The sequence below is a fragment of the Rhinoraja longicauda genome, chromosome 2 (genome assembly GCF_053455715.1).
Source record: "Rhinoraja longicauda isolate Sanriku21f chromosome 2, sRhiLon1.1, whole genome shotgun sequence".
Lineage (NCBI taxonomy): Eukaryota > Metazoa > Chordata > Chondrichthyes > Rajiformes > Arhynchobatidae > Rhinoraja > Rhinoraja longicauda.
In genome coordinates this window covers 109,714,253-109,774,653 of record NC_135954.1, presented here as the reverse complement: position 1 = coordinate 109,774,653, position 60,401 = coordinate 109,714,253, and the positions used below count along the sequence as shown (strand labels likewise).

The 60,401-nt window shown below is 51.2% G+C and overlaps 1 protein-coding gene across 5 annotated transcripts; it reads right to left on the bottom strand.

The window, feature by feature from the left end:
* Window positions 1–6,158: 6,158 nt before the first annotated feature.
* Window positions 6,159–52,193, bottom strand: tonsl (tonsoku-like, DNA repair protein). Of its 5 annotated transcripts, none has more exons than XM_078429653.1 (26): window positions 52,032–52,193; window positions 51,297–51,392; window positions 48,929–49,071; window positions 45,747–45,930; window positions 43,386–43,515; window positions 42,065–42,236; window positions 40,673–40,787; window positions 40,054–40,199; window positions 38,140–38,292; window positions 36,649–36,774; window positions 28,732–28,912; window positions 27,775–27,833; window positions 26,703–26,792; window positions 24,110–24,182; window positions 23,274–23,437; window positions 22,419–22,551; window positions 19,999–20,825; window positions 19,304–19,410; window positions 16,606–16,762; window positions 14,482–14,560; window positions 13,506–13,813; window positions 10,899–11,070; window positions 9,082–9,257; window positions 8,899–8,972; window positions 7,187–7,320; window positions 6,159–6,650 (listed from the first exon to the last, which is right to left on the bottom strand). In XM_078429653.1, the coding sequence occupies exons 1-26, from the start codon at window positions 52,054–52,056 to the stop codon at window positions 6,451–6,453; spliced, it is 4,224 nt and encodes a 1,407-aa protein (XP_078285779.1). In that variant the 5' UTR covers window positions 52,057–52,193; the 3' UTR covers window positions 6,159–6,450. The 5 variants fall into 5 exon arrangements, with proteins under 5 accessions (XP_078285779.1, XP_078285798.1, XP_078285762.1 ...); XM_078429672.1 differs by having other exon boundaries at window positions 16,606–16,759; XM_078429636.1 differs by lacking the exon at window positions 52,032–52,193 and having other exon boundaries at window positions 51,297–51,447.
* Window positions 52,194–60,401: the final 8,208 nt, after the last annotated feature.

The window sequence follows — 60,401 nt, the reverse complement described above, 5'->3', positions numbered from 1 at the left end:
AGGGGGAGGGAGAAAGAGAGGGGGAGAGAAAGATGGGGGGAGAGAGAAAGAGAGGGGGAGAGAAAGAGAGGGGGAGAGAGAAAGAGAGGGGGAGAGAAAGAGAGGGGGAGAGAGGGGGAGAGAGAAAGAGAGGGGGAGAGGAAGATGGGGGGAGAGAGGGGGAGAGAAAGAGGGGGGGAGAGAAAGAGAGGGGGAGAGAAAGAGAGGGGGAGAGAGAAAGAGAGGGGGAGAGAGAAAGAGAGGGGGAGAGAGAAAGAGAGGGGGAGAGAGAAAGAGAGGGGGAGAGGAAGATGGGGGGAGAGAGGGGGAGAGAAAGAGGGGGGGAGAGAAAGAGAGGGGGAGAGAAAGAGAGGGGGAGAGAAAGAGAGGGGGAGAGAGAAAGAGAGGGGGAGAGAGAAAGAGAGGGGGAGAGAGGGGGAGAGAAAGAGGGGGGAGAGAAAGAGAGGGGGAGAGAAAAAGAGGGGGAGAGAGAAAGAGAGGGGGAGAGAGAAAGAGAGGGGGAGAGAGAAAGAGAGGGGGAGAGAGAAAGAGAGAGAAAGAGAGGGGGAGAGGAAGATGGGGGGAGAGAAAGAGGGGGAGAGAGAAAGAGAGGAGGAGAGAAAGAGAGGGGGAGAGAGACAGAGAGGGGGAGAGAAAGAGAGGAGGAGTGAAAGAGGGGGAGAGAGAAAGAGGGGGAGAGAAAGAAGAGGAGAGAAAGAGAGGGGGAGAGAAAGAGGGGGAGAGAGAAAGAGGGGGAGAGAAAGAGGGGGAGAGAAAGAGGGGGGAGAAAGAGGGGGGAGAAAGAGAGGGGGAGGGAAAGAGAGGGGGAGGGAAAGAGAGGGGGAGGGAAAGAGAGGGGGAGGGAAAGGGAGAAAAGAGGGGGGTTGTCAGAGAGCCTGGAGAGAGAAAGAAAGCCTGGTGGGAAGAGTAGGTCGAGTGTCAGAGGTAGGTTCAGGAGAGGAAGAGAGAGGGTGAGGAAAAGGAGGGCAGAGGAGAGGTGGGAGAGAGAAAGGCATAGAGAGAGGAAGAATGGGGGTTTGACAGAAAGGGAGGCAGAGAGTGGGGTTGAGGGAGATGAGGGGAAGGAGATGTTGGAAGTGTGGGGGACTGAGGGAGTGGGGTTTGAGTGTAGGCTCGCGACCCTTCTGTGGAGTGGTACGGGACTGAAACATGCCCTTTGGCCCACCGTGTCAATACCAAAGCTGCCTGGCTGCTTTCCCGAGGCAGCGTGGTGTTGATGGAGTTGATGGTGGGGAGTCTGTTCTGTGTGACGGACTGGGCTACATCCAGAACTCTCTACAATTCTTGTGGTTATGGGCAGATGAACCATGGAAAGCATCCGATCGGGATGCATCACAGCTTGATTCGGGAATAGCTCTGCCCAAGACCACAAGAGGTTGCAGAGAGTGCATGTCAGGTATCTGGGGGGAATATGAGAAAGGGAGGGGTGGGTGGGGGATATATGATATGTAATTGGGGAATTCAGGTAAATTCTCCAATTTCTTGCAACATTTTCAAGTTGTGAGATACCCAAGTGGAATATGAGGTATTTATTCACAAAATGCTGGAGTAACTCAGCAGGTCAGGCAGCATCTCGGGAGAGAAGGAATGGGTGACGTTTCGGGTCGAGACCCTTCTTCAGACTGATGTCAGGGGGGTGGGACAAAGGAAGGATATAGGTGGAGACAGGAAGATAGAGGGAGATCTGGGAAGGGGGAGGGGAAGAGAGGGACAGAGGAACTATCTAAAGTTGGAGAAGTCGATGTTCATACCACTGGGCTGCAAACTGCCCAGGCGAAATATGAGGTGCTGTTCCTCCAATTTCCGGTGGGCCTCACTATGGCACTGGAGGAGGCCCATGACAGAAAGGTCAGACTGGGAATGGGAGGGGGAGTTGAAGTGCTCGGCCACCGGGAGATCAGTTTGGTCAATGCGGACCGAGCGCAGGTGTTGAGCGAAGCGATCGCCGAGCCTGCGCTTGGTTTCGCCGATGTAAATAAAGTTGACATCTAGAGCAGCGGATGCAATAGATGAGGTTGGAGGAGGTGCAGGTGAACCTCTGTCTCACCTGGAAAGACTGTTTGGGTCCTTGGATGGAGTTGAGGGGGGAGGTAAAGGGTAAATGTCTGGAATATGAGGTGCTGTTCCTCCAGTTTGTGTTTGGCTTCACTCTGACAATGGAGGAGGCCCAGGACAGAAAGATCAGTGTGGGAATGGGAAGGGGGTGAGAGGGTTAAAATGGTCAGCAACCAGGAGATCCAGTAGGCCTTGGCGGAACAAACGCGCGTTCGTTAAAATGGTCACCGAGTCTACACTTCGTCTCGCTAATGTAGAGAAGTCCAATAAACTTCTAACTTGACCTAACTGGACAGGCCCTCAAACTCACGAACTATCGCTGACCCTTCTCACCCCTTTCTTGATTTCTCCGTCTCCATCACAGAAGACACACTTCCGCCTGATGTTGTGGAGTCTAAAGAAACCTCACCTGTCCATGTCCTCTAGAGATGCTGCCTGACCCACTGAGCCAATCCAACACTTTGTGAAACGTCACCTCTGGGCGGCGGTGAAGCCTCGCGACAATGGGGCCTCGGCGGTGGCTATGTGGCCGTTGACCTGTGGCCGTTGAGAGCATTATGGGGGACTGCCGTGAGGGAGGTGTAAGGGGGGACTAAGGACAGTGGGGACCAGGCGTGGGATAACTGGTGGGGGGAGACCAAAGGAGGAGCCGGTGTGCTTTGTAACTTTGTCAGCACCGTAGGTGGCCGCTATTTGTATACATTGGGTATGTAAGCAAAGAATCTCACTGTGCCTTGTCACGTGTGACAATAAAGTATCCCATTCCATGTTCCCCAGAGATGCTGCCTGACCCGCTGAGTTATTCCAACAATCTGTGAAACGTCACCTATCCATGTTCTCCAGAGATGCTGCCTAATCTGCTGAATTATTCCAACAATCTGTGAAACGTCACCTATCCATGTTCTCCAGAGATGCTGCCTGACCCGCTGAGTTATTCCAACACTCTGTGAAACGTCACCTATCCATGTTCACCAGAGATGCTGCCTGACCCGCTGAGTTATTCCAACACTCTGAAACGTCACCTATCCATGTTCCCCAGAGATGCTGCCTGACCCGCTGAGTTATTCCAACAATCTGTGAAACGTCACCTATCCATGTTCTCCAGTGATGCTGCCTGACCCGCTGAGTTATTCCAGCAATCTGTGAAACGTCACCTATCCATGTTCTCCAGAGATGCTGCCTGACCCGCTGAGTTATTCCAACAATCTGTGAAACGTCACCTATCCATGTTCTCCAGAGATGTTGCCTGATCCGCTGAGTTATTCCAGCACTCTGTCTTCTACTCACCCCTTCTCATTCTTCATTAAGTTATTGGTATATTATTGCCATGTGTGTTGAGATAGTGAAAAGCTTTGTACGCTATCCAGTCAAGGTATGCTATACACGAGTACAATCAAGCCACACACACAAGTGCAACAGGTAGTCCAAAGAGAAAAATACCAGAGTGCACAATATAATGTTACAGCTACAGAGAGAGTACTGATAAAAAAAACCATCCAAGAATGACAAATGATGTAGGATGGGAGATCAGGACTACTCCTCAGCTTATGGCAGGACCGTTCAGTAGCCAGCTAACGGTGGGGTAGAAGCTGTCCCTGAATCTGGTGGAACAAGCTTTCATAATTCCATATCTCTCTCTGCCCGATGGGAGAGGGAATGACCTTGAGTGGGAGAATGAGTGGTCCTTGATTATGTTGGCTGCGTTTCCAAGGCAGCGTGAAGTGTAGATGGAGTCGATGGTGGGGAGTCTGGTCTGTGGTGATGGACTGGGCTACATCCACAACTCTGCAATGTCTTGCGGTCTTGGGCAGTTGTTCCCAAACCAATCTGTGATGCATCCATATACAGAGATGTGGCCTTCCATCACAGTGAGGAGGTGACTGGAGGAGACTCACTGTGATGGATGTTTCTTTTGTTTGGTGTTGGTTTATGATTGTATGCGTTATTGCATATTTTTATTGCTTATTTTTATTGGTCTTATTGTTGGACTGCGGGTAATCTTTCATTTCACTGCACATTTATGTGTATGTGACAAATAAATTGACTATCCCAATAGAATGCTTTCCACGGTGTGTTTGTAGAAGTTGGTGAGATTCCTTGGAGACATGCTGTACTTAGTCCCCCGAGGAAATCGAGATGTTGGTGTGCTCTCATGCCCACAGCTTCAGTGTGGTTGGGCATCTTTTTTGGTGATGGTTAAGTTTGGAGGACGTGATGTTGATCGGTTTCTCTCTCCACAGATGCTGGCTGGCCATCTTAGTTCTTCCAGCATTTCTGTTCTCGTTTCAGATTCCAGCAGCTGTAGTTTTGCTTCCCAGCACCAAATCCACCACCCTCTTTGACTTTCCTTGTTGCCTCCATCAAAGATTTCAAGCACTCGTTAATAAATCCACACTGAAGACACCCCCTGATTAATCCGTGGCTCTCTGAATGAAGACTCGGACTATCATTCAGAAGGTATTCCAAGTGTTTTCCCACCAAAACCAGCCCTTATTACATTGTTTTATGTTGCCCTCCCCCTTTACCAACTGAACATGTTGAAGGGTCTCGACCAGAAACGTCACCCATTCCTTTTCTCCAGAGATGCTGCCTGTCCCGTTGAGTTACTCCAGCTTTTTGTGTTCAGTTTAAACCAGCATCTGCAGTTCCTTCCTACACGTGTTGAATATGGAACTTGGGAGGTCACGTTGCAGTAATATAACACGTTGGTGAGGCCGCATTTAGAGTATTGTGTTCTGGGCACCATGTTATAGGAAAGATGTTGTTAAGTTGGAAAGGGTGCAGAGACGATCTACGAGATGCTGCCAGGACTCAAGGACCTGAACTATTGGGAGTGGTTGAGCAGTCTAGGCCTCTATTCCTTGGAGCGCGGGATGATGAGAGGTGATCTTATAGAGGTGCACAAATCATGAGAATAAATCGAGTAGATACATGGAGTCTCTCGCTCCTTTCTTACTGTTTATCCAATTCTGCACACTCTCCCTCCTTACCACATTGGCGTGACCCCTCTGCTCTGGCTGTAGATTCATTGGACATTAGACAGTGAAGGAAGTTATCAAGAATTACAGTGGGACCATGATCAGCTGGGCAAGTGGGCCAAGGAATGACAAATGGCGTTTAATTCAGGCAAGTGTGAGGTGCCGCATTTTGGGAAGTCAAACCAGTGCCATGAACCCTACTTAACACTGAACTATGGGATTTATGGACTGTTATTGGTTGCACTACTTTTTACACAGGTATTTAAAAAATGAATTTATTGATTTTTAAAATGTTTACAGGCCTGTTATGCTGCTGCAAGTAAGAAATTCTCTGTTCCATTGTCGGTACAAATGACAATGAAACACTCTTGGCTCTTGAAAGGCAAGGCCCTGGGAGCGGTGAAGAGAAAGGGGATCCAGGAATACAAATACATAGTACAATGAGAGTGGCATCACTGGTACACAAGGTGATGAAGAAAGGATTTTAGACACCCTGGCCTTTGTTAGTCAAGGAATTAAATATAGAAGTTGAGATGTTATTACAACGGTATGGATGTTGGTGAGGCTGCATTTGGAGTAATGTGTTCTGTTTTGGTCACCCTGCAAAAGGAAGGATATCATTAAGATGAAAAGGGTGCAGACAAAGTTTACGAGAAGGCTGCTAGGACTCGAGGCCCCGAACTATGGTGAGAGGTTGGGCAGACTAGGACTTTATTCCTTGGGATGCAGGTACCTCTTCTGTATAAAATCATGAGGAGAATATATAGGGTAAATGCAGTCTTTTTTCCAGGGTACGGGAATCAAGAACTCACGGCCATTAGTTAAGGAGAGGGGAAAGATTTAATAGGAATCTTATAACAGAGGGTGGTGGGTATATGGAACAAGCTACCAGAAGAGGTAGTTGAGACAGGCACAATAATAACAACATTTAAAAGACACCAGGACAGATATACGGATAGGAAAGGTTTAGAGGGATAAGGGCCAAACACAGACAAATGGGCCAAGAGTAGACGGGGCATCTTGGTTGACACGTTGAATTGGGCCGAAGGACCTGCTTTCATGCTGTATGAGGTGGATGGATCCCACACAGGTAAACTAAAGTTGACAGTAGACAGATCGGTTCTTACGTCCGGTTTAATATACAAAGTACAAGCAGTTACAGGAGCAGCACTGGTTAAAAGCAACGGTGGTCACAGGTAAACAGGAAGGAGGGGTGGGAGTGGGAGAGAATGGGGGAGATGCAGGAGGGAAGGGTTAGAGTGGTGGAAGAGGGGAGTGGGAGGTGGGGAGTGAGGGACTGAGTGGGAGGAAAGGAGTTGAAGAGGGAGGTAGAGGGTGAAGAGAGAGCAGGGGGTGGGAGACTGGTTGGAGGATTTGATAGGGAGACTGGGAGGGTAGGGAGTGGGAGAGGGAGGGGTTAGCTCTGACCACTGGGCACTGCCCGTAGCAGGCACTTGTGCAGACGACACAGGGCCCTGCCCCGGCCCTCCAGGGCACTGCGCCAGCTCCCCGCCAGCCTCTCCATCTCCCCCTTGTGTAGCCCCGCACTGCACAGCTGCAGCTCCCCCAACCGGGCGGCCGTACCCTCCGCCATGGACCACTCCTGGACAGAAGCACCTGCAAACGAGGGAGAGAGGGGGGTGGTCAGAGAGCAGCACTGACCCCAAGCCCATCCTTCAACCCCTGACCCTTAACCCCGACCTACCCCTACCTACACCTTGACTCCTTCAAAGTCGACCCTCACCCCGACTCTCAACCCCGATCTTCAACTCAGCCCCCCCCTGAACCCCAGGCAGGGAACGGAGGGAGCAGGGTAGGAAGGGGGGAGGGAGGGAGAGGTGCACAGGGAATGGCGGGAGAAAGGCAGAGGGTCAGAGGGAGATGGAAGGTGGCAGATGGAAAGGAAGGAGAGTAGCAGGTGGAAATGAGGGAAGGAGGGAGGTGGGTAGAGGAGAGGGGCAGGGGGAGAGGGAAGAAGAGTGGCAGTGAGGGAGGCAGGTGGGCGAGAGGGGCAGAGGGAGAGGCAGGTGTAGGAGAGGGAGGATGAGAGGGAAGGATGGGGATGGTCTGATGTTAGACAGCTGGGATCCTGACTCTCTGCACCCCCCCCCACCGCGCCCCCTGGTTCCCACCCTCACCGCGCCCCAGTGTACCTGCCAGGCTGAGGAATTTCAGCCCAGAGCTGCGCTCCCGCACTGCTCCCAGCAGCAGGTCCAGGCCTGCGGTGGTGAGTCCAGGGTTGGCGGAGAGATCCAGCGCTGCCAGGGAGCGGCAGAGGAGCAAGCACCTGTACATCACAGACACAGTGTCACCCTCTGCCCGACTCAGAGCCCGCGCTCCCGTCACCATCCCTCCCCCACGCAGTGTGGGCCAGTCATACAGCACGGAAACAGGCCCTTCCGCCCAACACGTCCAGGCCGACCAACATGCCTCATCTAAGCCAACCTCACCCACCACCTTTGGCCCATATTCCTCTAAACCTTTCACTCCGTGTACCTGTCCAAGTGTCTATTAAATGTAGTGATAGTACCTGCCTCAACTACCTCCTCTGGCAGCTCATTCCATACACCCACCACCCTTCATTTGAAAAGTTGTCCCTCAAGTTCCTATTAAATCTTTCCTCTCTCACCTTAAACCTGTGCCTTCTGGTTCTTGATTCCCCTACCCTGGAAAAATAACTCTGCATTCACCCTGTCTATTCCTCTCATGATCTTGTACACCTTGATAACATCACCCCTCAGCCTTCTGCGCTGCAAGGATTAAAGTCCCAGCCTGCCCAACCTCTCCCTGTAGCTCAGGCCCTTGAGTCGCTGCAACATAAATCGTCTCTACATTCATTCCAGCATAATGGCATCTTTCCTATAACAGTTGACCAAAACCGAACACAATGCTCTAAATGCAGCTTCACCTCCATCTTGTACACCTGTTGAAGGCTAACGTGATAAAGGCTTTCTGCACTACCCTGACTATCTGCAGCACCATTTTCAAGGAGCAAAGTACTTGTACTCCTGGATCACTCTGTACTGTAGTAAATGTGCAGAATGTAGGTGAGCTGTTGGCGTTGGAGAGAAATGCGAGAGCCACGGTAAGGTTGAGTCTTGGGGTGATGAGGGTGTGAAGGAGAGGAGCTGAGGCACACCGAAGCTGGATGATGCTAAAGTTGCCCCTCAAATCTTCTTTAAATCTTGCTCCTCTCACTACACCACGCACTCTAGTTTTATACTCCCATACCCTTGGAAACACACGAACCATCCCTTACCCATGCCCCTCATGATCTTGTGCACCTCAATAAGGTCACCCCTCAGCCTTCCCAGTCTGTTAAAAAAGTCCCAGTCTTTCCAATCTCTCCCTATAACATAAGCCTTGGACTTTGTCAATGGAACTGGTGTGCCACAATGCTGAGAACTATATTCTGTACTCTGTATCTTCCCCTTTGCTCTACCTATAGTACTTAGACAATAGGTACAGGAGGAGGCCATTCGGCCCTTCGAGCCAGCACCGCCATTTAATGTGATCATGGCTGATCATTCTCAATCAGTACCCCGTTCCTGCCTTCTCCCCATACTCCCTGACTCCGCTATCCTTAAGAGCTCTATCTAGCTTCACTATCCTTAAGAGCTCTATCTAGCTCCGCTATCCTTAAGAGCTCTATCTAGCTCTTGTTTATGACTTAATTGTGTTTATGTATGGTATTATCTGATCTGCTTGCATAGCTTGCAGAAACAAAGCTTTTCACTATTCCTCGGCACACGTGAGACTTAAACCCAAACATCCAGAACCCTCTCCAGTGTAATGACATCCCTCCTAGAGCTGGGCGACAAGTAAAGCACATTGTCCCGTGCACGGTACTGAAGAGGGAGGTTACCTGGAGAGATCACGGAGAGAGTCGTCCGTCAGGCGGTTGGCAGAGAGCTTCAGGTGGGACAGGCAGCATCCATCCTGGCGAAGGGGAGAGGGAGAGAGACAAATTCCATTAACGGGTTACCAACTGCTGAATATCATTCCTGGTTTCGGGAGGCTGGATCCCGATGAAGGTTCTTCCACTCACCTGTGACAGGTACCTGATGAGGTGCTCGACGCGGAGGGTGTCACTGCCTGCCCCCCCCACTGCCGACAGGTCCAGGTGAGTGAGGGAGGGGTGAGGGAGGCTCTGCAGGATCAGCTCCACCCCCAGCCCTCCCAGCGCATTGTGTGACAGGCACAGCGTCTTCAGATGGAGGGAACCTGCGGGGAACAGGAGCAGGAGGTCACTGGGGACAACACTCTCGCAGCCACGGACCACTCTCACACCCACGCACCACTGATACACCCACGCACCACTCACACACCCACGCAACACTCTCACACCCACGCAGCACTCTCACACCCACGGACCACTCTCACACCCACGGACCATTCACACACCCACGCACCACTCACACACCCACGCAGCACTCTCACACCCACGCAGCACTCTCACACCCACGGACCATTCACACACCCACGGACCACTCTCACACCCACGCACCACTCACACACCCACGCACCACTCACACACCCACGCACCACTCACACACCCACGCACCACTCACACACCCACCACTCTTGCACACCCACCATTCTCACACACATCCACCACACCCACCCACCCACCACTTTCACACCCACCCACCCACCACTTTCACACATCCTGCATACACATGTGCCTGTCTAAAAGCCTCTTAAACACCACTATCCTATCTGCTTCCACCACCACCCCTGCCTGGCATAGTGTTCCAGGCACCCACCACTCTTTGTGTAAAAAACATTGCCACACATCTTCTTTAAACTTTCCCTCTCAAATCTTTGCCCTCTGGTATTTGACATTCCCTTCCTGGGGCGAAGGCTCTAACTCACACGGCTCCCAGATCACCAAGGCATCAATTTTAAAACAATTCACAAGGTCCGAACTTGAAACATCGACCACTGAGTCCACGCTGACCATCGATCACCCGTTCACACTACTTCTACGTTATCCCACTTTCTCATCCACTCCCTGCACACTAGGGACAATTTAGACGGCCAATTAACCTACAGAAGCACACATCTTTGGGAAGTGGGAGGAAACCGGAGCACTCGAAGGGAATCCCCGCAGTCACCGAGAGACACTACTAGATATAATCCGAGTCTCTGACACTATGAGGCAACAGGTCTAGCAGCTGTGCCTCCCTCTAATCTGGTCCACACATGCAGCAAATGATCCTGACCTTGGGTGCTGCCTGTATGGAGTTTGTAAGTTCGCCCAATGACTGTGCGTTTCCTCTGGTTTCCTCTCACATCCCAAAACCACGTGGGTCTGTAGATTAATTGCCTTTTAGCTCTGTCACTGCCCAATTCATCTCTACCCCTATATTCTGCACTCCATATCAAAGACCTGTCCCACCCCGGTCATTCCTCCTTCTCTCTGCTCCTGTCCAGCAGAAGATACTGAAGCATGAAAGTGCGCACTACCAGACTCAGGACCAGCTTCCCCTCTGTTATCAGGCACTTCAACAGTCCTTTCATAAGCTAGGGTACCGTCTGATTCGCCTCTATTGCAGACATTGGACTTTGTCTGTGGAACTGATGCGCTACAATGCTGAGAACTATATTCTGCACACTATATCTTTCTCTTCTCTCTACCTACTGCCCAGTACTTGAGTTGGGCTTGATTCTGTTTATGTTTTGTATATCTGATCTGTTGGGATAGCGTGCAAAACAAAACATCACTGTACCTTGGTGCACATCACATTAATGAAACGAAACGTAAACCCTCTACTTTGCATGGTTGTGATAAATATCAATCACACACATACAACTCCCTCCCTCAGTGGAGGGCTACCACTGATGCAATAAGCCAGCCCTCACCTTTCATGGCGTCTGCAAGCTGGTGGCGATGCTGCTGCAGGGAGCTAGCGGTCAGCCCACAGGCCTGGAGTCTGAGTGTGGTCAGCACGGGACAGCACTCCAGCAGCACGGCCAGGCTCTGTGAGCTGCCCTCCCCCAGCGGGTTGAGGCTCAGGTTCAACTCCCGCAGATTCTGCAACAGCGACAGGCAGCTCAGTGTCAATACTGAGGGAGGGGCGGTGCTGAGGGAGGGGCGGTACTGAGGAAAGGGTGGTACTGAGGGGGGCGGTGCTGAGGGGCGGTGTTGAGGGAGGGGCGGTGCTGAGGGAGGCGTGGTGAGGGAGGGGCGGTGAGGGAGGGGCGGTACTGAGGGAGGGGCGGTACTGAGGGAGGGGTACTGAGGGAGGGGCGGTACTGAGGGAGGGGCGGTACTGAGGGAGGGGTGGTACTGAGGGGGGGGCGGTGCTGAGGGTCGGTGTTGAGGGAGGGGCGGTACTGAGGGGGGGGGCGGTGCTGAGAGGGGGGGCGGTGCTGAGGGAGGGGCGGTACTGAGGGAGGGGCGGTACTGAGGGAGGGGCGGTACTGAGGGAGGGGCGGTGCTGAGGGAGGGGCGGTGCTGAGGGAGGGGCGGTGCTGAGGGGTGCGGTACTGAGGTGTGCGGTACTGAGGTGTGCGGTACTGAGGGGGTGCGGTGCTGAGGGGGTGCGGTGCTGAGGGGGTGCGGTGCTGAGGAGGGGTGGTGCTGAGGGAGGGGCGTTGCTGAGGGAGCGCCACACTTTTTAAAATTAAAAATAATTTATTCAATTATTCTAAAAAAAATCTTTCAAACATAAACAGTAGTAACATACCCACCACCATAATACACAATCAACAAATTGTCTACATACTAAATTTTCAAATAACGATAATACAATCTTTATTAAGGATGCATTCCATCCCCCACGGTGCCCAGCGGTCCCGGAAATCCCCCAGGGTGCCCGTGGACAGCGCTCAGTCCATCTCTAACACCACCTGGGCGCGGATATAACCTTGGAAAAGGGGCAGGCAGCCGGCTCGGGCAGGGCTCCCTTCCGCCTGGCGCCGTGACTCGCGGATGGCAGCTTGGCCTGGGCCAGGAGCAACCCAACCAGAACATCCTCGGTCCTGCTCTCTCCCCTACGCACAGGGTGTCCAAAGATGAGGATGGTGGGTGGGAAGTGCAGCCAGAAAGCAAGGAGCAGCCCCTTTAGATATTGGAACAGGGGCTGCAGCCTCACACACTCCATGTACACGTGGAACACAGACTCTTCCAGCCCGCAAAAGTGGCAGGCGGCTGGCGAGTCTGTGAACCGGGGAAAAAACAGGCTGCACGGGACTCCTCAGTGTAGTAACCTCCACCCCAGGCCCCTGATGTAGAATCCCTAGTAGAGGGACCTCCACTGGGCCGGCTGTCATAATCTTCTGGACATCGGAGCGCCCAAGGTGCCATGCCTGCAGGAAAGTAAGGGCATATTCGGAATAATTGCCCCAAATCCTGATGGAGGCCTCTGCCTCCGATGCCACTCCCACTCCCCCTGTAGTTGAGTCGGGGGACCCTGGGGTTGCGCAGAGTTCCTCAGGCCAAAAATAAAGAAGATATCTCTCCAGCGTAGAGAGAAAGGGGGGAAAAAAACAAGAATCTTCCGGGGGGGGGGGGGGGGGGGGGGGGGAGGGGAGTACTGTGGTGGAGGAAGACTCCCACCCTCTGGCCCAGGTCTCATGGCCTGGAGAGGATTCTTGGGTGTGCAGTAAAATTCAGGCCACTTGGGCGCAAGGGAGATTCCTGTTGGGAAGGGAGTCCCTTGCAATGCCCCCGAGAAACCCAGGAGCAACCCACCCAGGTCGAGGCACAGAGCATGCCTGTGGAGTTAGGGACAGTAGGCGGGGAGGGGGCAGGGGAAACCAGCCCTTCTCTCCCTCAGGGTCTGGCTCCAGCGGGACTCCCAGGGTCTTCCCTGGGCCCAACCTGTGGAGATAGACGGCCCTTCTGTGCTCTTGACTCCCCGGGTACATCTAGGGAAGGCCCCTCTGCCACTGACCCCAGGGTTGGGACTGAGGTGGAGGAGAGACCAGCGGGTGGGGAAGAGGCAACCGCTGCCCAGGGTGAGGCGGGTGAATCAAGCACCAAAGATGGGGATTCCATTGTTAGTGAGCGGGTGGAAGGGAACTCCTCGGATAGTGAGTTTATGGATGTTCTCGCTCCCCCCCGTCGCCACTCCACTCATTGCTGTGGAGGAATTCATCGCAAGTTCATCGTAACAACCGAAGGTGCCAAACATCGTCCCAAACTGGCCTCTCTCCGGTGGTCAAACGTGCCCGGGCGCATGGGGTCCCTGCACCATATGCTCAAAAAGAGAGGGAAGGGCATGGTAGTGAAGGGGAACAACCAGCTTCAGCTCAATACCTTTCTGGATGACCTAGAAAACGACGTTGTGGTCCAGAGCAGCGTCCTTCCTGCTGAGGGTAGTGGAACTAGTAGCATATCCCTTGTATCCGGGGGGTGGGGCGGGGGAGAAATAGGACCCAGGGGAATACACTAAACCTCTCTGACAGGGGAGTTAAGAGTGTTTAATTTTTAAGCATACAGATACAGATGGGTCTGGCACTCACCAGGAAGGGGGGTTGGGCGGAGCGGCGCGCTCCCTCGCTGAGCTCCCTCAGGCCGGGGCCACTGATGAGGTTGTCGGAGAGGTCGAGCAGGGCGAGGTTAGGCAGGGTGAGCAGGGTAGCGAGTAGCGCCCCCACGGAGGGCAGTGCCAGCCGTGTGGCTGCCAGCCGCAGCTCCCGTATGGCCGTGTGTAGGCGGAGGGAGCGTAGGAGGGGGGCCAGGCGCTCTGTGCCCAGCGGCACCCCACTCAGCCGGAAGCAGGAGCCGCCCCCCTGCACCTCGCACGCCCTCAGCACCAGGCTGTCCTCAGCTGGAGAGAGAGAGAGAGAGACAGCAAGATCAACAACCACTGCATTCACATGGCACCTTCGGCACCATCCAGCACGCCTCACCCCTTTCCCCTCGTTCACACTAAAGAAGATCTATATGTCCACAAGGAATTTCACCAACTTCCACAGAACCACTGTGGAAAGCATCACAGCTTGGTTTGGGAACAAATTGCAGAGTTGTGGATGTAGCCCAATCCGTCACACACACCAGACTCCCCACCAACATAAGCAGCCAACATAATCAAAGACTTGTCCCACCCCAGTCATTCCTTCTTCTCTCTGCTCCCGTCTGGCATAAGATACAGAAATGCGAATCAGGAACAGTTTTTTCCCCTCAGTTATCAGGCTTCTGAACGGTCCTCCTATCAGCTAGGGTACTGTCTAATTCATCTCTATCCCATTGTAGACATTGGACTTTGTCTCTGGAACTGATGCGCTACAATGCTGAGAATTATATACTGCACTCTGTATCTTCCCTTTTATCCTACCTATTGTATTTGAGTGTGACGATTGTATTTATGTTTAGTATATCTGATCTGTGTGTATAGCATGTAAAATCAAGTTTTTCACTGTACCTCACTCAGTACACGTGACAATAATAAATCTAAAGGCCTATATATCCCGGTGAATAAGTGCAGACACTCCTTACCCAGTCCCAGGCTGTGACAGGCTTTCTTGTATCTGTCAGAGAGGGGAGGCAGGTCCCAGGACAACACAACGGCCAGCACCTGCAAAGCAACCACATCGTACAACAGTGAGACACGGTACAACGCCAGCGACACAGGCGGCAGAGAGCCACTGGTGTACATGGGCGCTGTGCCAGCCACGTATGAATCTATGACTATCAAGGAATTGAGGGCGAGGGGGAACTGGCACACAAGAGTGGAAGCTAGTGGAGATATATTGAATGGTGGGGCAGGCTGGAGGGGCTGAGTGGTCTGCCCCTGCTATCTGATGGTGGGCGAGTTTGTCCACTTCCTTCACTGCCACTGCCCATGGAACTGAGACCATCAGACCTCTCCACACTCAGACCCAGTTACAGTTCTTAGAACACAGAACAGTACAGGAACAGGCCCTTCAGCCCACAATGTCTGCTGAACACAATGACGAGTTAAACTAATCTCCTCTGCCTGCACCTGATCAATATTCCTCCATTCCCTGCACATCCATGTGGCCATCCAAATGTTTCTTGTCTGCATCCTTCACCACCCTGGCAGCACATTCCACAACCTTCCGTAGGTTTGCAGTTACAAGCGGCAAAGAATGTTGAGATTTATGAAGATATTGCCAGGACAGGAGGGCCTGAGCTATACGGAGAGGTTGGGTAGGAGCTCTGGAGGATGAGGGGTGATCTTATAGAGGCATATAAAATCACGAGGGGAATGCGGTTGAATACGTCTTTTACCCAGGGTAGGGGAATCAAGAATCACAGAGCAAAAGTTTAAGGTGAGAGGAGAAAGATTCAATAGGAACCTGAAAGGCAACCTTTTCACACAGAGAATGGAATTAGCTGCTGGGAGGTAGATGAAGCAGGTACAATTACACTTAAAAGACCTTTGGACAGATATGTGGATCGGAAAGGTTTAGATGGTATGGACCAAACGGGCAATTTGGACTAGCTTCGATGGGGCATCTTTGCACAATGTAGAGGGAGCTTCACTCTGTGTCTGACCCCGTGGCTGGGTGACGGGGCAGTGCGATGTAGAGGGAGCTTCACTCTGTGTCTGACCTGGGGAGCATGTGATGGGACAGTGCGGAGGGAGCTTCACTCTGTATCTGACCCCGTGGCTGGGTGACGGGGCAGTGCGGTGGAGAGGGAGATTAACTCCGTGTCTGATCCCGGGAGCATGTGATGGGACGGTGTAGAGGGAGCTTCACTCTGTGTCTGACCCAGTGACAGGGCAGTGCGGTGCAGATGGAGCTTCACTCTGTGTCTGACCCAGTGACAGGGTGACAGGGCAGTGCGTAGAGGGAGCTTCACTCTGTGTCTGACCCCGGAAGCATGTGATTGGACGGTGTAGAGGGAGCTTCACTCTGTGTCTGACCCAGTGACAGGGTGACAGGGCAGTGCGTAGAGGGAGCTTCACTCTGTGTCTGACCCAGTGACAGGATGACAGGGCAGTGCGGTGCAGATGGAGCTTCACTCTGTGTCTGACCCAGTGACAGGGTGACAGGGCAGTGCGGTGCAGAGGGAGCTTCACTCTGTGTCTGACCCCGGGAGCATGTGATGGGACGGTGTAGAGGGAGCTTCACTCTGTGTCTGACCCCGGGAGCATGTGATGGGACGGTGTAGAGGGAGCTTCACTCTGTATCTGACCCCGTGGCTGGGTGACGGGTGGTGTGGTGCAGATGGAGCTTCACTCTGTGTCTGACCCAGTGACAGGGTGACAGGGCAGTGCGGTGCAGAGGGAGCTTCACTCTGTGTCTGACCCCGGGAGCATGTGATGGGACGGTGTAGAGGGAGCTTCACTCTGTGTCTGACCCCGGGAGCATGTGATGGGACGGTGTAGAGGGAGCTTCACTCTGTATCTGACCCCGTGGCTGGGTGACGGGTGGTGTGGTGCAGATGGAGCTTCACTCTGTGTCTGACCCAGTGACTGGGTGACGGGGCAGTGCGATGCAGAGGGAGCTTCACTCTGTGTCTGACCCTGGGAGCATGTGATGGGACGGTGTAGAGGAAGTTTCACTCTGAGCCTGACCCCGGGACTGGGTGACGGGTGGTGTGGTGCAGAGGGATCTGTGCTGCCCGCTGAGCGGCGACCCTGGATCTTACCGCCTCGTCGCTCTGCAGGACGTGTGTGATGGGATCCAGTGGGTCCAGCAGTGCTCCTTCCTTCTTCAGGTTGAGCTTGGGCCTCAGACCACAGTTCTGGTAATAGCGCTGGCTGGCCTGTTCAGCCAGCCAGGACACTGTGTGCACCTCACCGCTGCTGTGGAGGAGAAAAAGCAGGTTAAACTCAGCCAACATCAGCACCTCCTGGCTGCCTGCTCCAATCGTCAGCAGGCCCGCCCCTCTCACTGCCGGGGGCAGGTCTTCCCTTCTCCCCACCACATCTTGTCATTGGAATTGAATGTCTTTTACCCAGGGTACCGGAATCAAAATCAAGAGGACATATGTTGAAGGTGAGAGAGGAAAGATTTAATGCAAGGGGCAATTTATTTGCCAAGGGGCAATTTATTTTCATATCCAGAGGGCAGTTGGTACATGGAATGAGCTGCCAGAGGAGGTAGTTGAGGCAGGAACAAAAACAACATTTCATAAATTCTAGGAGCAGAATTTGGCCAATTTTGGCCTGCTGAGTCTACTCCGCCATTCAATCATGGCTGATCTATCTTTCAATAGACAATAGGTGCAGGAGGCCATTCGGCCCTTCGAGCCAGCACCGCCATTCAATGTGATCATGGCTGATCATTCTCAATCAGTACCCCGTTCCTGCCTTCTCCCCATACCCCCTGACTCCGCTATCCTTAAGAGCTCTATCCAGCTCTCTCGAATGCATTCAGAGAATTGGCCTCCACTGCCTTCTGAGGCAGAGAATTCCACAGATTCACAACTCTCTGACTGAAAAGGGTTTTCCTCATCTCAGTTCAAAATGGCCTACCCCTTATTCTTAAACTGTGGCCCCTTGTTCTGGCCCCTTTCCCTCTCAACACCATTCTCCTGCCTTCTCCCCATAACATTTGACACCCTTACGAATCAAAAATTTAAGACACTTGGACAGGTACATGAATAGGAAAGTTTGGGAGGGATATGAGGCAGGTGAGCCTAGTTTAGATGGGGCATGTTGGTCAACATGGATAAGTTGGGCCGAAAGGCCTGTTTCCATGCTGTATGCAAGACTCAAACTGATGTGCTGCAATGGTGAAAACTATATTCTACACTCTGTATCTTCTCTACTCTCCCGATTGTGCTTGATTTTGACTCGATTGTATTTATGTAGAGTATTATCTGATCTGTTTGGATAGCATGCAAAACGAAGCTTTGCACTGTACCTCGGTACACGTAACAATAATAAACCTGAACCTTCCCCAGCTCAGCAAGGACGCAGGAGCAGCACATCAGTGCCGACACCATCGCATTGAGCAGTGCTGCAGGATTCGGCAGGTCGCTCACACCCACAAAAAGGGTTTGCAACTCAATTCAAGTACAAAAGTTGAGACATCATGATGTAGCTGTACAAGTCGTTGGTGAGACCACGCTGGGAGTACTGTGCGCGGTTATGGTCGCCCAGCTACAGGAAGGATGTTAGTAACTTGGAAAGAACATAGAGGAGACTCACCAGGAAGTTACCTGCGCTTGAATAATAGGGTGAGGTTGGATAGGCTGCGACTTTTTTCTTTTGAGTATGGAGGTCAAGTGGTAACCTTATTGAGGTGCACATGAGCATTTAGGTTTACGCTTAATATTGTCATGTGTACTGAGGTACAGTGAAAAACGTGGCTTTCATGCTATTCAATCATATCAAATAATTTCCATAAATATACAGGTGCTCCTCAGCTTACGATGGGGTTCCGTTCCGAGAAACCCATCGGAAACCAAAAATATTGTAAGTCGAAATGCATCTAGTACACACGATCACGTGGCCGGAAGCGAGCTGCGGCTTGCTAAGGGTCACTGCTGTTTGCACCATCGCAAAGTCGAACTATTGCAAATCGAAGCATCGTAAGCCGGGGAGCACCTGTAATCAAGTCAAACTCAAGTACAATATATAGGGCAAAAGGAAATGCTCACAGCACTAATAAAGTGAAAGCTCACAATATTTTTACCAGGGTAGAAGATTATAAAACTAGAGGGCATAGGATTAAGATGAGGGGGGGAGAAATTTAAGAGGGACCTAGGGCAACTTTTTCACTCAGAGGGTAGTCCGCATCTAGGAAGAGCTGTCAGAGGAAGTTATAGAATTTACGAGGCATCTGGACAGATGTATGGGTAGGAAGGTTTTGGAAGGATATGAGCCAAACGCAGGCAAATGGGACTAGCCCAGAATGGCAACTTGGCCCTCAATAAGGTCACCCCTCAGTCTCCCAAGATCTCATGAAAAAAGTCCCAATCTATCAATTTCTCCCTAATAGCCTGCAAGCCCATCGGGGAATTGCCCGCAAGCCCATCCTGGTGAATCTCTTCTGCACCTATTCCAACTTAATGACATCCTGCCAATAGCTAGGTGACCAGAACTGCACATACGATCCATATCCCTCCATTCCCTGCATATCCATGTGCCTATGACTCTAAGCCTTTTAAACACCACTATCGTATCTGCCTCCACCACTGCCCCTGGCAGCGTGTTCCGGGCACCCACCACCCTCTGTGTAAAAACTTGCCCTAGACATCTCCTTTAAACTTTGCCCCTCTCACCTTAAAGCCGTGTCCTCTAGTCTGTGACATTTCCACCCTGGAGAAAGGTTCTGACCGTCTCTCATGTCTGTCGGTCCCCATCCCACTGTGCACAAGGAATAATTAAAGGACGTACCTGTGTGGAACTGGGATCAGAAAAGTTTCCTCTTGCACGGTGACCTTCACTCTAATTGACGGAGGCACTGCTGTGTTGACAGCCTGTGTAATCGGCACGGCTGGACTCTGGGGAGAGATGGAGAGCACAGCGCTGGTGACTGGAGACAGGGTAACTGTGAAATTACTAGAGCAGATCAGAGGGCGATTACCTGGAGACCAGGTAACTATAATTACTCAAGCTGATTGGTGAGTTAGCAACTGGATACTGGGTAACTACAGAATTACCACAGCAGATTAGAAGGCTAGTGATTGTCTGCTGGGTAACTATTGAAAAAAATATAGTAGATTGATGAGTCAGTGACTGGAGGCCAGATAACTAGTGAATTACTAGAGTACTGATGACTAAGTAGCAGACCTGACTAAGAAGGCAGTAATGGAGGAGAAGTTGCATTGTCTGGAGTCAGAAGGTGGGGCTTGCCGGAGGAAGGAGGGGTAGGGGGGTAGTGCGGAGGGAGGTAGTTAGAGGGAGGGAGGAGGTAGTAGGGAGGGAGGGAGGGAGGTAGTAGGGAGGGAGGTAGTAGGGAGGGAGGTAATAGGGAGGGAGAGGGGTAGTGCAGAGGGCGGGAGGTAGTATTGAGGAAGGGAGGGAGGGGGTAGTGCGGAGGGTGGAAGAGAGTAGGGAGGGAAGGGTTAGGTAGAGTGCGCATGTTTTACCGGTGAGATGAAGATCGTTGGTGCGGTACACCAGAGCTCTGGGGTGGGATCATCGGAGTTGGCCGAGGCAGCCCCTGCCTGTCTGGGGCGTCTCCCCGTCCTCCCCACCACCGTCCTCTCCACGATCTGGGTCATCCGCGTCTGCCGCGGCCTCTTCCTGGGCTGGGGAAGCCTGGGGGAGTTGGCGAAGTTGGGGGCAGGTCTGGCGGCTGGGTCTGTTTCCGGGACAGCTCCACCCCTCTCCCTCGGCCTCTTCCTGTGCCGTCCATCCCTGAGGTCATCCTCCAGCCAGTCCTCCTCCAGGCGCTCAGCGTCTGTGATCAAGGCGGACCGGGTTGGGGCCGGGGCCGAGGCTGGCTCAGCCAGGGCCTGGCACATGAGCCAAGACTGGGCGCTGCCCAGGTTCCGTATGGCACTCAGGTAGGTGGAGGTGGCAGCATTGGGATCGTGCGATTCCCGTTCCCGCTCCGGGCGGAGAGACTCCCGGCCGCCTGCCGTCCCGTCACGGACACCGAGCGTCACCGGGTCCCCCTCGACGTCTCCTGCTGACCGCTGCCGCTTCCTGAATGGCTGGAAACGCTCCAGCGGGAGGTCATCCTCATCCTGCCAATCCAGGCGGCTCCTGGTTGTCACCTCAGGGGTGGGGGGCTCGTCTGCCCACCTCTGGGAGCAGAACCCCACGCCGTCCCCGCCCGAGATCCGGCTGCCTCTCCCTCGCCGATCCTCCACTCCCAGGGCCTCCGAACCGGCCTCAGTGGCGTGCGAGAGCTGGGAACTCTCCGAGTCAAACAGCTCCCTCTCCTCCAGCTCTGGCACGGGCACAGGGCCTGTCAATGGGCACAGAACACAGTCAGCACCTTCCACACACTCAGGAATGAAGTTCCCTCCTCATCCTCCCATCATACACTCTCAGGGTCAGACATAGAGTGAAGCTCCCTCCGCACCCTCCCATCACATACTCCCAGCGCCAGACAGAGTGAATCTCCATCCGCACCCTCCCATCACACACTCCCAGGGTCAGACACAGAGTGAAGCTCCCTCCGCACCGTCCCGTCACACACTCCCAGGGTCAGACAGGAGGGGAGCTGTTCTGACGTCTGGGAGGATTTGAAACAAAATTTCAGAAGGAGTTGTTGTGGAGGGGGGGGGGGGGGAGGGGAACGAAGGCAGTGAGACTTTGGAGCTCGGATCATCACCAGATTTCTTCAATTTGTGAGGAATTTCAGGAGCAGGGGAGATGAGATTTGGATTGATGTTGTTGTTGTTTACATCAAATACCTCCCTCCGCTTTAAAAAAGGGTTTGTAAAAAGGGGTCAGTGTTTTTTTGCATAGCCAGTGAAGCTGAAGTGGTTCAAACGGACCTGGGAACAAAGCCTTCGGAACTGCAACTTTGACGGGGAAGATCGACACGAATATTCTATGTTTATCTGGAGACCACTCCTTTTATTTCTTTTCTGGACCGTCCTTAATTAAACTGTTCATTAAATGTTGGAATGCTCTGTTTACAGCAGCAACAGCAGTAAGATTATAATTTATTAAATACCCAGAACTTTTGTTGAGCCACTCCTCATTCATGGCAACCACTCAGAGCTACGCAGCGACTGAACCTCAACTATTGTTTGTTGATGAGGCGTAAAAATTGAGTTAAAACAAATTTACAAAATAATCAGACTTTTGAGGCCATCGTAGCTATGGAAGGTCAGTGGAAACTCTGTTTTCATAGTAAAATCTGAACAGGCGGTGGCTGTAGGGGGACTGCTTCTCATGTTTTGGCTGCATTTCAGCCCGACACTTCTGAATGTTTGCAAACAGCTAATTGGCAGTTTTGATCTTTCTAGTACTTGTAATAGTGATCGTTTTGAATGCGTTATTTACAGTTATAGCATTAAGATTTTGATTTGTAAAGTATTGAAAACCTTTGTCGAGTCACTCTGGATATTTGGTCACCCAGGATGGAGTGTCCAGTACGGATGGTCATTGGGGGAGGATTCTCCATGTCAGTTTGCGCCTGGGCCCGGCTGTGGTGGTCATTCACAGGTCCAGGCAGCGGGCCGTTGGGGGTCCTGCCCGAGTCAACTGCCTATCCCTGTTCCAGGTCTAATTCCGTGCCTGCTAATCCCCGGAGAGGGAACGCGAGGTGCCCTGAACGCTAGTCACCGCGGGAGGTCCAGTGTGTCGTGCTTACGGATGATACTAATGTAATTTGGTAATTGATTGATGTTTGTAAACTGCGATTTTGCAGTATTGATCCTTCCAGTACTTGTACTGTGATCATGAAGTGGAATAAAAGGAAAAAGGGGGTCAGACACCCATGGTCCCTCTGCCTCAACAATAACCAGAAGTGACCAGTGCCCACCCCCATGCGTTGGAAAAGGGCCAACAGCCTGCGATCTGGGTTGTAGCCAGACCATGAACTTACGCACGGTGTTGCCTCGGTCCTGGGCTTCCTTCAGCATCCTCTCCAGGTGCCTGCACTGCTGCCGGGTTTCTTGGTCGAGGTCCCTGCGGTAGAGGTGCTGCCACCCCAGCAGCGCATCGAGGGAAGTCTGCCCCTGAGAACGGCAGACAACAGCTCACTGTGAGACCGTCACTCACACCCAGGGGAGCAGGAGGCAGTGGGGGATTGCTGGGCAGGGACGGGGACCACTGGGCGGGGTTGGGGGTGGAGAGCCGGTACAACCAGGCGGGGGTGGGGAACCGGCACACCTGTCGGTCCCCACTCCCGAGCTCCCTCATCGGACCCAATGAAGCGGAGATCATGGAACACAGAACACTACAGCACAAGAACAGGCCCTTCAGCCCATGATGCCACATTAAATTAATCTCCTCTGCCTGCACATGATCCATATCCTCCCATTCCCTGCATATCCATGTGCCTATCTAAAAGCCTCTGAAACATCACCATTGTATCAGCCTCCACCTCCACCCCTGGCAGCGTGCCCCAGACACCCACTAGCTCGGTGTAAAAAACATGCACTGCACATCCCATTTAAACATTACATCTCTCATGTTAAAGCTATGGCCACTAGTCCTTGGTATTTTCACCCTTGGAAAAGGTTTCTGACTGTCGACGCTATTTATGCCTCTCATAATTTGATAGCCTTCTAACACTGATCCTGGCGTTCCCTCTCCTCCCCTCACTGACCCTGGTGTTCCCTCTCCTCCCCTCCCTGACTAGCGTTCACCCCCCACCTCCCCCATCACCAACCCCAGCGTTCCCTCCAACCCCTCCCCTGACATTCCCTCCCCCCCCACCCACCACCAAATCACTGACCCTGGTGTTCCGCATGGACACTGACGCTCCTTTCTGGACCAGCAGCTCGGCGACGGTGAAGTTCCCGCTGGCGATGGCGTCGTGCAGGGGGGTTATGCCCTCGCAGTGCGGCCCCCCGGCATCGTTGATATTGGCCTGGTGGTCCAGCAGGAAGCTCACGATCTCTGGACCACACAACGCACACACGGGCATCAGTGGCACAGTGCCAGCCCTCTCACGCCACCGTATATCCCTGTCCCTCACACACGCACGCCCACCCTACACCCCTTGCCCAGCACACGCCCACTGGACACACACTGCTCCTCACACGCCCACCGTACACCCCTAGCCCCTCTCCCCACCCCATCGCTCACACCCACTGTACACCCCTTGCCCCTCACACATCCATCGAACACCCCCTGCCCCTCTCCCACCCCCGCGCTCCCACCCACCATACACCCACTACCCCTCTCCCCATCCCCTCACTCACACCCACTGTACACCCCCTGCCTCACACACCCACCGAACACCCACCGGCCCCTCACCCACTGAACACCCCCTTCCCCCCACCCACTGTACACCCCCTGCCCCTCTCCCCACCCCCGCGCTCCAACCCACTGTACACCCCCTACCTCTCCCCAATCCCTCGCTCACGCCCACTGTACGCCCCCCACCCATCCTCCTCATTCAAGCCCACCGTATACTCCCTGCCCCTTTCAGACCGACCGTACACTCTCCACTCGTTCCCCCCTCACTCTCTTCTGCACCCTTTCCAACTTGAGGTCTCCAGTTGCTGTTTAGTTTTAGAATCCTGTCCACCTGTCACTGTCGACCTTGTGCCACGAGCAGGGACTCACCTAGGTGCCCATGGTTGCAGGCTTCGTGAAGTGGTGTCCAGCCACAGTAATCTCGCGGGTTCAATGGGTGTCCCTGGAATGTAGGTGATAATCAGAAACAAGAGACAGATCCCTTCAGTGCGGTGGGTGTGAGCGTTTCCTCTCGCAGGGACTGTGGTTGTGGGAGGTGCATTGCACTGTGTCCCATGCCAACCGCTCATCACGCGATACAACACGGAAACAGGCCCTTCGGCCCACCTTGCCAATGCTGAATAAAGTTAGTTGGCCACATTATCTGCATTTGCCCATAAATGTTGAAACTCTCTGAAGTATCATCAGGGATCCAAACTCACCCCACCCAGCAACAGATTAACCTCTGCCCCATCTCACCAGCAGTGGCTTCCACCCAACACATCCCTAATGGGTAGGAAAGGTTTGGAGGGATACGGGCCAAACGCTGGCAGCTGTGAGGGTGAGAAGGAAGAGGAACCACATTGAATAAGAAGGGTCTCGACCCAAAACGTCACCCATTCCTTCTCTCCAGAGATGCTGCCTGACCTGCTGAGTTACTCCAGCATTTTGTGAAATAAACACCTTCGATTTGTACCAGCAGTTATCTGCAGTTATTTTCTCACAGACCAGTGGAACTTGATGACTCTCCATGTAAGCACAAACAGTGCGCTGTTCACTCCCAGGAACACGTTAGCAAGTGTGATGCAAACAAGGTCAGGTGTCTACACATAAACAGTGGCACAGAGCACAGAGCGGACCCGTGCAGTGCACAGGTACGCCAGCTCTCGAGAGACACACCATGAGGCAGTCGGTTTCCAACAACTAGTTCCAAACAAATTTACTTTCCCATCCATCCTGGGGTTAATTGAACTACACCTTCAAATGACCTTGGATTCAGTGCTCCATGGGTGGGATAGTATTCACTTGCACAGGCCCTGGAAGGCATTTCCTTACTGCAGTATCAGTACCCCACTGGGCCCTTGATGGAGTCTTATACGTTTGTAAGTTGTAGGAACAGAATTAGTCCATTCGGCCCATTGTCTACTCCACCATTCAATCATGGCTGACTTATTTTTCCCTCTCAACCCCATTCTCAACCCCGCTGAGTTACTCCAGCATTTTGTGTCTATCTTTGTAACTTTGTTGGCGCCCTATAGAGTCATAGTCAGAGTGATACAGTGCGGAAACAGGCCCTTCAGGCCAACTTGCCCACATGTCCCAGCTACACTAGTCACACCAGCCTGCGCTTGGTCCATATCCTATCCTATACGTGGCGACTCTTTGCAAACAAAGAATTTCACTGTACTAAGTACACGTGACTTTATTAACAGTACTTTATTAAGTATCAATCAATCAATCCTGGTCGCCATAGATGAGTTGGCCTGAAGGGCCCGTTTCCGTGCTGTAGGTTTATTATTGTCACGTATACCGAGGTACAGTGAGCTTTGTTTTGCATTGTTATCCATTCAGATCATTTAATACTGTACATTAATACAATCAAGTCAAACTCGTACGATAGGTAGAGCAAAGGGGATACAGAGTGCAGAATATAGTTCATAAGTTATAGGAGCAGAATTAGGCCATTCAGCCCATCAAATCTATGCCATTCATGCCTTCTCCCCATAACCCCGACACCCCCGAGTACTAAGCATTGTAGCGCATCAGTTCCATAGATGAAAGCCCAATGTCCGCAAAAGGGTAGAAGTGAATCGGACAGTGCCCTAGCTAACGGAAGGACCGTTCAGAAGCCTGATAACAGAGGGGAAGAAGCTGTTCCTGTGTCTGGCAGTGCGTGTTTTCAAGCTCCTGTACCTTCTGCCAGATCGGAGCAGGGTGAAGAAGGAATGATTGGAGTGGAACAAGTCTTTGATTGTGTTAGAAAACACAGTGCTGGAGTGGCTGAGCGGGTTAGGCAGCATCTCAGAAGAATGTGATACAGTGATACCTTATGTTGGCTGCCTTCTTGCGGCAGTGTGAAATGTGTAAATGTAGTCGATGGACTGGGCTACATCTGCAACTCTCTGTAATTTCTTGCAGTCTTGGGCAGAGCTGTTCCCAAACCAAGCTGCGATGCATCCCAATAAGATGCTTTCCACGATGACTCTGTTCCTGATTTCCTCATGAGTGGAGTAGACAGAGTCTGTTGTCCAGAGTAGGGGAATCAAGAACCAGAGGACATACGTTTAAGGTGAGAGCAGGATAGATTCAATAGGAATCTGAGGGGTAACTTTTTCATGCAAAGGGTGGGAGTTGTATGGAACAAGCTGCCAGAGGAGGTAGTTGAGGCAGGTATTATTGCAACGTTTAAGAGACATTTAGACAAGTACATGGATAAGACAGGTTTAGAAGGATATGGGCCAAACACAGACTGGTGGGACTAGTGTAGCTGGGACATGTTGGCCGGTATGGGCAAAGTGTGCCGAAGGCCTGTTTCCACACTGTAAGACTCTAAGTTGGTGTGATTCCTTGGAGACATGCTGAACTTGTTTGGTCTTCTGAGGAGGCGAGTATGATTTCCTGTGCATTGAATAACATGGCATCCAGGAACAAGAGTCCACCGCCCCCACCCCCCACCTGAGGTGGGTCAGCTCCAGTCTCTTACCTTCTCCACCAGAGTCTGGACGTGTTTCAGGTTGCCATCGATGCAGGCTCGGTGTAATACCGTCTCCCCCTTCTCGTTCCTGCGGTTCCACTGCGGACAACAACACGTGTCAGCCCTCAGCAGGGAACACACCCGCCACTCAGACTCCCAGCAAGTGTTATAATGCACAGTTCACAGCTGCTGTTATATGTCATATATTTGACCAATTTAGGATGGCACAGAGGCACAGCAGTGTTATTGCCTTACAGCGCCAGAGACCTGGGTTCGATCTTGACTACGGGTGGTGTCTGTACGGAGTTTGTACCTTCTCCCTGTGACCGCATGGGTTTTATCCAGGTGCTCCGGTTTCCTCCCACACTTTCATGAAAGTTTAGTTTGGAGAAACGGCGTGGAAACTGGCCCTTCGGCCCACTAAGTCGATGCCGACCAGTGACCACCCATTCACACTGGTTCTATATTATTCCACTTGCTGATCTCTAGGGGTCATTTACAGAGGCCAATTAATCAACAAACGCACACATCTTTGGGATGTGGGAGGAAACCCACACGGTCACAGGGAAAACGGGCAAACTCCACACAAACAGCTCCTGAGGTCAGGACTGAACCCATGTCTATGGAGCTGTAAAGCAGCAGTTCTACCAGCTACTCCACTGAGCTGTCCTGATGTGCAGACGTAGGAGTTTCAGGAAGGAATTCACAGCAAAGGACTTTGGCTTTGCATTATTAAGGTTAACTCATAAACAGTTATTCATTATTGTGTTATATAATATACAATTAGACATAAAATATATGTTTATATAAAAATATATATCTGAGTGTTATTGCATAAGCAGGCCTGTTAGGCTGTAGCATGCAAGAATTTCATTATTCCATTCTTGCCACAAATGACAATTAAACTGACTCCATTCAAACCAGAGATTGGGAGTTTAGGCATTCGAGGACAGTGCAGGAAAGTGGTCATGAGGCAGCACAGGCTCGAGGGGCAGAGTGGCCCATTGCTGCGACTGTCCGTTGCGATTCACCAGTGAACCAGTGCAAGTGGGAAAGTAGAGGAGGGTTTAGAATTACTCACTTGATTTATCTTCCTCCGTCCCGGGACAGACTTATCATAACCTTCCATGTCATCGTCATCTGAAAGTAAACCACAGCTGATATCTCCAGTGTTCCTTTCCCTCCACCCGACCAACATCACTTCCCCATCTGGCTCCACCCATCACCTAACGGTCTCTATCCCCACCCCTGCACCTACTTCTCTACACTGGCAATACTCTGCTTTCCTCTCATGTTCATAAGTTGTAGGAGCAGAATTAGGCCATTCGGCCCATCAAGTCTACTCCACCATTCAATCATGGCTGATCTTTCTTTCCCTCTCTCTCAACCCCATTCTCCTGCCTTCTCCCCATAAATCCTGACACCGTATTAATCAAGAATCTATCAATCTCCACCTTAAAGATCTCCATTGACTTGGCCTCCACAGCCGTAGGAATTTCTTTAGCCAGAGGGTGGTGAACATATAGAATTCATTACCATAGGCTGTAGAGGCCAATTCATTGTGTATTTTTAAGGTGGAGATTGACAGATTCTTGATTAGTAAGGGTCTGGTTATGGGGGAGAAGGCAGGAGAAAGGGTTGAGAGGGAAAGATAGATCAGCCATGATTGAATGGCGGAGTGGCTAGAAGGGCCGAATGGCCTAACTCTGCTCTTATGACATGACTTATGGTGGAGGCAAATAAAATATGATAATGGCATTTAAGAGTCTTTTAGCTAGTAGATGGATATGCACGAAATGGGGGTATATGGATCATGTGCAGCAGAGATTAGTTTAACTTGGCATCAAATTCGGCAGGGACATTGTAGGCCGAAGGGCTAGTTCCTGTGCTGTTCTACAGACATGCCTGAGGCATGGGAACACATGTCCTGTCCAACACAACCTGCTCCTGATCACACATCTGTGCGTAGGAGGTACAGGCCAGCCCTGGGATGGAGGGGACCTGCACTCAGCACCGCGCCGCGCCGGTCTGCTCGTACCGCTCTCCGATAGCTCCAGCTCACTGTTCTCCAGGGGCTCGCTGTTCTCAACCTCCTCCATCTCGCTCTCCTCTCCACTCTCGCTGCCCTGCTGCAGCTCCTGCAGCTGGGCCAGGGTGGCGGCAGCCTCCGGGTAACCCTCTTTTTGCTGCACCGAGTGAAGAAGCTGCAGTGCCTGAGCCTGTGGGCAGAAGGAGATAACGTCACACCCTGAGCACGACAAGGTGTGCCATCTGCAACGTCAATCCATGCAGGACCTTCACAGTAGATGGCAGGGCTCTGGGGAAAGCAGTAGAGCAGAGGAATCCACGAGTGTAGGTACAGTGGATGGCACTGCTCTGGGGAGCGTGGTAGAGCAGAGGGATCTCGGAGTGCAGGTACACAGTGAATGGCAGGGCTCTGGGGAGTGTGGTGGAGCAGAGGGATCTGGGAGAGCAGGTACACACTTTCCGGAAAATGACATCACATGGGCAGGTACAGGCTTTTAGCACATTGGCCTTCGGTCAGGGAACTGAATTTTTAAGTTGGGATGTTATGTTACAGTTGTACAAGGTGCCGTTGAGCTCCATTTGGAGTATTATATAGTTTTTGTCACCCTGCTACAGGAAGGATGCCATTAAGCTGAAAAAAGCACAGAACTTGAGGGCCGAGCTGAAGGGAGAGTTTGGGCAGGAGGCTGAGGAGTGACCTGAAAGAGGTGGATAAAACACGAGGGGAATAGATAGGGTGAATGGACAAGGTCCAGAGGGCATAGGGCCATCCACATAAACACATTGGTTCAAAAAGCTGGTCAGAGCGGGGATCCTGTGAGGAGCCTCTCAACCTCTGACACCCCAAAACCCCTCCATTATCTACACGCCACGACTCAGGAGTGCGATGGGACACTCTCCACTTGCCTAGGCGAGAGTGGCTCCAACAACACTCGAGAAGCTTGACACCGACCCTGACAAAGCAGCCGCTGGATCACCCCCCATCCCCATCCACCCCCTCAACACCTCCCCCAATCCGACCCCCCACTCCTCATCCACCCCACTTGACACCCCCCCATTCCCCACCCCACACCCCTCTCCCACTCAAACTGCCTGTTTTCTGGACCGCACAGCCACACGTGTGGTTCTAACAGACCGAGGCCCAGTTCAATATTCGGCGTATTACCGCCGATACGCCCGTCTGACAGTCCGTGGACTGGACTTCTCCCCTTCACATGGTCCCTAAAGCGTCTGGGGGCTGGAGGCCTTGTGGGGACTACCGCCCTCTCAATAACGCCACGACGGCCAATCGGTATCTTGTTCCCCACATTCAAGATTTCACAGCCCATCTGGAAGGCACAATGTTATCTTCAAAAATTGACCTGGTCCGCAGTTACCATCATATTCCTGTGCACCAGGACGACGTGCCCAAGACTGCAATCATCACACCTTTTGGCCTGTTTCAGTTCCTCAGGATGCCTTTCGGCCTCAAGAACACCGCTCAGGCTTTCCAACGCCTTATGGACATGGTAGGCCCTGGGTTGGATTTTCTGTTCATTTACCTAGGTGACATTCTCGTCGCCAGTCGCTCTAGCCATGAACACTGCGTGCACCTCTGGCTCCTTTGCCAGCGGCTCAGTGAACACGGCCTGGCCATTAATCTGGCTAAGTGCCAGTTTGGCCTTAATTCAATTAATTTCCTTGGCCATCACATCACCCAACATGGTGCAGTCCTGTTCCTGGCCAAGGTTGAGGCCATTCGGCAGTTACCTTGGCCTTCAACGGTGAAAGGTCTTCAGGAGATCGTTGGTATGGTAAACGTCTACCATCGATTCGTTCCAGCGGTTGCCAGGATTATACGGCCATTGTTCAAGTTCCTGGCCAGCAAGCAGCTGGACCTTGAGTGGGATGTTGAGGCCACGGCCGCTTTCAATGGCGCAAAGGAGGTGCTAGCACAGGCAACGATGCTGGTCCATCCGCGGGCTGAAGCTTCGACTGCCCTGACTGTGGACGCATCTGACACTGCTGTAGGTGGAGTACTCGAACAGCTGACCAATGGCCGCTGGCAACCACTCGCTTTTTTCAGCTGCCACCTACGCCCTCCGGAACAGAAATACTGCGCTTTCGACCGTGAGCTCCTAGCGCTCTACCTGGCCGTCCGCCACTTCCGTTATTTTCTTGAGGGCAGACCTTTCACAGCCTTTCACAGCCTTTACCGACATTTGCTTTTGCGAAGGTCTCCGATCCCTGGTCACTTGGCTTACATCTCCGAGTACACGACCTGTATTCAGCACATTGCGGGTAAAAGCAACCAGGTCGCCGACACGTTGTCCCGCACTACCATCAATGCCGTCCTCACTTCAGCCCAGGGCATCGACTATTCACCCCTAGCAGCTGCGCAGCAGAATGATGAGGAGATGCATGCCTAACACACCGCCATTCCTGGCCTGTCCTTGGAGGATGTACCGCTGGGACCCACGGTCCTTTGTGATGTCTCTACTGGCCAGCCTCCTCAGCCCATCATCCCCGTGGCTTGGCGTTGCCGGATTGTCGATTCCATCCATGGTTTGGCACACCCTTCCATCTGGGCAACGATGGCGCTGGTAGCAGCAAAGTTTATGGCAGAGGTTGTGGAAGCAGGTTGCCAACTGGGCTAGGCGTGTGTTCCCTGCCAGACATCTAAGGTCACATCAAGGCGCCCCTGCAGGATTTCGCTTTGCCGTGCTGTCGCTTTGACCATATCCACGTTGATCTCGTGGGCCTGCTACCACCATCCAGGGGTGTCACCCACCTTCTCACCATTGTAGGCCGGCTCACGCGATGGCCAGAGGCTGTCCCGCTCGCCGATACCTCTGCCGCAACATGTGCCTGTGCCCTCGCTGCTCATTGGATCGCCCGTTTTGGTGCGCCGGTGAACAACTCGTCAGACCGCGGCGCACAGTTCACCTCTGCGTTGTGGTCCGCCATGGCCCAGCTGCTGGGAGCGCAGCTGCACCACACCACAGCTTAACATCCACAATCCAATGGGCTGGAGGAACGTTTCCATCGGCACCTGAAGTCCTCCCTGAAGGAGCGGCTCAGGGGCCCAGACAGGTTAGATGATTTGCCTTGGGCTTTGTTGGGGATCCGTACCACCCCGAAAGAGGATTTGGTTACTTCATCCGCTGAGTTGCTGTACGGCGTCCCGCTTACGGCCCCAGGGCTCTTGAGCCCAGCAGCACGTGGGCAGCAAGAGCCTCCTTCAGCTGTGCTGGTGCGTCTCCGCGAGCAGGTGCGCCAGCTGGCCCCGTTATGGACTTACTACTTCACACGTCCCACCTTCCCTCAAGGACTGTCAGTACGTTTTCCTTCGCTGGGACTCCACTGCAACGGCCTTACGAAGGTCCTTTCCAGGTGCTGCAACATGGTACCGCGACTTTTGTGCTGGACATGGGGGGCAGACGGGAGATTGTTTCGATGTCCCGCCTTAAGCCTGCGCATGTCGACATTGATCATTGACCCCGTCGTAGGGGTCAGCCGCTTGGCCACCTGCACCCACCCTCGCCTCTGTTGGTGGTGCCTCCGAGCACGGACCATGTGTACATGTGGTCTGGACGCCTTACTTGGGCCCCTACTTGTTTTCATTCCTCCGGTTCTCAGGGGGGGTCATGTGACGCCACCTTTTTTTAATTATCAAAAATTATACTCAATTATTTAAAAACCATATTTACAATACAATAAGACAAAACATAACCCACCACCAGAATACTAAACAAACATATACCAATTGAAACTATTATACAATTATATTACAATCCCCATCCAGGATACATCCAATCCCCTGCGGTGCCCAGCGGGCCCGGAAATCCTCCAGGGTGCCCGTGGACAGCGCGTGGTCCCTCTCCAACACCACCCGGGCGCGGACGTAACCCTGGAAAAGGGGTAGGCAGCCAGCTTGGGCAGAGCCCTCTTCCGCCTGGCGCCGTGACTCGCAGATGGCCTGTTTGGCCAGGCCTAGGAGCAACCCGACCAGGACATCTTCGGCCCTGCCCTATCCCCTACACACAGGGTGTCCAAAGATGAGGATGGTGGGTGAGAAGTGCAGCCAAAAGGCAAGGAGCAGCCCCTTTAGATATTGGAACAGCACACACTCCATGCACAAGTGGAACACAGACTCACACACTCCATGTACACGTGGTACACAAACTCTTCCAGCCTGCAAAAGTGGCAAGCGGCTGGCGAGTCTGTGAACCACACGAGAAACAGGTTGCAGGGGACTCCTCGGTGCAATACCCTCCATCCCAGTTCCCCGATGGAGAGGGGCAGAATCCCTGCGTAGAGGGACCCCCACCGGGGGGTTCCCTCGCGACCGGAAGGTAACACTGACCATCACTTAGTGTCCGGACGGTGGACCAGGGCGTGGAAGTGTAGGGTGTGGAGGAGGAGCCCGTACAGGACACGCCTCCTTGCGTCTTGGAGGGAGATGAAGGGTGTCGAGGAAAGGCGGCTCATGTTGTGTGGGACCGGCTCCCGGGAAGGATTATGGTGCCTAGGTCCGACGAGTACTTCCGGCTGAGCGGGGGTTTGCTCAGCCGCAAGTACTCTACACGTTTGAGCCCCCCCCGACACCCGGCAGGGCGGGACAAGGGTCGGCTGCTCTCACGCCCGGGCGGTCGCCCTCCGCCAGTGGGGGTTCCGGTCGACAGCAGCCAGGTTCCAGACTCAGCAAGTCCCGGTAGAAGCCGGGCATCCCCAGCAGGACGGCACGGCTGATGCCCACCATCGGGATCCGCGTACCGCCTTGAAAGCAGCGGCCCCGTTGGAAAAAGTGCGTTGCCAGCACGTGCCACCTGGGAGGACGCTCCGAGTACATGTATCTCTGCAGTGTCCTGAGGCGGAGAGCCGCCAACTGGGTGCAAGTGCACACCAGCGACTGACCGCCCTCCTCAATTGGGAGACTCAGGACCGCTGCACAGACCCAGTGCTTTCCGTTTCCCCAGAAGAAGTCCACCAACTTCTTCTGGATGATCCCAGCAAAGGTGGCTGATGGGACCAATGTGGTCAATCTGTACCAGAGCAGGGAGGCCACGAGTTGGTTAATGACCAACACCCTGCCCCGGTAGGAAAGCACTCTGAGGAGACTCGACCAGCGCCCCAGGCAGGCGATGACTTTCAACTCCAGCTCCTGCCAGTTAGGTCTCCGCGACGGGACACAGGTAGACTCCCAAGTAAAGGTGGCGCGTGGTGCTCCAAGTGAAAAACCACATCTCCTCCGGGAGGGAGTCCATCTGCCAGGGACCCACCAAAAGTCCAGAACATTTCTCACAATTGATCCTGGCAGAGGAGGCGGCCGAGAAGACTCGTGGCACTCGCGCATCCTCTGCAGATCGGCGGGGTCGGTGACCATGAGGAGTACGTCATCTGTGTAGACCGAGTGGACCACCTCCATGTCCGGCTCGCGTAGAACCAAGCCCGTCAACCTCCTCCGAAGTAGACTAAGGAATGCCTCCACGCAGATGGCGTACAGTTGGCCTGATATGGGGCAGCCCTGACGTACTCCTCTGCGGAAGGGAATGGGGGCCGTCAAGGAACCGTTGTCTTTGACGAGGTACTCCGCGGCGGCGTATAGAAGACGGATCCGGGCCACAAAGTGCGGTCCGAACCTAAACGCCCGCAAAGTCCTCAGCAGATACTTGTGATCCACCCTGTCAAAAGCCTTCTCCTGGTCAAGGGAGAGAAAGGCAGTTGGTACACTGGTCTCCTGAGCCAGGTAGACCAGGTCCCGGACCAGATGGATATTGTCCTGGATGGACCGGCCCGGGACCGTGTAAGACTGGTCAGGGTGGATCACCTGGGCCAGCACTGGGCCCAGATGGTTGGCCATTGCCTTAGCAAAGACCTTGTAGTCGGTACAGAGGAGGGAGACCGGGCGCCAGTTCTTTAGTAGGTGCAGATCTCCCTTCTTGGGCAGAAGGACCACGACAGCCCTCCGCCAAGACAGGGGCATCTCCCTGGTCGCCAAGCTCTCCCTCAGGACCATGGTGTAGTCCTCCCCCAGGGTCTCCCAGAAAGTGCAGAGGAACTCTGCTGTCAGGCTGTCCAGGCCAGAGGATATGTGACACCAACTGGGGGTCAAGCCACTTACTGATCGAACCTTCGTCACCAGAACTGGAACGATCATGTGGCAGGCAGATGACAGTTGACAGCTAGAGATGATAAGCTCAGCTTGAGCCCTCGAGTGACCGGATTTGTGGTGCACCACTCGACACAACAAGCACTTAACTGTTCTCCTAACTAAGCGTGCATGTGTTCAACCACTGTTTCGTTTATAAAACCCGTTTGATTCACAACGCTTGGTTTACTACAACCCCCTCCCTCCACCACTAGCACGCAGTGGCTGCAGAACGCACCGCGGTTACTCACCCAAACCCACCATTCCTCACACCTGCAGGTTCCCTCCTACTCACGCACCGTGCTGAGTTGGTCTGTCCCCATTCCTGCATCGCCACTGGGTCCAAATCCTAGAACTCCCTCCCCACCAGCACCCTAGGGCCCCACCACCAGAGGAATAGCAGCGGTTCAAGGCAACAACACCCCAACGTCTCACAGGGCAGGTAGGGACGTGAGAAATGCTGGCCTTGCAAGATGCTCACTGTTTAAAAAATAGAATCTTACAGCATGGAGACAGGCCCTTCGGTCCAAATTCATGCAGACCTGGATGCACTAGTCCCACTCGCCCATCTTCCTCTAAACCTTTTCCAAGTGCTTGTCCAAGTGCCGTTTAAATATTGTTATAGTACCTGCCTCAACTTCCTCTTCTGGCAATTCATTCCATCCATCCACCACCCTCTATGTAAAAACGTTGGCCCTCAGTTCCTATTAAATCTTTCCCCCCCTCACCATAAATCTAAGCCCCCTGGTTCTTGATTCCCCTACCTGGGCAAAAGACTGTGCATTCATCCTATCTATTCCCCTATTGATTTTATACACCTCTATAAGATCACCCCTCATCCTCCTGCGCTCAAGGAATAAAGTCCGAGCCTGCCCAACCTCTCCCTATAGCTCAGGGCCTCAAGGCCTGGCAACACCCTTGTAAATCATCTCTGCACTCTTTCCAGCTTAATGGCATCTTTCGTACAGCAGGGTGATCAAAACTGAACACAATACTCCAAATGCAACCTCACCTATGTGTTGTACATCTGTAACATAACATCTAAAGCTCCACCAGGAAGGAGTGTCAGGTGTTGTGCACAGAGGGTGGGCTGGGTCGACACAAAATGCTGGAGTAACTCAGCGGGACAGGCAGCATCTCTGGAGAAGGAACCGGTGACGTTTCATAAGGATAGTAGAATTAGGCCATTCAGCCTATCGTCTACTGCACCATTCATTCATGGCGAATCCATCTCTCCCTCCTAATTCCATTCTCCTGCCTTCTCCCCATAACCCCTGAAACCCACACTCCTAAAGAATCTATCTATCTCTGCCTTAAAAATATCCAATGACGGCCTCCACAGCTTTCTGTGGCAAAGAATCTCACAGATTCACCCTCTCTGATTAAAGAAATTCCTCCTCATCGTAATGTTGTATCCTTATTGTTTTGATGTGTTTATGCTTTATTCTTAATTGTTAACTATGTTTGTGTTGTCATTTGTGAGCGGAGCACCAAGGCATATTCCTTGTATATGTACATACTTGGTCAATAAACATATTCATTCATTCATTCATCTCCCTAAAGGAACGTCCTTTAATCCTGAGGCTCTGACCTCGAGTCCTAGACTCTCCCAGTAGTGGAAACATCCTCTCCACATCCATTCTATCCAAGCCTTTCATTATTTGGTAAGCTTCAATGAGCTCCCCCCTCACTCTTCTAAACGTTCGGGTCGAGACCCTTCTTCAGACTGTTGGTTGCATACCAGCAGAATGTGGAGTGGGCTGTGTCAGAGCTGGGGTGGCCAGAGCAGCATCTTACCTGTAGTGGGGTGATGCAAGCCTGCTCAGCGCACTGCAGTGCCTTGCGGTAGCACTCCTCCAGCTCAGCGCAGGGGCAGCCACACTCTTCCTTGACCATCGCCACATTCAGCCAGGTCTTGCACTCCTGTAACCAAGGACAACGTTAAGCAGTCCACGCTCCGCATGTGCAAAGACCAAACGCCCCCACCTCCGTTAACTCTCACCAACCCTGCTCCCATCCCACTTGTACAGATGCACTGGGCTACATCCATAACTTATGGAAGGACCGTTCAGAAGCCTGATAACAGAGAGGAAGAAGCTGTTCCTGTATCTGGTGGTGTGTGCTTTCAAGCTTCAGTGCCTTCAGATGGAAGGGAGCATCCTATCGGGATGCATCACAGGTTGGTTTCGGAACAGGTCTGCCTAACACCGCAAGAAATTGTTGGGATATGAATGTAGTCCAGTCCATCACACAGAGCAGACACCCCACCATCGACTTTATCTACTTTTCATGCTGCTTCAGGAAAGCAGCCAACATAATGTATCATGTTCTCCTTCGATGCTACCTGACCGCTCCGCTACTCCAGCACTTTGCATCTTCCAATATAATCAAAGACTTGTCGGATCCCAGACATTCCTTCTCCCTGTTCCCAGCCAGTTGAAGGCACTGGCATGAAAAGGCACACCACTGCACACAGGAACAGCTTTGTCCTCTATTATTAGGCTTCTGAACAGTCTACAAGTTATGGATGTAGCCCAGTCCATCACACAGAAAGCCCCGATCTTCCAATCTACCCCTTGGTGGCTCCTGCACTTATTTTTTATCTGCACTCTTTCTGTAACAGAAAACCTACAATCTGCACTTTCTTTTCTCTTTTTCCACTACCTGTTGCACTCATGTATAAGAAGGAACTACTTCCGTACACGTGACAATAATAAACCTAAACCAGACCTGACGTCATGTTTACTGAGGTTCCCCTTCTCACTATATCTTATATTATTTGACAGGGAAAAACTGGTTTATTATTGCCATGTGTCCTGAGATCACTTGGTTTTGCATGCCATCCTGGCAAATCATACTGGTCTATTCCAGCGGGAACCCCCTGGAGACGGTCAGCCCTAGCAGGAATCCCTGGAGACACTGTCTACCCCAGTGGGAACTACCAGAGACACTGTCTATGGGAACACCTGGAGAATGTCTACCCCAGCGGGAACTCCTGGAGACACTGTCTACCCCAGCGGGAACCCCCGGAGATAATATCTACCGCAGCAGGTATCATTGGAGATGCTGTCTACCCCAGCGGGAATAATTGGAGATGCTGTCTACCCCAACAGGAATCATTGGAGATGCTGTCTACCCCAACAGGAATCATTGGAGGCGCTGTGTACCCCAGCGGGACTCATTGGAGACACTGTCTACTCTAGCAATGACCTCTACAGAATGTCTACACATAAGGAGTGATGAATGGCTGGAGACTTCCCCCCCCCCCCCCTCATCGCGGAGCCTCACCTCCTTGGGGCTTCCACGCCGCAGAGCAAGCTCAGCCTGGTAGTGTTTCAAGGAGAGCTCATACTCTTTGAGGTCCGCAAATGTGGTAGCCAGCGAGACGTGGATGACCCCCAGCTCCCGCTCCGGCTTCTGCAGCTCTTCCGCGTGGCTGAGCTAATGGAGGGAAGGCAGAGGAACACAAGTGTGAGGGGGATGGGGCTCGAGCGGGGAGCAGAACGTGTTACAGTGTGCGAGAGAGATGAAGAGAATGGCAGGGTGGGGGCACGAAGGGGAGATGGTGGGATGGAGAGCAAGCAAGGGGGGAAAATCAGGGGGTAGGGAACAGTGGCCCAGGGGGGTGGGGGGGGATGTGTGAAGGGGACGGTGGATGGCATTATATGGAAAGATGACGGGGGTGGCAAATCAGGGGTGCGGGTGTAAGGTTTGGGGGGCATAAAGGGGACCGCAGAGGGAGTACAAAGAGGACGGTAGCTGCGGGAGGGGGGAAAGGTGGGAAGGGAGTATGGCATGGAGGTGTGGGGGTGACGGCAAGGGGTTTAGGGCGATGGGGGGGTCGGCAGGGGGATGCAGGGAGGGGGGCACGGGGGGAGGAGGAATGGAGAGCATTGGAAGGATTGGCAGAGAGGGAGCAGAAGAAGAATCTTGAGCAAGTGCGAGAGAGCACGTGGATTGGGATGTGTAAAGAGGTTACTGTACAACATCAGTTCATTCACAGCTAGAGAACTGTGAAAAACATAAAGTGCTGGAGGAACGAGGCAGTTCAGGCAGCATCTGTGGAGGGGATGGACTGACGACGATTTGCCCATTGACACAATTGTTTTCTCTCACAAGATTTTCTATAACACTGAGTTTCTTGGGAAGTGTTGAGGATTCTAAAACTAGCGGGCATAGGATTAAGGTCTGAGGGGAGAGATTTACGAGGGAGCTCAGAGGCAAATGTTTCACTCAGAGAGTAGTGTCAGAGGATATTTCACCCTAGGAGAAAGGTTCTGTCTACCTAGCCTATCTATGCCTCTCATAATTACATATAATTTCTATCCTCAGCCTCTGATGCTCCAGAGAAAACAATCCAAGTCAGTGCAACCTCTCCTTATTGCTAATACCCTCTAATCCCGGCAGCATTCTGGTAAATCTCCTCTGCACCCTCTCCAAATTCTCCACATCCTTCCTGAAATTGGGCGACGACATCTGCTCAGATGTGCACACAAAGTGTTCCATTGCTGCGTACTATGGAGCAACTCTATTCTCTCTCTGTACTGAAGCAGATCCCAGCACTCCCCTGCAACATCAACCAGACAGAAACATTACCCCCAACCCATCCACCTGGTCTATTCATTCTAACCTTTGGTTTAAATTAGCTACCCACCATGATACTGCACCATTCACAAAGGTGAGCAGCAGAGGGCAATAACCGGTAATGGGAAGCTGCCCAGCCGGTCCTTGCTCACCCCCCTTTCACTCAGAGGGTAGTCTGTACCTGGAACGAGTGGCCAGAGGATGCTCTAGAAGTGGATACAATTATGACTTTCAAGACATTTGGCAGATACGAAGGGCCAAATGCAAGCAAATGGGACTGGCCCTGGACAACATGGGCTAACGTTTCTATGCTGTGCAGCTCAATGCCTCCAATGAACACATAAGGTTCCATGGGGGGGTGGGGGGTTCTCGGAAGGTTCCCTGAGCCATGCCACCTATCTGAAGACAGGAGTGGAGAGACTCCAGTGTTCCTTTGGGCACGCGGTCTGTGGCAGCAGCTCGCTCAGGACCTGTTTCTGTTCCGTACAGCTCGATAACTATGTGAATGATAGAACAAGGGCGAGAGGAAGAATGGTGGACTCTTGCTCTACATCGATCTATCGCCCCCCTCCCCCGATGTGCTGACGGCCGGGTTGAGCTAGACCCCGACCCACGTACCTGCATCTGGTAGTAGTCGATGGCTCTTCTGTAGCTGTTCACCTTACAACACAAGTCGCCGAGCTGCTCGTACAGGCCCAGTGCCTCCTGCTGCCCCTCCTCACCCAACTTGGACAAGGCCTCCTCCAGCCGGTATCCCAACATAGCTGCAGTGAGGGCAGGGATGGGTTAGAGTAGGTGAATCTCCGGAGATGTGGGCGCGTCTAGGGGGGAGGTCGGGTGACCTAGTGAGGGAATTGGTTCTGAAGGTTGTGGAGGGAGTATGGTCTGATAGCAGACTCTTTTTTCAAAGAGTCACATTACTGAGTGTGGCGCTCCCTCAGTACCACCCCTCCCACAGTGCTGCGCTCCCACATTACCACCACTCCCACAACGCAGCGCTCCCTCAGTTCCACCCCCGCCGCAGTACGGGCTCCCTCAGTTCTGCCCCTCCACAGTGAGGCGCTCCCTCACCTCCCTCCCACAGCGCAGCACTCCCTCACCATGCCTCCCACAGCGCGGTGCTCCCTCAGTACCACTCCTTCCATGGAGCCGTCTCACTGCTGCAGTTGAAGAACTCCAATCCCCTCAACACCGCCCTTCTCCCCTCACTTTGACACCCAAGCAGGGAGCCACTCACCATTCTTGAGATTCCTCCTCACAATGTCGTGATCCGACTGGTGCTGAGATCCCAGCTTAAACGCCTTCCTCAGTGAGCGCTTGGCAGCCACGAAATCTCCAAGGGTCAGCAAAGCCTGGCACAGGGGAGAGACAGGATAGGCTGGATAATTCATAGAACAGTGTAGCACAGGAATAGGCCATTCAGCCCACAATGCCCATGTTCAAACATGATGCCAGGTTAATCTAATGTTCTCTGCCAGCACATGATCCATATCCCTCCATATCCATGTGTATATGCAATGGTCTCCAATACCGCTATCATATCTGCATCCACACCGACCCTGGAACATGATCCAGGCATACACCACCCTCTGTGTGAGAACCAGAGAGGAGGATGGAGGGAGTCGGCGACAGAGGTCATGAAAGCAAAGGCCTGTAAGAGTGTGAACCGGGGTTTTACCTTCCATGCCCTCAAGGTCGGCCACGCGAGGCAACCCGGGGCACAGGCTGAAGGTAGCGGGGCGATGACAAAGACGATGGCTCGCTGGACGGTTTCAGACAGATGATAGTTGGAAACCCTGCAGCAGCCTGGAGCTCCCCTGGATCGGCTCTGCTATAGAAGACCAAACACGTGGACTGAACTGGACTTTGAAAATGGCACCAAAGTCTGGCAACTCTTACATCCAGTCTCAGGGAAAAGGTTCATGTCGCCTTACAAGTCTGTCGCCTAAGGAAGGACCTAGGCTAAATTTGGTAAAGCAGAAAGGAGATTATCCTGGCCAGAAAATGTGAGGAGCAGCGGGAGACAGGAGCAGGGATTACGGGAGGGTTTGTAATAAGTAGCCTGTGACTGGTTGGTCAGTGCTGGGCTGCAGTATTCGGATTGTATAATGTAACGGCAAGCCTCGTGTCCAGAGTGTAGGTGGTACTGGCAGTCCGCCGTGCCTCTCTCCCACACCACACTGACCATGCAAAAGGTTACGGGGAGAAGGCAGGAAATGGGGTAAAGCGGCAAAATAGATCGCCCAGGATTGAATGGCGGAGTAGACTCGATGGGCTGAATGGCCGAATTCTGCTCCAATGTCTTATGATAGACAATAGACAATAGGTGCAGGAGTAGGCCATTCGTGATCATTGATGCCACCAGGAAAAAGGTCTGAAAATTGTGACATCCAGGTTCTGGGCTAGGTTTTTCCCAACAACCACCAGGCTCTTAAAAACTACAAACACCAACTAAGCCACAAACTATCTTGGTCAGACTAGGATTTGGTTTTGCTTAATATATATATTTTTTATTTAATGAACTTTCTTTTTGTTTATCGTGTTACCCATGAGCACTGTGTTTACAGACCTTTACGCTGCTGCAAGTTGTGTTGACGGTACAGATTAAACACTCTTGAATTTCACTCACCTGCCCGATGCTGCTGAAACACTCGCTCTCCATCAACTTTTCCTTCATCTTCTTGGCGCACTCCTTGGCTGCTTCGAAGCAGCGCATGGCCCTGGTGTACTCACCATTGCGACAGTGGATGCTGCCCAGGTTGAAGTTGGCCCGGTATAGATCCTCATACAATTTGTTCTGCCTGGAGGACAACACCAGCATATTTAACAGCAACGGGAATGGTCTTTCTGTGCCATAACCCAACATTATCTGGGCTGGAAACAAAACCAATACCAGAAATAGGTGGACAGGGTGATGAAGGCGGTCTTTGGCATGCTTTTGTCTTCAGTGGGAAAGAGAATGATTTTCACAGTTGGGACATCATGATGCACCTGTTGGTGAGACCACACTTGCAGTACTGTGTGCAGTTCTGGTCGCCCAGCTACTGGAAGGATGCCATCAGTTGGAAAGGGGGCAGAAGAGATGCATCAGGATGTTGCCTGGGCTTGTGGGCTCGAGTTATAGGGAGAGGCTGGGACTTTTTTTCTTTCAAGCGTAGGGGTGATCTTATTGAGGTGTACAAAATCATAAGGGACATGGATAAAGTCAACCTCACTTTTTCCCCAGGGTAGAAGATTTTAAAACTAGAGGACATAGGCTTAAGGTGAGAAGGAAGTGATTTAAGAGGGATCTTATGGCATCTTTTTCACTCAAAGGGTAATCCATATCTGAAATGAGCTACCAGTGGAAGCTGTAGAAATGGATACAATTCTGATTTTTAAGACATTTAGACAGATACATGGATAGGAACGGTTCAGAGGGATATGGGCCATAATGCAGGGAAATAGGACTAGCCCAGCATGCTAACTTGGTCAGCATGGACAAGGTGGGCCTAAGGGCCTGTTCCTGTGCTGTATTTTTCTATGAGTTACCCAGTCAATCTCCGACAGTGCTCTGTGCCAGGGATAAGCTGGGTAACTCATAGAACAGTACAGGAACAGTGCTTTCGGCCTACCACGTCTGTGCCGATTATTATGCCAAGTTAAACTCATTTCTGCCAGATGTTACTGATCCTTGGAGACTTTGCAGTTGGTCCGGCAGGTAAACGGTTGTGATGAAAAGTCACCGTGGAGACATTGACCCTGCTTCTCCACATATGCCGTCCAACCTGCCCAGTTCTCCGTAAACCACCATGGGAGCCAGAATGGTAATCCTGCTGGGGAGAGGTGAAGGGACTCGACAGAGGTATAGATGGTCAGACGTGGCTAGCTCGAACAAACTCAGTGAGCTGCAAGTGAGCAGCGGGAGGGATGGCGTTCACCGCGCCGCAGGGTCCATGCCCACAACTTACTCGGCGATATAGATGCTCTTACGGATGTAGCGGTCGCATCTGAGTGGGTCCTTCGTGATGTTGAAGAGGAAGCCCAAGTTGAGGTAGAGCCTGGCTCGCATCTCGCTTAGCTCATGCTGGGAGACCTTGTCTATCGGAGAGAGAACAAGTGCAACACAGATGGACAGGTGGTAAGGAGTGCGGACGGCATTCTTGCCCTCAGAGGTCGAGGTAACCAACATTACAGTCGGGATGTCACGATGCAGATGCCTAAAGCTTTGGTCAGTCCACATTAGCTGTGACACAAAGAGGAACTTGTAAGCTTTGGAGAGGGTGCAGGATGGTCTCACCAGGCAACGTCCTCTAACCTCATCTACTGCATTTGCTGTCACGGTGTGACCTCCTCTAAAAGCACAGACTAAATGCCAATACCCTGACTGATGAAGGCCAATGAACCAAAAGTTAGGAATGCTTTCAGTACATTGGCCTTCATCAGTCAAACTATTGAGTATAAAAATTGGGATGTTGTGTTACAATCGTCAACATTGGTGAGGTTGCATTTGGAGTATTGTGGTGAGTTTTAGTCACCTTGATGTCTTGAAGCTGGGATATGGATTATGCCCAGAAAGACAAGAGATGGTCTTGGCAATGTGTTCGGCATAGAAATTGTGGGCCAAATATCATGTTTTAATCCCGTACTGTTCTAAGAAAATGGGTGATGGGGGATTAGAGGGTGGGGTATCAGATAGGAAATAAAATGGGAAGGCTGGAGGGGGATCAGACAGAGAGGGGAGCACTGGGGGTGTGGGTTACCTGAAACTGGACAAATCTTGCTGTTGGGTTGAAAAACTATGAGGCACATTATGACATGAAAGAGTCCAGACCTGAAATGTTGCCTGACCCGCTGAGTTACATCAGCACATTTCGTGTTTTGCTCAAGATTCCAGCACCTTGTGTCTCAGAGTACGAGGTGCTGCATCTCCAGTTTGTGTTGGGCCTCACGCTGGCATTTTGGGAATAAGATGCAGCAAGAAGCTTGGGGTAAGTTTTACAGAGATCAAGAACACCACAAAATGGTCAGAGTTGCACAGCACGGAAACAGGCCCTTCAGCCCAACACACATGACAACCAAGATGCCCCATCTATGCTAGTACTACCTGCCCACGTTTGGCCCCCTTTCAGTTAAGGACATTGGACAAACAGGAACGAGGAAGGTGAGCTGAAGGGACACAACGTGTTCTGCAAGTGTCCTTGCGACGGGCACGCAGTTGATCCCAAGATTAATCACGGCGCTAGAGAGTGGGGTCAGCATTTGACTCCAGCATCTGATCTCAAGAGAGGCAGGTGTGGCCATTAGGGAAGATATTATGAATCAATAGGGAGACTGTAGTCATCGGGGGAAATCGATCGAGGTACACCCACCTACTTGATCAATTCCTTGGTACTGCCCTCACTACAGTGTGTCCCTGTCGCCTCCCCGACTCTGTGCACGGCTCGCTCGCCAATTCAGTATGTCAGCAAGAGGGAGGAGCTAGTTATTGACTTCAGGGTGTAGGGCGGAGTTCACACCCCAGTCTACATCAATGGTGGCGAGGAGGGATGGTTGGGGGCTTCAGGCTCCTCAGCATCAATATCATCAACAATTTATCCTGGTGCAACCACATTGAATCTACAGCCGAGAAAGCACAACAATGCCTCTACTTCCTCAGAAACCTAAGGAAGTTCACCATGTTTCTAACAACTCTACCAACTTCTACAGATGCACCATAGAAAGTATCTTATCACACATGGTTTGGCATTATCTATCAAGACCACAAGAAATTGCAGAGTTGTGGATGTAGCCCAGTCCATCACACAGACTCTATCATAGACTCTATCTACACTTCGTGCCTCCTCAGGAAAACAGCCAACATAAACAAGGACCCGGTCATTCCCCCTTCTCCTATCGGGCAGAAGATACAAAAGCTTTAAAGCACGTACCACCACGTTCAGGGACTGCTTCTTTCCTGCGTTATCAGAACGGTCCTCCCATATGCTAAGGTGTACTCCTGATCTTCCAATCTACATCATTGTAGACCTTGAACTATTTCTCTGCAACTGTAATACTATAACGCCGTAACACAATTTTGCACTCTGGTATTTTTATCTTTGCACCGTTGTACGTGTGTGCGGCTTGACTGTACTCATGTATTTTGAGCAAAACATAAAGTGCTGGAGTCACTCAGTGGGTCAAGCAGCAGCTGTGAAGGGAATGGACAGACCGCATTTCGGGTCGGGACACTTATTCAGGGTCTATGTGACTATGATTTGACTGAGTAGCACAAATCAAAAGCTTTACACAGTATCTCGGTACACGTGGCAATAATTAAACAACGCCAATACCTTGCAATTTGTTCTCGACAATAGCCATGCTTTTCCGGAAAGCATTCTCTGCCTCCTGCAGCGACTCACTTGACTGGTTGGTTTCATTGCTGAAGAGGTAGGTCCGGCCAATGGTCGCCCAGGCTCGCTGTTCCTCTACGTGATTGGCCACAGAACGGGCCAACTGTAGGTGCTTGCGCTGGTGCTGTGGCGAAGAGAGGAGATCTCACGCATGCTGTCAGCGGCCACAGTGCCACACCAAACGCCAGCACCATCGTTTGAGCAGATATTCCACCCTCTGCTCCCTCCCTTCAGCGGCTGAAGGGGCAGTGCAATCGAATTGGAACTTCTACTGACGGGGGAGCCTACATGGGGCACATGCCTAAAATTATAGCGCAATGGGCTTTGGCTGTTCACAAAACATTTATTGCACACATATCCCTCTACACCTTTCCTATCCATGTACCTGGATGGGCGGTGGGCTCTGCATCTACATCAACAATGACTGGTGCACCAACCACTCCGCAATAGAGAGCTACTGCTCCCCAGACCTGGAGTACTTACTGCTCAAATGTAGGCCATTCTATCTGCCGCGGGGGTTTACGGTGGTCATCATCATGGCTGTATACATTCCCCCACAGGCTAATGCTAACCTAGCACTAGCACAGCTACACTCGGCCATCAGTAAGCAGCAGGATGCCCACCCCAACGGTGCCTTCATTGTTGAGGGGACTTCAATCAGGTCGACCTACGAGCCTCGCTCCACAAATTCCATCAGCATGTGCAGTGCCCTACCAGGGGCTCAAACACACTGGATAAGGTGTACACCAATGTAAAGGACGCCTACAGAGCTCTCCCCTGCCCACCCCTGGGACAATCCGATCACCTCTCACTGTTTCTACTGCCCGCATACAAACCCCTCATCCGCAAGACCAAACCCACAATAAAGACGGTCAAAATATGGCCCGAGGACGCCACCCTACAACTCCAGGACTGCTTTGATCGCACCGACTGGGACCTGTTTGCACAACAGGCCACCTACGGTTCAGAGGTAGACTTGGAGGAGTACACATCCACTGTGCTCTCCTACATCAACTGCTGTGTGGAGAATGTCACGGAGGACAAGGAGATAAAGATGTTCCCAAACCGGAAACCCTGGATGAACAAGGAGGTACAGAACCTGCTGAGGGCACGCAACATTGCCTTTAAATCTGGTGACACTTCAGCATACAGTGTTGCCAGATCACACCTGAACAAAGGTATTAAAAGGGCCAAAGACACCCATAGGCAACGGGTGGAAGACCACTTCAACACCACGGACACCAGAAGCATGTGGCAGGGTGTCAGGGACATCACTGGCTACAAGAGCAGCCCTGCCTGCCCCCTCAGCGATATGGCACTGACCAACGAGCTTAACACCTTCTTTGCCCGCTTTGAAACTGGCAAAACCACCTTGAGTGAAAGAACCCCAGCCGAGGCGGTGGGACAGGTCTTGCAACTGAGCACACAGGAGGTACAACGCGCTCTGCAAAGGGTCAACACACGCAAGGCTGCAGGACCGGATGGAGTTCAAGGAAGGGTACTGAAGGACTGTGCTGAACAGCTGGCTGAGGTATTCACCAGGATCTTTAACCTGTCATTATCTCTGGCTATGGTCCCCAAGTGCCTGAAGTCGGCTATCATAGTTCCGGTGCCGAAAAAAGCAAAGATCTCCAACCTGAACGACTACCGCCCGGTTGCCCTAACGCCGATAGTCATGAAGTGCTTTGAGAGGCTGGTCCTCTCACACATCAAATCCAGCATCCCTGACTCACTGGACCCACATCAATTTGCATACAGGGCAAATAGATCCACAGAGGACGCCATCTCTCTGGCTCTTCACACTGTCCTGACTCACCTAGAGAGACAGGGCACATACGTGAGGATGCTATTCATAGACTATGGCTCCGCCTTCAACACGGTCATCCCCACCAAGCTAATCACCAAACTCCACCAGCTAGGCCTCAGCTCGTCATTATGTGACTGGATCCTGGACTTCCTGCTGGAACGGCCGCAGGCAGTGAGAATGGGCCCGCACCTGTCCTCCACTATCACCCTGAGTACCGGCACACCACAGGGCTGTGTTCTGAGCCCCATGCTCTACTCCCTCTTCACACACGACTGTGTTCCTGCATTCGACACCAACACCATTGTCAAGTTTGCAGATGACACAACGGTGATCGGGCTGATCACCAACGGGGATGAAACAAACTATAGAGTGGAGGTTCAGAACCTGGCGGACTGGTGCTCGGATAACAACCTGTCCCTAAATACCACCAAGACCAAGGAGCTGATCATCAACTTCCGTAGGTCACATAACGGGGAATATGCCCCGATCTCTATCAACGGGGACAGTGTGGAGAGAGTGTCCAGCTTCAAGTTTCTGGGCACTCACATTTCGGAGGACCTAACATGGTCCACTAACACTGCTGCGCTAGTCAAGAAGGCACAACAAAGACTGTTCTACTTAAGAACACTGAAAAAGTCTGGTCTACCCCAACAGCTGCTGACGACCTTCTACCGCTGCACCATAGAGAGCATCCTAACGCATGGCATCCCTGTGTGGTACCTCAGCTGCACGGAGGCAGAAAGGAAAGCTCTACAGCGGGTAGTCCATAGAGATCAGAGGGCCATCGGAACACAGCTACCAGACTTGGAGGGCATCTACAACACACGATGCCTCAGAAAAGCCACCAGCATCCACAAAGACTCTTCACACCCCTGCAACAGTCTGTTCGAACTCCTTCCACCGGGCAGACGATACAAGGCCTTCTACGCCCGCACCTCCAGACTCAGGAACAGCTTCATTCCCAGGGCCATAGCTGCTATGAACCGGTCCTGCTGAGCCGGATGGCCACAACGCATAGATCAACTTGCACTTTACCCTGTCCAAAACTGTTACAACTGTTTCGTTTCGTTGGGTTGCTGCTGTCTAAATTACTTAAATTATTGCATCGTATGGGAGGCGCATTCCCAATCTCGTTGTACCCCTGGGTACAATGACAATAAAGATATATTGTATTGTATTGTATTGAAAGGTCCATCAGTGCTCTCCACAGCCGCTGCCCCGGTGTGTTGGTGATTTTCCCAGCGCTTTCCTTCTTTGCTGCAGACCCTTTCCCCCAGAACGTCCGTGACATATGGCATTCCCTCCACCCTCGTACCTCCAGTGCAGCCGGGTAGCTCCCCATCTCCGCAAGGCACTCTCCGATCTTCCGGTTGGCAACCGCACAGCCAATCACATCGTTCAGCACTTCTGACAGCTGTAGCTCCTGCCGGTGCTCCTCAATGGCCTTCTGGAACTGACCTGGTGAGAGGGAACGGGTTACGGAGCAGGAGGGAAGTGGAGACAGCAGGGTCATGCAATCTGTCTGCTCAAAGGTAATTATATTCTTATAGCAGGAATGAGTCCTGTTATCGTCCACAGGTATCAGTGGCAATGATTTCCACAGTCACCAACCCTGGCGAAAGAAATTCCTCCTCATGTCCATTCTGAAGTTACGTCCTTTTATTCTGAGGCTGTGCCCTCTGGTCTTGGAAACTCCCACTACTGGAAACATCCTTTCCACGTCCATTCGTTATCCAGTAGGTTTCAATGAGACCCCCCCTCATCCTTCTAAACCCCAGGAAAGATATGGACCATGTGCAGGCAGAGGAGATTAATTTAATCAGGCATGTTTGGCACAGATATTGTGGGTCGAAGGGCAGGTTCCTATGCTGTGCGGTTCCATAAAAGATTCTGAAGGAACTCAGTGGCTCAGTGGAGGAACCCAGTGTAGGGGGATGGACAGACGTTTCAGGTCGGTACACTTCTTCAGTCTGATGGAGTGGGTGGGCGGGGGAGTGAGAGGGGTGGGGATGAGGGGAGGAAGATGGAAAAGAGGGTTGCAATACCTCGCAAATGATCTGTGGACACAGGTGAGATGAGTGATTGACAGATGGGTGGACGTAGGATAAAGGTGAGAAGCTAAAAGGGCGTCAGATAAAGAGAGGAGTGGAATGTAAAGCCGGGGGGAGGGGCGAGATATGGGTGGAAGGGAAAGGGGGGTGGTTTGGAGTGGAAAGATGGTGAATAAAAGGGAAATAGGGGACTTAGTAATGGGAGATGAATGTATAGAGGAGGGGAAAAGAGCAGGATGACAGGTGTGGTGGACGGTGGGGGAAATGTGATGGACAGGTAGGGGAAAGGGGGGAATATAAGGGCATTGCTTGAAATTTGGAGAAGTCAATATTCATAGTTGTGTTGTTTTGTACAATGTTGTAAGCTACCCAAGAAAGCACTGTCAGGCCTCTCACGTTTGTTTTTAAGTCATCAATTTCTTTAGGCCCTCTCTCAGTCAACTCAGCCTCTTTTCTTAAGTCCAAGCACACCTTCTGCTCGCAGGGTCACAATAGTCTTTTGATCCCCAGAATGGGTGCAGGGACGTGGCACCGTGGTGGAGCCTTTGTAGTACTGTGTGCAGTTCTGGTCACCCAGCTACTGGAAGGACGTGAGCAAATGAGGGAGGGTGTAGAGAAGGTTCACAAGGATGTTGCCTGCATGGAGGACTTAAGTAAAAGGAGAAACTGGAAAGGCTGGGGGTGTTTTCTCTGAAGGAGGTGGAGGGGTGACCTAATAGACATTTAAAAAATCATGAGGGGCATAGCTAGGGCGGATGGTCAGTCTTTTTCCCAGAGTAGTCCAGTCTAAAACTAGAGGGCATAGGTTTCAGGTGAGGGAGAAAAATGTAAAGACATTTGCACAAATAAATGGACAGCATAGAGGGATATGGGCTAAATGGAACTAGCTCAGTTTGGCAGCTTGGTCAGCATGGACAGGTGGGCCAAAGGGTCTGTTTCTGTGCTGTACAGCTCTAGGACAATTACAGAGTTTAAATGACAATTGGACAGGCATGGATTGGAAAGAATTTTAGAGGAATTGGAGCCAAATGTTGTCAAACAAGGCAAGCTCAGGAAATCACTTTGGACAGCATACGTGAGTTGGGCTGAAGGGTCTGATTCTATCTTGTATAACTCTGGCAGATTCTGGGCCAAGACCAGGACAACCCACGAGATCCCCACATAAACAGCCCAGCCTGGGCCCCCTCTATCTCCCAGTGCAACCATCGCAAGACCCCTCTCCAGACCAATGAACCATCAGCTCCCACCCCCTTCATCACCCTATTGACCCCCCTATCATCCTCCTTTATAACCCACCTCCTCTCTCACACATTGCCTGCCCCCTCTCATGCCCCATGGCCCTGCCGCTTGCTCCATCTAACCCAATCACCCATCCCAGTGACGTCATCGCCCTGCCCTCTCTTGGCCCGTTGCCGATCGCTGCTTACTTCATCGACTACCATGCCCATTACCTCTCTCACCCCGTCGTTAACCCCAGATGACCCCCACCCTCAATCTTCCCCACCGTCACCCCATTGCCCTGCGTTCCACTCTCGCCCTCCCCCCACACCTGCCGTGCGCCACACTCATACCCCATCGCCCTTCCCCCTCCACGCCACTCTCACCCCCAAACCCCTGGTCTCCAGCACCCACCTTGTTTTGCCAGCACCTCGCCCAGTTGGTTGCACAGACTCGCCTCCTCCTTCAGATTGTGGCTCCTCTGGGCCTTTAACTTGGCTTTTTCCAGGTCTGCAACACAGGCACATTGTGAGGAGACCACTCTGCCCATCAAGTACTGCTGGCTCCCCACAACCTAAACAGAGCCAGTCCACCACTCTAACCACAGAATACATTCCATTCAACCCGACCTCCTCCATGACGGCGGGCAATCTGGAAAGTTTAGGCCACAGGGGACATGAGTCCCTTTGAATCCATGCTCCCTCTCCATTCATCTCTCTGAATACATGCTCCTTCCTTTCCAATCCTTCCCACTCCTGATGTCTCACATCTCCACTGCCTGCATAGAGTGGTACAGCATGGAAACAGGCCATTCAGCCCATCTCATCCATGCCTACCACGGGCACCTACCCGTCCGTGTTAATCCCACCTCCCCAGTGCTCTGACCCAGTTGGAGGGGCGGTACTGAGGGAGCGCCGCACTATGGGAGGGTCGATATTGAGGGAGCGCCGCACTGTGGGATGGGCGGCATTGAGGGAGCGCCGCACTGTGGGAGGGCACGGTATTGAGGGAGCGCCTCACTGTGGGGGGGGGGGGGGCGGCGGTATTGAGGGAGCGCCCCACTTTGAGGGAGCGCAGCGCTGAGGGACGGGCGGTATTGAGGGAGCGCCGCACTGTGAGAGGGAGCGGGTGCGCGTCGGGTACACTCACGTTTCATCTCCCGCTCTCCGCTCATCCTCGACCGCGCGGAGCCCGAGCCACAGAGTGAGTGAGGGAGCGCCAGAGAGTGAGGGAGGGAGCGCCTCAGTTGATCCGAGCCCGCGCTCCGCCGTCTCCGCCGCTCCCATTGGTTTGACCGTGGGACGGACTGGAGCCGCGGCCCCGCCCCCGGGCAGCGCGCGGGTCGGCGGTTGGCGGAAGCCCCGCCCCCGGGCAGCGCGCGGGTCGGCGGTTGGAGGAAGCCCCGCCCCCGGGCAGCGCGCGCGTCGGTGGTTGGAGGAAGCCCGGCCCCCCCCCCCCGCGCGCACAGACTCCCCCCCCTCTCCCTCCCTTCCCCCCTCCAAAGATACTAGAGGAACAAGATGAACCACTCCGTTGAAATCGCCTATACTGAAGTGTAGTAAGCAACGGAGCCATTTTAGTAGGCAAAACCCGCCGTTCGCTACTATGCCTCTCGCAGTGTAGGGGGGGACAGCATGTGTGATGATACCATTAAAATGCAGAATATATCTCATCCATCAATTCACAGATTTTTGTTATTTTTCTTTTTAAATGTTTCTGCCTACTAAAATGGCGTCATGACGTACTACGGTGTTTAGGGTCGAGTGGGCCATCTTGCTCCTCTAGTAGCTTTGAGATAGACCACTCCACTCTAAAAGCCGTAGTAGGTCAAGGGTAACTTTCAGCGCCATTTCAGTAAGCAGATTCTGTGTGCTAGACTGGGATGCGTTCACAACTCTGCGATTTCTTAATTCGTATGTAAAATGTTTGTAAACAATTATTTTTGTTCACCTTCTTGGATGAGTTGATAGTTGACATTTATAACTATTTCTTGAAGGGTTGCTGCTTCGTGATCTTTAAACTTTGGATGTTACTGATTGAATATTTGCACTGAAGATTTGTCTGTATCAAATCAGGTGTTCTCCTTAGCTTTCTCTGTTAATTTTAATTTCACATCCATGAGCTGAATCTCTTTTTGTTTCATTTTTAAAAGTCATGGAAGAGGAGATTAGGCAAACAATAGAACTCTACTGTATCCACAATATAATTGAAAAGACATATGAATGAATGAATATGTTTATTGTCATTCAAAACTATACAGACAAGTGCATATTTGAATGAAATTCCGTTGCAATTCCGTAACACCAAATAAGAAAAATTGATTAAAGAAAAATAAATAAATAAGTAACTCGCACATAAAATAATGACAGCGGATCATTGTGAATTCAAGAGTCTGATGGCTCGGGGGACGAAGCTATTGCAGAACCTGGCTATTCTGCTCCGTATGCTGCAGTACCTTTGACCAGAGGGCAGCAGGGTGAACAGTCCATGATGGAGATGATAATGGAGATGGTCTTTAATGATATTTTTGGCCTTGGACAAGCAATGTCCTGGATGGAAGAAAGTGAAATCCTGATGATTTTCTCAGCCGTCCTCACCACTCTCTGCACGGACTTCCAGTATGAGGCTTTGCAGTCCCCAGACCAGACAGAGATGCAGTTGGTCAGTATGCTCTCTATGGTGCCCCTGTAGAAAGTGGTGAGGATGGGATGGGGGAGGTGTGCTCTTCTCATCCGGCGCAGAAAGTGCAAACGCTGCTGGGCTCTATTGATTAGAGCTGCAGTGTTTAGGGACCAGGTCAGGCTGTCTGTGATCTGCACCCCCAAGAACTTAGTGCTACTGACTACCTCCAAGTCAGTGTCACTAACTTTATACTTAGAGCCAAGAACATTTAAATTGGTGAATTGATTAGTTAAAAACCCTTGACAGCCACTAAAATGACCAATGCTGCCTGACGTGGTACAGAAGCATGAATCCAATTTAAATAGACACAGTAGTGGAGTAAATCACTGGGTCAGGCTGCATCTCTGGAGAAAAAGGATGGGCGATGTTTCAGATTGGGACCCTTCTTCAGACAAGGGGGGGGGAAGGTGAAGAGCTGGTAGATCAGGACCTGATCTTTTCATTGGTTAGCTAATATGCGAAACAGTGCAACCCTGTATATCTCGCACACAAAATGATGTAAATCTTGCCATGAATGACAGAAATATAAAGTGTTATCCTTGTTTGTGAAGTTCATTTTTGACCCGTACTTTCCAGTATGAAGTTCATTTTTGAATGATGTAGAATGGAAGGGGGTTGGTGCAAAACCCACAAATGTGTCGTTATGAGATATTCACATTTGAAAAACCACAAAAAAAAAGGTGCCTATGTTATTTGACCAACGTATCGGTTGAATTTAAATATGAAATGTTTGCAGGTTGTAGTGTAGTGAGTAAGGATCGTGTTAACGCATGTAACTCATTATTCACAAAAGTGAGAGTTAGCACTTTGTTGCACCGACCCCCTCAATTATATGTTGGATTCAAAACTAAACGATGGTAGTAATGTACATTATTCATGTCTAAAGCTAGCACTTCTGTATGTATGCATTACATTTTATTACACTAATATAGAATGAAAAAATATCTTGGCATGTGTTCATAGTTATTTTATTCACAATATTAGGATTTCTGGAAATAAGTTTGATGTTACTGATTGCGAATGTGTATGGGTAGGCCCTAATGAAATGTATGTGAGAGAACAGTGATCACGTGCTGAGAAGTGTGTGCATGACTTATTATATGTATATATAAGAAAAAGGTTGCTAAACAAATAATTAGAGGAAATCACAAGAAAGAAACTAGAGATATATAAATATGCATATGCATAAACCATAAAGGTCAAATCGCCTTTATGGTTTATGTACATCATGTGAAAAATAAGATGAAGAGAGAAATAGAGCATTGCATTAAATCAAAGCTGCTTCTGATCCACGAGAAGGAACTTTGAGGTCTATTTACCTCTATCTTGCCTCTCACACACAAACACACACACACATATAAACATACGTTCATATATATATATATATATATATATATATAGTTAAATTTGTGCAGAGTAGTACAAGTACGTGTGTTTGAGCAATACAAGGGAAACTGCACAAAAGGGGGCTGGGGAGGAAGGATGGGAGGGAAATGGGCAGAAACAGTAAGAAGTAATAAAATCAGAGAAATTAAGCAGGGGGAAAACATTTAAAGATAAAAATAACAAAAACATGTGTTGATAGATGAGATTTTCTGCATTTTAATGCTATCATCACACATACTGTTCCTCCACACTGATTACACAGCGAGGAACAGAGCGAATGGCGGGGTTTGCCTACTAAAATGAAGGACGTCCCGCTCCTTTGTGTACTACGCTTCGGTATAGAGTGATTGCACGGCAGGCGAGGTCACAGCCCCTGACCCGTACTGTTGCCACGCAACGCCCTCTGGAGGGCACGCCGTGCACATACTTGGCCAATAAACTTATTCATTCATTCATTCATTCATTCATTCAGTGCTGCCATCATCAGGACAGAATAAGCAAAGTGAATAGCGACCATAGTGAATAGCTACTACCATAGTGAGGAAGCTGAAAGGACAATGCTCTCAGAAAGAAGTAAATCCTTTCACTCAGCCTAAATAAGGAAGTTCAGATGAGTAGGCCAGCTTAAAATAAGTGCTTTATTAAACCCTCGTCCCATTTCTTCAGCAATAATGTAATCTGATTCCTGCAAAATTGTGTACAAAAATAGTGTTCAGCTGCCTCTGAAAATTCTCCTCCTCCATATTTTGGTTTTCCACCTGGTGAAGTAATGATGTGTAAACTTGAAGCACCCCATATATTACCAAAAAAATGTCACTTCTAACATTTCACCTGCATTTTGAAAAGAGTGCAATTCGATTTTAAGCCTCTTTGTCTCTCTCTAGATTTTAACTGATGCTTCTTCCATTAAATAAAGTCCACGGGGCAGGGGATTTCTGTGGGTAATCTGTTAATGAGGGCCAGGACAGAAGTGGCTGTGGGCTAGAAATTAACTGAAACCAACAGCTGTAAAGCAAGAAACTGAGCTTCGTCAAATGGGTGAAATCCTGAAGTATCTTTAGAACCATTGTTGTCAGCACCTCATCCTCTGCACAGAAGCACCTTGCTTTTATCTAATGAGGAAAATGATCGCAAGGGGTGTCACGAAGGTCACAGAATATTTTGCAAAATGATAGATATGAGGAGGAAATGTGCAGGAAGGAACTGCAGATACTAGTATAAAAATCAAAGGTAGACAAAAAAGGCTGGAGTAACTCAACGGGACAGGCAGCATCTCTGGAGAGAAGGAATGGGTGACGTTTCGGGTCAAGACCCTTCTTCTGACTGATGTCAGGGGAGTGGGCGGGACAGAGAGATATGAGAAGTTGTGATTGAAAGCTCGGTCAGGAGAGAAGAAAAGGTTGAGAAGTTTAAGCTTCTCTCACCCGTCAGGCAAAAGGTACAAATGTGTGAAGACGCATTCCACCAGATTCATGGACAGTTTCTTCCCAGCTGTTATCAGGCAACTGAATCATCCCACCACAACTGGAGGGCAGTGCTGAACTACTATCTACCTCATTGGTGACCCTCAGATATCCTTGATTGGACTTTGCTGGCGTTACCTTGCACTAAACTTTATTCCCCTATCATGTATCTATACACTGTAAATGGATCGATTGTAATCACGTATTGTCTTTCCGTTGACTGGTTAGCATGCAACAAAAGCTTTTCACTGTACCTCGATACACGTGACAACAAACTAAATTGAACTGAACTGAGATGTCCAGAAGGTGGAGCTCTAGCGATCAAAGGCCCACTGGAAATTGGAGGAACAGCACCTCATATTTCGCCTGGGCAGCTTGCAGCCCAGTGGTATGAACATCGACTTCTCCAACTTTAGATAGTTCCTCTGTCCCTCTCTTCCCCTCCCCCTTCCCAGATCTCCCTCTATCTTCCTGTCTCCACCTATATCCTTCCTTTGTCCCGCCCCCCCTGACATCAGTCTGAAGAAGGGTCTCGACCCGAAACGTCACCCATTCCTTCTCTCCTGAGATGCTGCCTGACCTGCTGAGTTACTCCAGCATTTTGTAAATAAATACCTTCGATTTGTACCAGCATCTGCAGTTATTTTCTTATAAAGGCTTAGATGATGATGGTGCAGCTGAAATTAAGAAGTAGGGATAATGATGGGAACTTGAAAGGCGAATGTCAGGCTAAAGGTGCTACAAAGGTAGGACAAAGTGGGCCCCATGAAACAATAAGAACCTTCATCTGATGCAGTGGTATGTCAGGAGCCATGGTTAGACTATGGGAAGCAAGTGACATGGCATCATTTTTGATGTAGTACAGGTGCTTTTTGTGTGCTGAAGCTTAAAGGGGTTACACTAACAAGACAATGCAGGTTCAAGGTTTTTAATAGCAAGTTATTAGTTAGGAAAGAGTTGGTTAATTGGGTCATGGAAATATTGCAAGAAAGTCTATGAAGTGAAGGACAGAGTGAACAATTTAACGTGCATGAATTACTAAACCAGTAGGAAGATCGAAATCTGTCGGAAGAAGGGTCTCAACCCGAAACGTCACTCATTCCATCTCTCCAGAGATGTTGCCTGCCCCGCTGAGTAGCCCCAACATTTTGTGTCTATCTTCGGTGTAAACCAGCGTCTGCAGTTCCTTCCTACTCAAAGTCTAAATAATACTTGCAAATTATCTGGAGGATAATTTAAGGAAGAAATGGCAGGAGCTCTGGCTGAGATATATGAATTAACATTAGACACGGGTGAAGTGCCAAAGGCTAGAGGGTGGCTAATGATGTGCCTCTATTTAAGAAGGGCTGCAAGAAACAGCCTGGGGAATATAGGCCAGGGAGCCGACCATCTGTAGAAGGCAAGTTACTGGAGAGGACTTTGAGAGATAAGATATATATGCATTCACATCAGAATAAAAGGGCAGCTGTTAATCCATGAAGAGTGTGACAGAGGGGCGGCATGGTGGTGCGGTGGTAGAGTTGCTGCCTTACAGTGCTTGCAGTGGTGGCGACCTGGGTTCGATGCCGGGTGCTGTCTGTACGGAGTTTGTACGTTCTCCCCATGACCACGTGGGCTTTCTCCGAGATCTTCGCTTTTCTCCGACACTCCAAAGACGTACAGGTTTGTAGGTTAATTGGCTTGGTATAAGTGCAAATTGTCCCTAGTGTGTGCAGGATAGTGTTAAGGTGCGGGGATCGCTGGTCGACGTAGACTCGGTGGGCCGAAAGTCATGTTTCCGCGCTGAATCGCTAAACTAAAGGTGAAGACTTTTAGTATGACGAGGGTTTGTTTATGGAAGCTCTCTGTGGGCCATGAACAAAAAGCCGGTGGGAGAAATAGCTGGTTTTCAGCTTTTTGTTGTGAAGATACTGATTGCACTTAACATGCATCAGTGCACTGAAGAAGGAAGGATGTGGTACGTGGCTCAAAGTGCATGTTGCCATGAACATACTGTAGTGGCTAAAACAGACAAGGCGGGACTGTTACTGTGACTAGGTTAATTATTCATAGAACCTTAGTATGTGTGCAACACAGCCCTCTTAGAGATTAATTTGGATAAGATTTACAATATGATAACAATTAATCAAATTTAACAATCTGAATTGGCTCATTGGGAAGAATTTTGAAACCAAATAAGTGACCTTTGGACCACTCAATCCATTATGTGATTCCTTAATCTAAATTGACAATTCACTTCAGCCAGCTCTACTTCCCTGCCTTGTCCCAGTGACAGAGGATATTCACACAAAGAGTTAGATCGTTCCTGGCAGAGACTTGCAACCTGACACAAATAAGTTTTATTTTGGGGCATCCTGACATTTCACAAGTGAGTACGGTTGCCACATTTCTCACTCCCAAATAAGGGACAAAAGGTGACGTCACCGCCCCGCGCCCCACGTGACCACACCTAGCCAGCGGCAACGTGCTCCCGCTTCACCAATGGCGGCCGCCCGGGCCGGGAGGCGGGTTGCTACTCAACCTCCGTTAAGCGGTGCCTGGGCCTCCAGGCCTACACTGTCCGGGCCTACAGCGCCCCCCGGGCCTAATACGGGACAAGGGCGATCCCGTACGGGACAAACCAATTTAGCCCAAAATACGGGATGTCCCGGCTAATACGGGATAGTTGGCAACCCTTACAAGTGGGCCTCTAACATTTCTCAGGCGGGCCTTGTGAAAGGCCCTGGGGAAGACTAATCACCAAGGTGTTTATAGAGGTGCATCACACGTCAAGAGTGTTTTAGTGTCTAAATGTTAAGAACATTTGCATGTTTCAAAGAACATACAAAGAACATCTCAGGATAAAATCATGAGAGGAATAGATCAGGTAGATGCACAGTCCCTTGCCCAGAGTAGGTGAATAGAAACATAGAAAAATAAGTGCAGGAGTAGGCCATTTGTTCCTTCGAGCCAGCATCACCATTCAATATGATCACTCTGAAGAAGGGTCTCGACCCGAAACGTCACCCACTCCTTCTCTCCTGAGATGCTGCCTGACCTGCTGAGTTACTCCAGCATTCTGTGAATAAATACCTTCAATTTGTACCATCATCTGCAGTTATTTTCTTACACTAAATGTTCTTTGAAAGTCGTTATTGTATCCACTTCTGTAGCTTCGTCTGGCATCTCATTCCAGATACAAACTACCCTCTAAGTGAAAAAGTTGCCCCTGAGGTCCCTCTTAAATCTCTCCCAATTGAAAGTGGATCGTGCTCTCTGAAGGACCAAAGATAAAATTCTAAGGTATAGCTAAAGATTCAGCAACTAGGGTGTTTGAACTGTGTGTGTATACTGATGAATATTGACAATAAAAGTGTTTGTTCAGGAAGGAAGCTTTGACATAAATCCCTTCTTTCACTAGAAACTGATTTTCTGATACCGATTGGTAACATTTCCTATCTACATGATTTTGGGTTGCTCATTTACCAAAATTGTAATCAAGGTGCTTGCTCATCATAGAGCATGTGACGGATTATCATTACAGGAAACAAATGGATAAGTGCATCTCGCCAATAGAAACCACTTCCTGTGTTATTTTGAAGTTGATTAGTTTAGAGATACAGCATAGAAACAGGACATTCCATCTAAAAAGTCCCCACGGACCATCATTGGCCTGTTCACACTATTTCTATGTTATCCCACTTTCTCATCCACTCCCTACACACTTGGTGCAATTTGCAGAGGCCAATTAAGGTTATAAGGTCGATGGGAGCAGAATTAGGCCATTCCGCCCATCAAGCCCACTCCGCCATTCATTCATGGTTGATCACTCCCTCCTCACCCCTTTCTCCTGTCTTCTCCCCATTACCCCTGACACCCGTACTAATCAAGAATCTCTGCCTTCAAAATATCCACTTGACTTGGCCTCCATACCCTTTTGTGGCAAAGAATTCCACCGATTCACCACCCTCTGACTAAAGAAATTCCTCCTCGTCTCCTTCCTAAAGGA

What these genes read in the sequence shown, in the direction of transcription:
- tonsl (XM_078429636.1), bottom strand. Translation starts at nt 51,432, where the DNA reads ATGGGCAGAGTGGTCTCCTCACAATGTGCCTGTGTTGCAGACCTGGAA. An exon ending in TGTCGAGAACAAATTGCAAG is followed by an intron (nt 43,516 to 45,746) that starts GTATTGGCGTTG and finishes TCTCTCCGATAG; the next exon opens with ACAAGGTCTCCCAGCATGAG. An exon ending in CCGCCCAACCCCCCTTCCTG is followed by an intron (nt 11,071 to 13,505) that starts GTGAGTGCCAGA and finishes TCGCTGTTGCAG; the next exon opens with AATCTGCGGGAGTTGAACCT.